This window comes from Salvia splendens, chromosome 8 (assembly GCF_004379255.2).
Source record: "Salvia splendens isolate huo1 chromosome 8, SspV2, whole genome shotgun sequence".
In the NCBI taxonomy this organism is placed as follows: Eukaryota; Viridiplantae; Streptophyta; class Magnoliopsida; order Lamiales; family Lamiaceae; genus Salvia; species Salvia splendens.
The window spans coordinates 20,979,960-21,052,048 of NC_056039.1; the positions used below are offsets into that span (position 1 = coordinate 20,979,960).

Consider the following 72,089-nt stretch of genomic DNA (forward strand, 5'->3'; position numbering starts at 1 on the left):
GTTAGAAACCCCTGTTTATATCGCGGGGGCAACCCCATTATTAGCAGAGGAAGGTGGAGCACTCGATTCTGAGGATGCTCAAGAAACTGTTGATGCAGGACTCAACATGATAGTGGATCTAACTGAGGTCCCTGAGGAGGTCGATTCGCAGCTAAATCTAAGGGGAACAAGGAGACGGACACGTTGAAGTATTCTTGATGACATTGACGAATCCGCACAACAAAAGGATAAGGAAACGCTGGACCTAGCGACAGCCGTGTCTGAGCAGGGAGACTCCCCCAGACCGAGTGGAAGGGAGAGTGAAGAAGAGGGGCGCCGCGCGATGGCTAAGAAAAGGAAAGGAAAACAAATTGCTTCCTCCTCGACCGAGAAGGCGAGGGGGATATCTACTGATTCCCCACTTCCTCCACCTGCCAAGGTACCATACGCCGCAGAGCCCGAGAGTCCTGCCAGGTCCAGCGATTCAGAGGAGGACCAAGAGGCAGATGTACTGAACTTTGAGCCGACGGAAATTTGGATTACAAAGGAACTGCTGGACGATATGAGAAAATTTGACGATCCGAAACGTGCGGCCATATACAAGGAGAAGAGTGCTGAGGGAAAGGTTGCGAAGTCTGGAAAGATGTACCACCCGGCGGAACTCAAACATATTAGCTCTAACGATGAGTTCAGGGGGTATATAGATGCAATCGGTTTTGATTGGTTACTGAAGCACTGCACTTTCGAAGTTCCAGTTGACGCGGCCCGTGAATTCTTCTCCACATTCCGGTTCAAATCCACTGCCGACTTGGATACGGAATCCATAACTTTCAGGCTTTTTAATGAAGAACATAGGATGAGTATCCGGGAGTGGACCTTGCGGATGGGCTTGCTAACGAGGACAGAAGATGATGAGGGCCTGTGGAACGAAAGAATGGTTGGTCCGCCGAAGTTGACGCTAGGATTTAAAGCGCAAAGTGCGTGGGAGTTCTTGACTCACCCAAGAGTGGGTCAATTTAAAACAAGTTTTTCAAAGGCACACCATATAGAGAATCGGGTCCTGCGATTCGCCCAAACTTTTGTCAGCTACAACTTGATGGGCACTGCCAACAACGCCCTGACGACCGCCGACCTATATTTTACGTGGTGCATGGCCACAGGAGTACGAGTTCATTTGGGTTATTGGTTAGCCCAAGCCTGCCATCAGGTCACCTCCAACCCGTCCAGGCATCTGTACACGTGCCATCTTCTCGGGGCCTATTTGAAGCGCAACATGGTGATTAAAATCAGCAAGGCCTGCCGTGAAGTAAAGATGTGCTCAGCCCCGGAAGTCTTCAATTTCGACTTTTTTTTCAACAAGGGGTTACTGATCGCCCGAGGGAAGGAGGTGTGTTTTTATGAGGTCGGTAAGTCAGAGGCACAAGTCAAGCAGGAACCCGATGTGGTGGAGGTAACGGATCAAGCCACTGTGGACGAAGTCAGGCTAATGGTTATGGAAGTTAAGAAAGAAGTTGAGGAGGTACGGAAGGGAATATACGGGGTCCGCAAAGAAATGACCGAGATCCGAAGGGAATTCGGAAAAAGCAGGGAAGAGGCCGCAATCCTGAAGGGCCGCATCACCGATTTGGTGGCTTCGTCAAATCAGCAAACCAACGGGATGGCGGAAGGTGTTGCTTTAATGACGACCATGCTGAAATGGCTGCGCAGAAAATTCCCAGACGCTTCGGGAACTCTTCCTGGGTCTAGCGGCGACATTACAACGCCGGGTCCAGGAAGTGTATCTGCGCAAAAGCCATCACAAGGCCCGAGGCCTCACACCACCCCCTCTTCCGCTAGACCCGTGATCCTAAGGACAGCCATACCCCGACCTACTGATGACAGACCAGAAAAGCCGGAGATGCCGGCCAGGAAGAAAGCAAAGGTGACCCAGCCGACGGTGCCACCAAAGTTTGGCTCCCGCGGGGGCCAGACCCCGAATTAAATTTCCCCGCCAACCCAAGTAACTTCTTCTTTTCTGTTTTTCGTTTTTTTTTTAAATTCTTTCGTTTTTTTTATTTTTACCTGCCAACATGCTACGTTCTGTATATATGTGTTGAACCCTTCCACACTTAGCCCAATCTTTGGTCTAAGTGTGAGAAGGGGGTTGTTATGTCATAGCATGTTTTGTGTTGTATGTTGTTTCTTCTCCCGCTTAGCACGATGTTCGGTCTAAGTAAGAAGTTTGTTTTGTTTTGTCTGTGTGTTTGTTTGTTTGTTTGTTTTTGTTGTCTGATGTTCTTACTTCTTTTCCCCCCTTCACTAGGAAAGCTTGGGGACAAGCTCGAGTGAAGTGGGAGGGGGGGGAGTAAGTATAGCTTCTGTTTTTGTGTCTTAGAGTCTTTAGGTTGCGTGTTTCGCATGAATTAGTAAGATAATAAGGCAAGTTTCCCTTAGTAAGAGCGATTGAAGAGAGAACATATGTCAACTTTGATGCCCCTTTTTCCTAATAAATTCAGAATGGTTTGGATGAAGTTGGGACGATGGAAAAAGCCTCAGATAACCTAGTTGTGAAGCCCCACATTAAGAGTGAGTTATAAGCCTAAACACTGTGAGCTAACTTATAAAAATGGGCTACCACTTGATGCTTAGGGAGTAGAGAATAAAGGAGAAAAAAATGGGAAAAGGAGGTATAAGCTGGACGAAGTCCAGGGGAAAAGAGGTATAAGCTGGACGAAGTCCAGGGGAAAGGAGGTATAAGCTGGACGAAGTCCAGGGAAAAGGAGGTATAAGTTGGACGAAGTCCAGGGGTTAAAAAAAAAAAAAAAAAAAAGAGAGAGAAAATTCGATATAAGTTATCCTTAAAAGGCAGGAAGCAATCGTCACCTGACCCAGGAATTCAAAGTAAAAGGAGGATTGTAGCAAGAAGGGAGAACTCTCATAACCCAACGCATCAGTGGTATAATTTTAACTGAGGAGCGTTTTGATCCTAACATCCCTGGTGAGGAATGAGTGATCGAGCGAACCTAACCGCTGGGAAATCAAAGGGGGTTTCTTGACGAACCGACAAACCGTTTTGAAGTGGACGAGAAAAGGGGGAAGATTTGGAGAATGTAGACGATCGGATAGAACTCAAGCTTGTGGGGACGGTCGCCTAAAAGTCGAACTAGTTCATGCTTGTCTGTTATGTTTGTTCTCATTTTTTTTAGTTTGTAGTTGTCTAGGTCTAGGAGTCTGTTTTGTTTGTGGAATCGTACTTGGGGGGGGCCGTGCATTGAAATTTGCCTTATTTCTTTTTCTTGTCTTTCATACTTGAGGACAAGCATGGTTTAAGTGTGAGCAGTTTGATAAGGCTAATTTCATGCATGGGTCTAGGGACTTAATTCGTGATTTTATTGGGGCTAACGCACGTTTTAAGCCAGGTGTGTGAAGGAATTCGCCAGATCCAGGAAAGAAGACTAAAAAATCACAGGGTCGAGGAAATGGCGATTTAGTGAACGATTATGAAGAGAATTGCTCGACGGAGGAAGCTCTAGAGTTGAAGGGTAGAATAGGGATTTCTACGAAGACTCGAGGGCTATGTCCGCATCTATAAAAGGCAGAAGCATGCAAGCTGGAGGGATCTTCTCAGTGGAGACCTCACCACAGCCTGTTGCTTAGTTCATTTTTCCATACACACACTTGGTACTAATTTGCGGAGATTTCAGTTCACACGTCCGGGGTTTCATCTTAGCTTTCGATAGTGTGTAACACCGCTCTTATTTGGGGCGAAGAAACAATTTCTCTTTCGCTTTCCGGATTTTACTTACTCTGCCGAGCTTCGTTGTTCGAAGCTCGGTTCGCTGTTTTTACCGAAGAATCTCTGGTTTTAATGCAAGTTTGATTTTCTATTATGGCAATTGTGTTGATTTCTAGTTTGATTGTTTCGTTGTTGAGATTTTGGTATTTTAAATTGTCTGAGTTGGATGCGTTTCGCAGCTGTTTTTGAGTCATTGCAGGTTAATGGTCAGATCTGGGAGATTGGAGTTGGATTGTAGAGGAATCCGTGTTTGATCTGCTGAATTTGTTTGTTGTTGAGTTCGGATGTCTTGGATCCGGAGTGGATCAAGTATTCTGGCGTGAATCTGAAGTAGTTTCGATCTGATTTTTATGCCTAGTTTACGTGTTTTTCTTTCATTCCGTCTAGTGTACGCAGATCTGATGTGTTTCCATTTTGTGGCAAGTTTCCGACGAGCAAATTTCTATATTCTGTTCGAATCTCGCTTTGTGTTCTGTTTTGTTCATCTGCAAGTTTAATCCAGCTGAGAGGATGCATTGTGCTACGAGCTAGCGTCAAAGTTTGTTGTCTGCAGCCCTTTCTGTACTTGCCACTTTTTGAATGATGGTCCCCACTTTCAGTTATATTCTGTTTAGCTAGATTAGGTAGTTGTTTACACTGTCCAGGAAGTGGTTATGTTTCTTGCTGTCGAAGTCTGAATTTACAAGTTAACATGTCCTAGGTCTAGCATTTACATTTCCTGCCTAGGTCTAGAGTTAGTTTAAAATTCTCAACCCTTTTGCGTGGCAGCAGCCATTTGTTTGTCCAAAGCCTCTGAGCACTACTTTGCGAGTCCATCTCTGTGGGATCGACCCCACTTCCCTATACTAATTCATAGTATTCGGGTTGAGGGATTTATATTATTTTTTGAAAGGGGAGTTGAGAGTGTCCAACGACTAAAACACTGTATGTTCTCTTGAGTTCCTGGACCCTGTGCTCCAGTGGACTTAAGAAGCATGGTGTCTTGACCGAGCGCTTGCATTGATCAATTTCTGTGCATACGTACGAAAGAGCGTCTCTCTGAATCTCTCCCCCCCTTCCAGTGACACTCAAGAATGTGGCCTTCTTGAGTGGGACGGAGGGAGTATTTGTCATTTTTGGTTGTCTACGAAAAATAGAGCACATTTAAAAAAGAAAAGTTTTCAACAACTTTTTTCTCTTCTCTTATACTAATAATATGGACCCCACATTCCACTACACTACTTTCTCTTACTTTTTCTCATTCTCTCTTACGTTACCAATTCTACATTAAAACTCGTGTAATTCATAATGTGTTCTATTTTTTTTGGACGGATGGAGTATACAATAATAGAAATCGTTTGAGCTATCTAAGTTACTTTAAATGTTATCTTACTCTCATAATTATATAACTTGAATTGGGAATTTGAACAAGACTAAGTGAGAACTATAATTATTTAAGTTGTCATAGTAGATATTCTTTATACTTTTAAATGAACAAAAATTTAAAAGTTGTATCATGATATACTCGAACTCGAGAATTTAGGCGACAAAGTTACCATGAAATTCTCTCTTTCACTAACATTGTGTTAAATTTTATGTTTTAACACAGAAAATTGTTTGATCGAAACACTTCACCTTTCATGTTTTAAGTCCTCTCATCTTGCCAAAGAAGAGATGGGGAGGAGACTCATTGCGAGGGTCTCCTCCCAGGGAGCAGCTCGTGATGGAGAGGAAGGGGCAAGTCAACTGTCCACACGCCCTCCACGTGTTCTCTTGTGATTGAGAGGTGAAACCCACTCGTCCCCCACTTGAGTGAACTTCGTCTTTTACTGTTGACAATTAGTATTAAATATAATCTTAATTTAATTTAAAAGCCATAAAATTATAGTAACACTTTACTAAATATAACTGCTTTTCCTCTTTTTTGAATTTTTTCATTTTTTATTTCAAATTCATTCCAATCATTTATAGTATATATACCTCATTCATTACAAAAAAATTACACACCCAAAAAATTATTTCTGACTCAATTTTCTCTCTAAATTCTATTCTCAATTCAAATATGACTGATGATCCAGACATAGCTGAGTTAATTGCCTTAGCGGAGCAACATAGAAAAGAGTATTACGATAACCTTGCCCGCTCTTTCTCCTCCTGCATGAAGAAGTCGACGCTATATCCTTCATGACTGGGAGGAAGCCGTGCAAAGGCTCGTTTGTGATCATTTTTTCGAGGAAACCACGGTGGGGATAGGCATACTTCCGATGCCGTTTTTGCACGCAGAGAGTTATTATTGCGCATTGCAAATACGTTGGTGGCCCGTGACTCGTTCTTCCAAGAACGAGTTGATGCTATCGGCCAGCAGAGTCTTACGACAATGCAATCTGATAACATACTACTAGGCAAACGTCGAATATCTTCGACTAGTACTTGCACGTTACTGACTCTACTAGTCATGAATGCTTGAAAGAGTTTTGCAGAGGTGGTCGTGAAGCCTTCGGTGCAAAATTTGGAAACCCACCACCTACGATTGCCAACAGTTGATTCGGCTTCAAGAAGCACGCTACAACCTCCCTAAGATGCTTGACTGTATGCATTGGTAATGGAAGAAACGCCCCACGTCATGGAGGGGGGGGGCGTATACAAGTGACTACAAAGCCTCTCATCCATCATCATGCATAGATGATACTCGTGGATGAAGATGAAGGAGTGACCAATTGGGGCGATGAGGACGTTATACCTAGCTCCAGTGTAGCCAATGAACCCCGGCATTAGGGTGCACCGCCCCAATGCCAAGATTTTTCTCTTCGAAGAGCTACAATGCGCGAGGAATGCGTCTACATTCAACTCCAATGAGATTTAATAGAAGAAATTTGGACCCATGACCATTGAAGTTTGCTTGTACCTATTCTTTGTAGTTTGTTTCTATTTATACTTTTCTCTACATTTATAATTACAATTTTTTTATTAATTGTAGTTAATAATGTCATATTGGTATTTTTAATTTTAGTTTTGTAATTTCAAAAGATGATTTGAGATTAAGTGATTGAAAAAGTGAAGTGAAAAATCTCATTTCATACACTCAAATTATAAGAAAATATCAAACCTAATACTAGAGAAAGATATAGAAAAAATATAATACCTAGTAACCGAGTATCTCAATTTTATGAATGGACAAAATTGCCCTTCAGCTACACAATTGCTTTGGGGATATTTTAGCCCAAAAATCGCGATAAACAGTAAAAAAACGACGTGATTAAAGCAAAATCCAGGAATCTGTGAGTATATATTTTTAAAATCTAAAAACAATTAGCGTGCAAAACTCATAATTCAGGGACTGAATATGTAGTTCACTAGAAATTTGGACCCTGAATATTTTTGCACATTTTAGGAATATTTTAGATTCCTAAATTAAGGAAAATATTGTTAGAAAGTATCTGAATTAGAAAAAAAAACATCATTGAGTTCCTTAACTCTCATTTTTATCTCGAGCTCTAAAAAAATATAAAAAACTTATTTTTCCTTTCTCCACCATTAATTCTCATTTAAATCTCATAATAATGAGAAAAGAGAAGTGTGAGAAAAAAAATATTACTCCTCCGTCTCATATTAGGAGTCATATTTGGTGCAAGCACGAGTTTTAAAAAATGTAAAGAATAGTGGGTTGGAAAAATTAGTGGAATATGAGGTCCACTTTTTTATTGGTTTTATAACAGAATATGAGTGAAGTGACTTAGCAGAATGTGAAACATACTTACCGTTTATGGTAAAAGTAAAATGTGATTCTTATTATGGGACGGACCAAAATAGGAAAATGTGACTCTTAGTATTGAACAGAAGGAGCAAAAGAGAAATGAGAGAAAAAAGACAAAATAAAGTCTTTTATGCCTTTTTAGAGGGCAAACATGATAATAAGGAGTTTAAATAATATTTTTTCTAGTTGAGATTTATGAATATATTTTTTTATAATCCGGGAACCTAAAATGTGCTAAATGCATTTTTCATGGATTAAATTTAAAGATCACTTATTATTAATAATAAAAAATTTCTTCTCAAAATCCTACTATCTTGTTTTTCTATAGGGCAATGGTGAATTATAAAGAAATCTAAAAACAATTTATGGTGTGTGACAGAAAACAAAAAAAATTGAAAAATAACTTTAGTACTACTATGAAATGGAGGGAGTAATGGTTGGAGTTACATTCAATAAATTAATAATTTTGCTTGGTTTGGGAAATATAACCATTAGAGGATGGTCCCACGGAGAATATATTCAGTGATCCACTCATACCAAAGTAGCAAAATAAGGTGGTGTGACCAACTAATGAATCTTTGACAAGTGGATATATAACGGGGTCCAAATCCACTACACATACACACTTGTAGAGTTATTTTTAGGGTATATTCATTAGACTATTTTCATTGAAAACTACTTTATCATTAAATATGGAAATTACCAATATTATTATTATTATTATTATTATTATTGTTATTATTACTACTTCCGTCCCATAAAAATATGTGCACTTTTCATTTTTGTCCATCCCACAAAAATATGTGCATTCCATTTTTGAAAAGTTATATCAATTTAATAATGTAGGTCTCACTATCCACTAACACTACTTTAACTACCATTCTCCTCCCATCTCTTACTTTTACCATACCATTCTCCTCCTCTCTTTTACTATAACAATTTTATCTTAATTCTCGTACCATACCCATTACCCATATTTTTATGGGACAGGAGTATTATTATTATATAGGAGGTAACTAAAAATTTTACAGTCCAAATATCTCTTGGTTGGACAATCCACCTAATAATCCATTTTGGTATGGATGTATCACTAAATATTTTCTGAGCCGACGGCAAGAACTATTCCCCAAGTATGAAAATAGAGAAATAAAGTACTCCCTCCGTCTTAACTAAATTGATAATATAAATCTTTTGGGCATGGAGATTAAGAAATTGTGTTGAAAAATAAGAGAGATGAATAAAGTAAGAAATATATAGAGTGAAGTAGGTGATAGAGAAAAGTAAGATTAATCAGATGTTTTGTTTTTAGTCAAAAAAAGAAATGACCCAACTTAATTGGGACATTCCAAAAAGAAATACGACTTAACATAGTTGGGACGGAAGGAGTATAAGTATTTTGTATATTGGACGTATTCCACATGGATTCTGTGAGACTCAAATGGAAGGTTTGTTTTGGTTATTCTATTTACATTCCTTGTGTTTGTGTGCTCGTCTAACAATCCTTTTTTTTAGCTTTCTTTCAGCAATTTGGTGCTGTTAAGAGACTCAGGATCGCTAGGAATAGGACGGTTAGTTTTTCATTGCGTCATACTTGTTTGTTTGGTTATACTTGTATTGTAATTTTAAGACAATATTATGACAGAATACCTTATGGTGACACATAGTTAAAATGACAACTTGACAACATAAGCAAGCAATCTGCGATACATAGGCAATCAACTCGACATATGGTCCAAGCAACCTGCGATAATAAATCAAAGCACTATGGTGATATCATGGTTAAAATGACAACCTAGACAAGCAATGTGCGATACATAGGCAAGCTACTCGGCATATGATTCCAAGCAATTTGTGATATGAAATCAGATATAATCAAACAATTTGCGATACATAGGCAAGCAAGCAAGCCTGCCACGTGGCAGGCTAATGTTGAATCTGCTTTTAAATCTAAGGTTCATCATTGATGGTAGATTATCATTTTGATTAGGGTTGTCATTTTAGCATAACCCGATAATAGGTGCAGATCTCAGATTCCTAAGTATTGACATACTACAATCAATGCCAATTTGATTCAACTAGTGTATCTACGATCAAACATTTTTTATTGGTTCATTATGTGCATATTAAAGTTGTTAACATTCTACTCCTTCCTGACGTCGCATTCAGGATATCCACTTTTTATATTTGAAAATAAATATATCTCTTATCTCTCATCATTAAAATATTCAACTATATTTTTTCCTCTCTACTTATTCCGCTTAACAATTTCCCCTAAAATCTCGCGCTACTCAAGAATCTAGACATCTTAAGTAGGATGAAGGAAGTAATTTTTATATAACAAACTCTATTTCTTCATTCATTTGTGTATCTTGTTTCTTTTGTACTGGCGGGCAAATCAAAGCATTTAAGTGGGCGAAAGTTGTTGAAGAATGTATGCATAACTATCTAATGTATGAGCATCTCCTGCAAGTTAGTATTGTTCCTCCTGAGAAAGTTCATCCAAGACTCTGAGTATAACCTTACCCTACGATCAATCCAGTTTCTTAGAGTGAAATCCGTTAAATTCAAATTGTTGACATTGAGGTCGAAATCAGTATGTTCCATATCATGTGATCATTATTCATTATTCCATGGTAGCTAAACAAGCTTATTCTGACCTATAATAATGAAATTTTTAGGTGTGGGCCGCTCTTACAAGCCATTGGATCGGGTACACACTGACAGGAAGCACGACGACAAGGTGAACAAGATAGACTTGTCAAAAAGTATTTACTCCCCTGTTCCAGAAAATTTATCACATATTTTCATTTCCGTCCGTCCCATAAAATTTGTCACTTTCACTTGTTATCATTTTTAGCAATGGACTTTATATCTGACTAACTCATTCTCATTCACATTTTATGCTCCCTCCGTCCCATAAAAATATGGGCAATGGATATGACACGTGAATGAAGACAAAATTAGTAAAGTTAGAGAGAGAAGAAGAATGGTATGGTAAAGTAAGAGAGAAGAGGAAGATGATAGTTAAAGTAGTGTTAATGGATAATGTGACCTACATTATTTAATTGGTATAACTTTCCAAAAATGGAATGAACATATTTATGTGAGACGGATGAAAATGTAAAGTGCACGTATTTTTATGGGACGGAGGGAGTATTAGTTACCGCATTTCACTAACTCATTTTCACTCACATTTTATTATAAACTAATACTTCCTTCGTCCCACAAAAATATGCACTCTTTTCTTTTTAGTCTGTCCCATAAAAATATGCACTTTCTAAATTTGAAAATATTTTTCTCTCTAATGAGTTGAGAATCATTCTCCACTAAAAATACTTTAATTTACTTTTTATGTCTACCCCTTTCTCTTACTTTGACAATTTTAAATTAAAGCTCATTCTCCATATTTTTTGGGACGGATGGAGTATTTAAAAGTAGGACACATATTCCACTAAACGTTTTTTAGCTTACTTTCATTACATTTCTTAAAACTCGTGCCCGATCAAAATGTGATAAAATTTAGGACGAATGGAGTAATTTGATTTCTTCCATCCTTAGACATTAATTTTATGACCTCACGTGAAAGACCCATGACAAGGTCCATGGCTGGGCGGCTACGAGGGGGCTATCACTTTCATTCAAAAGGTCATGCGGGAGGAGTCTATGAAGACCAAGGAGCCACTAGCGAGGATCGTTTTGAAGAATGAAGGTCTGTCGGGAGTGCTAGGATCGTTGGGGCAGAATGGAGCCTAAATGGGGCACCCAGCCGGGTGATTTCTATCCTTAGAAATTCACCCGGCCGGGCGGAGCGCCAGGAAGGGTTCTAAAATGAACACTCCGCTGGGTGTTTTATTCACTTTGTAATTCACCCGGCCGGGTACGTGATGCAGAGATAGATTTTGTGGGCTTCTCTTGGAATTTGGGCATAAGGTATAAATAAATACTCCCTCCGTCCCAGCCTAAGTGAGACGTGTTCTTTTTTGGTACGTCCCAACATAAGTGGGACGCTTCCTTTTTTGGCAACAATCAACTCACTCCTCTCTCCTACTTAATCCTCTTACTTCTCCTACTTTATCATCTCTCTTACTTTTTCCTCTCTTTCTCTTTCTTACTTTATCTTCTCTCTTACTTTTTTCTTTCTTTTTCTTTCTTACTTTACTCTCTCTCTTACTTTACTATTAATAATTTAATTCACTAAACACCACTACCTAAATTTTTGTGCCAAAATAGAAACGTCTCGCTTAGGCCGGGATGGAGGAAGTAGTATTTTTCCTCATTTTCCAAATGAGATTTTGATTGAATTAAGAGCTTGAGATTTGTTCCCCCTTTGAGGGTTTTATCAAAATTTCTAGTTATAGGTTGTTTGAATCATCAATTCTTAGTGAAGCATGGATCAAGTAAATGTATACTTTGAGGCTGGTGGATTCCTTGAAGGTTTAGCCGTGGATACTTGTTAGCATGATTTAAGTGTCTTTTGCTTATTCCATCAATCACATTTTTTTCCGTATTCTCCTTTCCTTGATCTTCCATCCTTCTTAGATTCATTATTTATTGTTGGATCTATTTTTATCATTTGTTTATCTTTGAAAATTAAAAATTACATGTAAAAAAAAGAGTAAGATCAAAACATCAATTTGTGTTTTACTCACAATACTTGTCAGTTCTACTTACCAAAAATGGCCCACTTGGAGCTCTCAATTCCTTGGCGCAACTCAACGTAGCAGCCGCGCTGTCCTACCTATTTAAAGTTTGAGAATAGGTCAAGGGCGTTGCGCCCCCGCCGCCTCTAATCATTGGCTTTACCCGATAGAACTCGCACTCGAGCTCCAGCTATCCTGAGGGAACCAGCTACGACGCGCATGAATGGATTAACGAGATTCCCACTGTCCCTGGGCTTTTCCCGGTTCGCTTGCCGTTACTAGGGGAATCCTCGTAAGTTTATCCATATCATTATAGCAACCGACCGGATCCTAGAACAACAACAGAAATTAGTTACTGGTGTGCTGAAAAGAGACGAGAGCGAATTGAGGCAGCTGGTATCGATTATGAAATGGTAAGAATGCTACAATCTGTGGCATCTTTGTTGTTCATGCTCAATTGTGATTTGCCATCCATAACTATGATGTGTATTAAATTTAAACTTGTACTACTATATAGTTTAGTTTTCATATAATCATCAGCAAATTGAAGATGATGATCTATTTCAGTTATAACTCATGGTTTGGTTATTGTGTTGTTTGCAGATTATATTTGCAGATGTTGGCTGCGAAGAAAGATGTCTTGATTGAATGGAGAGAGCTTATGCCAATTTTGTATTTATCTCATAGATTTCATCAAGTATCCCTTGAATTCAGGATTTGGGCAATTCAAAACCACCCTTCCATTACTATCTGCTACACAATCTATACATATATAAAAGTTGAGTTTTGGGACACTTTTTAAAATATTTATAAATTATGGGTATCAATTTGAATATTTATAAGAGTGCATAATCAATGTATCACAACATTCATATTCCACAATTAATATTACGTGTCATTATAGCTTTGACCACTAATTAATTTTTCCAATTTAATATTCAGTTTTCTAATGTATTTATCACATTTAAAGGGGACTTTTATAAGTTTTGTATTTGGAAGGTAAAAAGCATTTTTCATAATAAATGGAGGAAGTGAAAAGTTATGGAGAGGCATCTATATTTTACTATAAATATGTTGTTTGCTAGATTTTAATCATCATATTCCTATCGTTTTTCATAATATTCTTTGTTGAACTTTTGCATAAATTTGAATTGATTTTAAGTATTTTTCTTACTCTTTGTCAATATTGTTTTCTATATGATGATTTTTTTCCATTTGTTTAACATGAAATTAGTTGAATGCTTTGCATAAATTTTTATTGATTTTAGGAATTTTTCTTACTCTTCTTCAATATTGCTTTAACATGAAATCAGTTTTTTATATGAGGATTTTTTTTTCGTTTGTGTATTAATATGTTTGTTTTGCACCATCCCAATTCACCCATTTTTTCAATTTTTTGTGATTGGAGAATTGTTTTTTTTCTTTTGTTTTATTAATATGATTTTTGCTATTCTAAATTCACAATCCTTTAATTTCCTATGACTTTATGCACTCGTTTTTTAATAATGTATTTGATGTTGCTGATAATTTTGATCTTATATATCTTTAAATCTACTAATTTTGAGGATTTAGATTTTTTTAATTTCTTTTAAACCTACTGATTTTAGTAGATTATATTTAATATAGTCTATGACTTTCTTTTTTCTATTTTCCTTGACAATAGTTAGAACTATTACTATGTTATATCTTACAAGTTGAAAGATTTTTATATATGTAAGTTTTAACGGTGGGTTAGGGTGTAAAATATCATTGTATGTTATGTAATCTTTACTCATCTATTTCAGGAACAAAAATCACCCCTCCAACTCCAAGAAATGGTATACTAAAAAGTTGATGAAGCGAAAAAAAGTCTAACACACTGCGCGAGGAAAAAAACAAGCGTCGATATAGGAAAAACAAAAATATAGCATAAAACATTTAGTTTATTATTAGTTTATATTTCTTTATTTAAATGTAGTGAGCTAAGGTTATATATTTTTAGCTTTAACAATATGCTTTGATATAAAATATTGTTATATTCTTATTTTTTTTTACAAAAATAATTTGTGATTTATTTTGACTATTTTAACATTTATCACTAATTTAAGTTTGACGTGTTAATTTCAACTTTAGATTCATTGATTTTGTATTCTTAACTTGAAGTTCGCTTGGAATTTTTACTAATTAACTATTTTTTATACTAAAAGAGTTTACGAAATAAGGTAATTTTAAAGTAAATAACCAATTTTCATGTTTAGCGTTTAATTGTGTTCATTTGTGTCATTATTTTCATTTTTACATATTGTATGATATTTTTGGAACTCTCATGATCCATTTAATTTCTTTTGTAAAGCAGGAATATTATAATAACATATCATTGAATATTTCAATATGTATAAAATAAAACTTAGGAGCTCAACAAGTATATTTTTTATATCTTCGTATTGTGTTTTACTATTGAACTAAATATGCTCGGAGCGTATGTTAATTTTGTTAACATAATTTAAATATAATTATTTAAAATATATATTTATTTATATATGATAGAGTCGTCTTTTGAGGCTATATTATAGGGATATTTTGTTAACATGAAAATTGGTTATTTACTTTAAAATTACCTTATTTCGTAAACTCTTTTAGTATAAAAAATAGTTAATTGTGTTCATTTGTGTCATTATTTTCATTTTTACATATTGTATGATATTTTTGGAACTCTCATGATCCATTTAATTTCTTTTGTAATGCAGGAATATTATAATAACATATCATTGAATATTTCAATATGTATAAAATAAAACTTAGGAGCTCAACAAGTATATTTTTTATATCTTCGTATTGTGTTTTACTATTGAACTAAATATGCTCGGAGCGTATGTTAATTTTGTTAACATAATTTAAATATAATTATTTAAAATATATATTTATTTATATATGATAGAGTCGTCTTTTGAGGCTATATTATAGGGATATTTTATTTTTTAAAAATAACAATTTATATATGCAATATTGGAAGCAATTTTTAGGCCTAGATATAAGAGACATGTATTATTTGATCATAATCGATGCTAAATTGCTAAACAACCAACAATTCTCCATCATTAATGTTAATGGAGATTTCGTACACTTTTTGAATGGTCACTATTAATCTTGATCAATATAAAAATTAGAGGATTGCCTGTAGTTTTGTAATTAGAGATTTCAACATAGAGATTTGTACTCTTAAGTTTCCTTAGTTACATTTAATGTTAAATATGAAACAAATTAGTTATAACAAAACACTATAATTAAGAAATTCAAATTTGATTTAGTTTCAATTCTCCATCATTAATGTTAATGGAGATTTCGTACACTTTTTGAATGGTCACTATTAATCTTGATCAATATAAAAATTAGAGGATTGCCTGTAGTTTTGTAATTAGAGATTTCAACATAGAGATTTGTACTCTTATGTTTCCTTAGTTACATTTAATGTTAAATATGAAACAAATTAGTTATAACAAAACACTATAATTAAGAAATTCAAATTTGATTTAGTTTTTTATTTTTTAAACAATACACTATTATTCATGTTTGACAATTTTTTATTATTTATAAATTAGTTGTGATTCACTTAAAAATTAGTAAAGATTGTTATTTAAATTAATTATTTGTTTGGTTTAATATTATAAATAACAACTATACTAATGTTAAATTATGTATAATTCAAAAGTAATAAAACATCTAATATAATAAGTTATTTGAGCCTTCGTATAGTATTCCATTCCTTGCACCCGTGAAACACAATTATTTGATTAGATAGAATACAAGTCTAGCTTCAACAAAACACTACTTCGACTCCAGTAAATAATATCATTGGGTGAATCGATGCTTGATTCAGGTAAAAAAACATCTACTATCAATAAGGATTATCACGTAGGCCGACCCAGTGTAAGATATCGAATACATATCTAAAACCCTCAAAATTGAATAAGTGATCAACAAAGTAAAATTGAACTGGGACGGAGTGAGAATTTTATTGCTATTTGACTCATTTGTTGGTCATGATGAGTATATTTTAAAGTTAAGGGTTTAGGATTTAGGTTTCAAGGTTTGGGTTTTTATTGTATAGGGTCACTATATTGCAATGAAATGAGACTCGATTAGGAGCCAGTGCAATCTTAAATTATAGCTTTTGATAAACAATATCTTAAATCTCATTAGGAGAAGTGGTAATTATACATTCTTTAGGTTTTTATTTTTATTTTGTGTGATGTAAATTTGCTTTATTTTTTAGTCTCACGGTTATTATATGCAACAATTAGGTGGGCCGAAAAATAACATATACTGTCTGTGGTGGTTTTGTAGCATTCTTGGTTGTCATAAAAAAGGTTTTAGAATTGATAAGGATTTTAGTTTTCAAGGATGAGGTTGAAAGTTCTATCTATAATTTAATGTTTGAATATTATGTTTTAATATTGATTTGTAAATATTTTTAACTTCATATAACTTAAAATTTTATTACTCATTTTGTTCATTGCTATTATATGCTATGATCATTTGTTTATAATTTTTGAATAATAATATTGTTTATAATTTTGTTTCAATTATATAGAAACTAACAATCAATGTTTTGGAAATATCTTAGTCTCAATTATATAAAAACTAACTATCAATGTTTTGGAAATATCTTAGTCCGTGCATAGCACGGGTATAAAAGGTGAGTTTTTGGCATAGTTTTGAATATTTATAAATTTTAGGTATCATTGCAATTACTTATATTATCTAATATAAGTGTAAATGATATGACTATCTAAATATTCTAACCGTTTTTCATTAAACGCTTGGCTAAGATATTGAGGCCATGCTGATTAGTTAATACTAATTAATTATGAGAATGAACTAATTAGTTAATACTAATTAATTATGAGAATGAATACTACCACACCATAGCTAATTAATTGTGAGAAAGAATACTAATTATGTGTACTAATATTTGTGTATGACGACCGTTTCATTGTTGAGGCCATGATATGTCAATAACTATATACTCCTACGTTTCATATTATTGTAAATGTAAATGAATTCACGTGATTAAGATTTCTTATTGTGATCAAATTAATTCCAAAATGATTAAATTAATATGCAATTGATTATCAAATTAACCTCCATGTCTTAATTTTATAATTTAACCTGTTTTAATTTTATGATCTCTCATGTCCTTTTTTTTGCCTATAAAAAGCATTGAGTTGTGAATGAATTACACACCAACAAAAGCACTTTTTATTCTCTTTCAAGCTATCAACATTTTATTGTACATTTTAGGACCATTGTGTTGTTCAATCTTTGGAGCCCCATCAAGTTCATCGGTGCCTAGCGGATTTGAGATGCAATATACGTTAGGAGGAAGTCGTTTCATCTTCGAGGATAATATGTCAATCTGAGAGCACTAATCGTGATGTAATTTGTCTTGCGGAAATAGGGTTTTTCTCGACTAGACTTAATAGTTCTGTTTATTTTATAATTTTTATTGTAATTTCCATTTCATTCATTTTTTTGTCTTTGATAGCAATAGTTAGAGTACCGCGTGTATATATGGTTTAAGAATTTTATCCCAATATTTCTTACTATAATTCTTGGAGAGGTAGGAACTGTAACATCCTTAACTCGAAATATGCATAATATTTATCTTCATATTTACACAATTTTTTATTTTTGTGTATTTATATTGTCACTAGCGCTATAATTATATTAAGTGGTGTCACAAAAATATATTTGATCACTTATGATGAATTACTAAATTCATGTATTTATAAGTATATATGTATATTTGCAATGAGATAATTAAACCTAGCAAAATCGAGTCGATCAAACTTTTAGTTGTTCAAACAAAATAAAATAGTCTGCTACCAGATTTTGGTTTACTAATAATACTTTGAAATTAGGATTTAGCACTTAATTGTTTTGAAATACAACTAATTTTATGTGAAGAATCTAATTATCTTATCTATAGGTGAGCATGCTGAGTAAAATAAATATATTACATATATTTTTACAAAAAGAAAATTTGCAGTATTGAGAATTGTAAAGTTGCATAAAAAACACAGTATAGATGTTTCATGTTTCAATAAGCCACGTTTAAGAAAGATAAATGCTCCAACATTTAAAAAGTCATAATGTAATAATGTCAATTCAACCCTTTAATATAATGTTATTATTCGAATTTTTTTATGGTCATAATTTTGACATTTTGAATATTATGAGTTATCGATTCATTATTTTGTTAAAAGTGTGATTATTTTGGACTTCCATTTCACTTTTCACCATCTATTTTATGTTGAAAAAACACCGCACAACAAGTTTTTTCTTCTAACAATGTTATGAAATTTGCCCCTCATTGCGAGCAATATGTGCTCGTTGATTGGTGCTCCCATTTTTATGCAATGGATATTTTCTGACTTTTGGTAATTTGGGGGATTTTGGTTTGTTTTAGGAATATAGAGATATGACTCTCATCAAATAATAACTAATATCCAATACATAATAGATAACTTTTTAATTTTGTATATTAAAATTGGACGCCCTTTTTGTTCAATAAGATACCAAAGTGGATGATTGACTCATTCCATACTAGAAATAATCGCAGGAAATCCTTTGATAACGCGGATTCCTATTTCTCAATGATATTCCACAATCAAGACAATTGGCAAAGAAAGAGCTTTAATTTCATTAATTCTTTACTGAATGTGACCTTGGATCTAAACATTTTGAACGTCATAAATTTTCGATCTAGAAAACTAACTTCAACTCAAACATATAATTTATCAACTATTTTGTGTTGATATTTAAATTTACATAACTTACTTTAAGGGGACAGTTTTAGTTTGAATTAGCTAGAACATAGTATTGTCTAGTTGGATTCATTTGATTTGATAATTTTCTTCAGAAGAAACAATGAAGTTAACTGAATATTCAAGTTATTTATTAAGGAAATGAAAAAACATTTGATGGATCTTACAAACAATAGAAGCACTAAATCCTTTGGATAGCTATCTCCTTTGGAAATTCAAGACCTTGATGCCATAGACAAAGACAACAAAGAAGAGCAAAGCCCATCCAACATGAGCCAAGGCAACATATCCAAGAAAATCAGAGTCATAATCTAAGACAACTTTAAGGTAGTCCTTAATAGGCATATCACCATGGTCCGGTACAAGAACTTGCTCCGTCTTGTCTCCCAGCTGTGACGTCACCAGCCCGTATATCTTCCATGCCACCGGAGAGCCCCAGTAGTACCACCTCCACCACACCGGGAACAACTGCAACATTAATTGCAATTTCAATACCACACCATGACAAACAACTACTACATGTGTTTTCTTACCACTTAATCCTAGATGGATGGATAATAAAAAATAAAATAAAAATACATGTGTTGTCTTACCATCCTGGGAATGAGAAAACCAGAGAAGAGATCCAGGAGCTGAGAAAAAATGACATGAGAATTGCAGCAATCTGGTAGCTAGGTGTGAGAGCCACAAGCATCATGCCGTAGAAGGTGAAGTAGACGAAGCACATGAACACATAGTAGTAGAACCATATGAACTTGGTTGCTCCCCACTCAAATCCAACCATCGAGTACAGGTGAAGGCTGTACAAGAATGTCTGTGCCGCGATGTAGCTTGTCTCAACAGAAACCTGCCAAAAATATATAAAAGGCTCAGTAAGGCACAATCAAGCCAGGCGCCATTAAACTTGTTTTGCACCTGTGCGAATGCACAAGGCAATGCTGAGAACATCCCTGCAGCTCTCTCGCGATAGAACACTGTTCTCTCTATGGCCACAACCGATTGAACTGCAGATGTGTTTGTTCCACCTAGGAATAGCACTGCTGCATACATTGCGCCTAGAAGATTCGTCAGATCCTGTTCTTTATACCTGCAAAATATACCACCAAACTTGTTTAATAAACACCATTTTTGAACCTTCATCTTTCCATTTTCTGTAACATAAACTTGTACATTGTTGTTCCTTTGTTCCAGAAGATGACGCCGAATATAAGGCCAATCACTGTTGTCATGAAGAATCTGATCGCATTATACTGAGGATTCCTCCAGTAAGACCAATATTGTTTCCAAACACACGCCACGAATTGGACCAAAAGAGGTTGTGAGTATTTGGTGGGGAAGAAGAGGTCATGTGATCCTGCTTCTGGATTGCTCAACTTCTGGATAAGTTCCAGATTCTTCCTGCAGTTGATACATAGGGTTAGCTTCTTTTTTATTATGGTAGATTGAAATGATAGCCTCTATATATTTTGATACCTGTTGAGATCAGAGTTAGAGTAGATTTCTGCAAAGTCCATGTCTAGTTGAGATTCAACTGCTGCAGAGCTAACTTCTAGCATCCATGTAGCTGGATTGTAGTCTTGTCTGATTTGAGGAACTCCGGAAATAGACTGGAATGAGTGAAAAATAATGCGTAAGCACATGGTGTGTAGTACTAGTTTGAGAAGAAAGTGGTGATGAAATTAACCTCAAAGTAGTCTACTAGAAGTTGAGAGTTGCTGCCCAAAGGTCCTGCATATATGACTTGCCCACCTCTCTTCATTAAAAATAGCTGAATGAAAAGAGAATTTGGAATTAGGCCTTTAGAAAGGGATTATGAGAAGGTGACTATGTTACCTCATCAAATGATTCAAAGATGTCTATGCTTGGTTGATGGATTGTGCAAACGACGGTTATCCCTGTATCGACCGTGTTCCTCACAGCACGCATGACAATGGCTGCAGCTCGAGCATCCAAGCCCGACGTTGGCTCATCCATGAAGATGATTGATGGATTTGCAACTAGCTCAACTGCAATGGTGAGCCTTTTCCTCTGTTCTGTTGATAAACCATCGACTCCAGGAAGCCCGACTAGGGAGTTTCTCAGCGAGTTCAGCTCAACTAAGTCCATCACTTCCTCCACAAACATCTGAAATAACACTATGGATATGATCATAAAAGGGGAAATATAAAGAACCCCAAGAAAGATGCAAGTTGTGTAAAGATTTGCCAGCCGTGTTGCCTTGTTTACATCTGCTGGAAGACGGAGCCAGGCTGAATATAGGAGAGATTCATAGACAGTGACATGTGGGGAATGGATGTCATTCTGCTCACAGTAGCCACTCACACGAGCAAATGTTTCTTGATTCTTTGGGAAACCGGAAACTCTGATGTCTCCTTCAATGTATCCACCTGTTTTCCTTCCGGCTAGAACATCCATCAATATGGTTTTTCCGGCACCACTTACTCCCATCAATGCTGTCAAAACTCCTGGTCTAAATGCACCACTGACGCCCCTCAGTAGCTGCAGACGTGTCTCCTCAACCCCTTCGCCTTTCATTTCCTGTTAAAAAGTGTCATTCTAATAGGCCCTTGTTTAACTTTGATGATGAGAGAGATGAGATGTGTACAAGCTACTTACTGTAGGCATATCAACGTAGTAGTTCACATTATCAAAGGAAAGTGACAAGGGCTTGAAGGGAAGCACCATCCCGCGTTTGGTATCTTGTTCTTGAGCATCTCTCACTGCAAAATCAATCAATATATAAGAGATTATGACTAGAAATAGAATGCTACCTAATGAAGAAAACTGATGGTTTCAAACCTCATTTATTTGGCTATTAGCACTAATTCTGCTTTTCTTAGTTTCATCCTCCAAGATTGAACCACCAGATTTTGAATCACCAAACGCTGCATGCAAGAAAGAGATGTAAGACTCAGACAGTTTCACAACTTATGATGAAACAGAAACTTAGAGTCTTTTATTTCAAGTATGTTAGCGCAGCAACAAAGCACAAGTTGAAGAAGAGAGAGAATCCGAAGAGTGCAATAACACAAATCCAATACCAGTGTTGTTCGGTAAACATTCCCCTTCCTGCCAATAGCTCTTCTCCCACGGTTCTTCCAGCAAATCTGCCATCGTCATTTTTCTGGAAGTCGAGTTTCACAACATAAGAGAAGTAAACATTGTCTACGGCTATGTAGTTATATATAGTATCACCCAGCTTACCCCAGACCATCTAGGATCGAGAAATTCTACTATGACAATTACGTTTTGGCCATACGACATAGGAGAAAGATAGTAAGCCCATCTCATCCACGGTTGAAGATCATCTGCAGCAAAAGAGATGACACACGTTGCAGTATAGAGGTATATGGCCTCAGTATTAGTATTATTCAAGAGGTTTTGTTGCTAACCTTTGGCAATGATGAATCCACCAAGTACGAACACCAACAACAATGTGAAGGTTCCTAGAGTGTTTGCAACTACCTGCGTTCTTCCAAGCGCTGCTATGAATCGAAAGCGGCCTAATGCCATCTGGTGGATGCCCACAAATGCCAAGAACTGCATAAAGAACCTGTGTTTTTTTTGGCTTGTTTTGGTTAGAAATTTGATGTGAATTATGCCTTTACAAACTCACTAGTAATAGACTATCGAAAAGTATAAACGTTGAAACTCGTACCTACTAGCAGAAGGTGCATATCCCACAGTGTAATATGTGAGAATGATCCAAATCCCGGACTCCATGACCGAGATGGGAAGCCTCACGAGCCAAATTGGGAGGGCAAAAGCCCAAGCCGGGTAGAACAAGGCATCCCGTTGTTTGAAAAACACAGGAAGCCTAAAAATGGTCATTGCAAGCTCAGCCATCCCATTGAACATGACATTGATTAGGCTGAAAAACAAGGCACCATAAAATTTTCCTCTGTCATCAATGTGCCCATGCTTCATCTGTGTTCTGAAGAACACAGTGAAGGTGAAGAGAGCCATGATGGTGATCTGCGTCGTCTTGAAAATATAAACAAAGGAATTGCGCTTCATTAGCAGCCATTCCCTAGACAGGCATGCCTTAAACAGATCTTTGTTGGAGATACCGTACTTTTCCTTCACCAATGCAGCTGGATGAACTCTACTCTTGTCGTATGGCACTCCCAACTCGCCATAGATATTCTGCCCGACGTGGAAGGATTGAAAGCGAAAGGCGAAATCAGAATCTGATACATATTCATAAGGCACATTTTTCCTTGACCAGTACTGTTCTTGATCCTTCTTGGAGGTGACTTCTTGCAGAAAATCGGCTACTCCTTTCCTCTCTGGGCATTTGAACCCCACACTCTCAAAGAAACCAAGAACGTGCTCACGTGGGCCTTGGTAGACAATCTGCCCTTCTGAAAGCAAGATTATGTCATCAAAAAGTTCGAAAGTTTCAGGGGCAGGTTGGAGGAGGGAGATGATCATGGTTATGTCCATAATGTGGACCATTTGCTTCATGTATTTGATGATTTGATACGTCGTGGAGCTGTCTAGACCAGTCGAGATTTCATCCATCAAGAAAACTTTTGCAGGGCCAACCAACATCTCTCCTGCATTATATGTCAATTCATTAGCATTTCTTCCAAATTAGTCGAAGAAATGTAGAATTTTTCGGTCATTTAGACATACCAGTGGTCACACGCTTCTTCTGCCCTCCAGAAATTCCTCTCCTCATCTCATCACCAACCATTGTATCAGCACAAATATCAATCCCAAGAACCTATTTATCAATCAATTGATCACTTGATTAATATAAAATGCTGGTAGACTAAATTTAACGAATAAAAACTTACCTAGAGCACAGAATCTGTCGCCAAACTAGTCCTCTGCCCAGAAACAGCAATGGCTTTCATGAAGGCATCTATTTCAGGATCTGGCTTAATGCCTGCATCTTTCTCCCTTCTAGAAAGCTCTGCTAGCAGTTCATACCTAGCTCCAACACCAAAGCAACGGCTCGAGAAATCCAAGGTCTCCCTCACTGTCATCTCCCCATGGTGAAGATCATGCTGGCTTATGTAGGCACAAGTTCTCTGAGAACTCCCTCAGCTCATGTCCACAATAGGTGACCTTCCCACTCTCCTGGTTTCAGAAAACGAGGCACGAACCGTTATAAAGTAGTAAAATTTGATGTTCCATGGGTTGAAGGTGCTCATACCCTTAGATCTTGTTCTAGCTTCCCAGCAAGCGACTTCAGCAACGTCGTCTTACCAGAGCTCGGAGGGCCTAATAGAAGTGTCAATCTGCTTACAGGAAACAGTTGTAAATACTAGAACTGTGAAACAAGTAACTATAAAAAGATGATTTAGTTCTTATGTGTTTATACCTTGATGGCCTCACTATTCCAGAAACATCGGTTAGTATCCTAACAGTCTTCTTTTTAGATGGGAAAAGCCTCAAGAAATCAAGAATTCCCTATTCATAACAAAGAAACTCCATCTAATATTTTTCAAAGAAAAATATTTCAGCCCAAGACTAAAAAACAATACCTCAACGGCGTTTATAGTCGAATTGTAAAGAGTAGGAAGAGCTCTGCTTCCAGCAAATGCATCTCCTTCAACAGATAAATGCTCAAATCTCACTTCACATTTTGGCACATTGATTCCAACCCTATTCAAGAAAACATAAACAACTTCAGTTTTCTCCCTCAAAAAAGTCCAAATGAGTAAAAATCATTTTACCTATTGATTCTGTCTCTAAGCCTCAGAAGAAACCTCTCATTATCATCTTCAAGAGCTTTCAACATGGTGTCCATGATATGCTTCTTGTTGTGGACTCCGAGGTTACCAAAATTGATTTCTTCATGAATCACGTTTCCATTGTCCAAGACTTGCTTCAAGATCCCTTTCCTCATCCGATCATAAGTAGGGAGCCTCTCAATGGCGGAGAAGGGGTGGCGGAGGGCAATGAAATGAGCATATTTTGATAGTCGATCCACCACCACAAGCACACAATCAACGCCCCCGGATTTGGGCAACCCCGAGAGAAAATCCATACTTAGATCCTCCCAAACCCGCTCCGGGATGGGTAACGGCACAAGCAGACCCGCCGGCGCCTTAGTATCGGCTTTGCTTCTCTGGCATGTTGCACAGGCAGCAACAAATTGTGTGACATGTTTCATCATCCCGGGCCAATAGACATTCGACGCCAATCGCCTATAAGTGCGGTATGCCCCAGTGTGACCGCCCGAGGGGGTAATGTGATATTCCGCCATGAGCTTTTGAATCGAAGGTGAATTTGCAGGTATTACAATGCGACCTTTGTAGAAAAGAATGTCGTGAACTAACTGAAAGTGAGGTTTGGACTGCCGCCCTTCCTCCAGATCAGCCTTGATCGCGCCGAGGTTGGGGTCGTAGGACAGCGCAGCCTGGACAGTTGACCATTCAGGCCAGGTAGGTCGGGACAGAGCCGAAAACTCGACGCACTCTTCGTCCCTCCGGGATAAAGCATCGGCTGCTTTGTTTAGCTTGCCATCTTTGTAAATGATAGAGAAATCGTAACCGAGCAATTTTGCCGCCCAATTTTGCTGTGCAGGTGTGGAAAGAGGTTGGGCCAAGAGTTGCCTCAAGCTCCGCTGATCGGTATGTACCACAAACCGACGCCCAAGCAGATACGGTCGCCAATGGTGGATGGCGAGAACCAACGCCATTAACTCCTTCTCATATGCTGATTTGGCTAGCCACCGGGAGGACAAGGTTTTGCTAAAATAGGCCACAGGCTGCCTATCTTGCATGAGGACAGCCCCCAGACCGCGCCCCGACGCATCGCATTCGATGACAAACTCCCTGGAGAAATCAGGCATCCTTAACAAGGGAGCCGACGTGAGGGCCTCCTTCAAAGCCGTGAATGCCTGTTCCGCTTCGGCCGGCCACGCCCATCTCTGCTTCTTGCTGTCGTCTGCTGGTTTTTTAAGCAACTGAGTGAGGGGTGCCGCGATCTTGCCATAGTCTCGAATGAACCGACGGTAGTAACCCGTTAAGCCAAGGAAACCACGGACAATTTTGAGAGACGTCGTCGTTGGCCAACGCAGCACGGCCGAGACCTTGGAGGGGTCCATGCTTACTCCTGCGCTGGACACCACGTGCCCCAGGTACTCCACCTGGCTACGAGCAAGGAGACACTTCTTCGGGTTCACGACGAGTGAGTGAGCTTCTAGGGCCCTGAAAACCTGCCGAAGATGCTCCAAATGTGCATCCCAAGAGGCACTGTAGACTAATATGTCGTCGAAAAAAAACCAGGACAAACTTGCGAAGGGAGGGTCGGAATATGTCGTTCATGAGGCTTTGAAATGTGGCGGGTGCATTGGTCAACCCGAACGGCATAACGAGGAACTCGTAATGGCCAGAATGTGTGCGAAAAGCCGTTTTGTGCACATCCGGGGCTGCCACTCTAATCTGATGGTACCTGGCTTTGAGATCCAACTTGCTGAACCAAATAGAGCCATGGAGCTCATCGAGCAGCTCCTGAATTACCGGAATTGGGTATTTGTCCGGCACGGTGCGCTTATTCAGCTCACGATAATCCACGCAAAATCGCCATGAGCCGTCTTTCTTGCGGACCAGGAGCACCGGGCTGGAGTAGGGACTAGTACTTGGCTGTATGACCCCAGAAGCGAGCATTTCCTCCACTAAACGCTCCATCTCGTCCTTCTGCATATGATTATATCGGTATGGCCGGACTGATACTGGTTGGGAGCTGGGTTTAAGTGTGATCCGGTGGTCAGTGTGGCGAGCAGGGGGCAGCGTCGTCGGCTGCTGGATGACCGAGGGGAATCCCTCCACCAACGCATGTAGCTGGGACCGTGCGGCTGGTGGCAAGGAGGGATCAAACCCGAATTCCGTGGGCGTGTCCCCACCCATCATCGAATGCAACACCCAACAAGAATCGCCGTCGTCAAGTGTGTTGATGTTGTGGGAGGAACAAGCCTTGCGAGTAAGAGTAGGATCGCCCTCAATAGTCACCAAGCGATCTTGGACCGAAAATATCATGGAGGATCGCTGCCAGTTGGCTGTAACATCACCGAGGGAGGCTAGCCATGTGACCCCCAAAATGATGTCTATGTTTCGTAGGGGAAACACATAGCAAGATATGGAGAATAACTCCGAAGCGAGCTGGAGGGGCACAGCGTGACAGATTCCCGAGGTGCGGACCCTGGATCCGTCCCCCAGCGTGACTGCATAAGAAGCGGTCGGGGTGATAGGCAGTTGGAGACGAGTGGCCAGCTGATCTGAAATAAAACAATGGCTTGCTCCGCTATCCACCATTATGAGGACTTTTTCTTGGTCGATATTCCCGAAGAGCTTCATAGTATGGGAAGTATCAAGACCGTTGAATGATAACTCCGATAGTTTCAGCTCCAATCCTACATCCTCCATGTTGAGCGTGTCGTCCTCACTAGAGTCAGTCAGGGGCTCGTCGTTGTCGATGATGAATACGTTAAGTGTCTTTGGCGGGCAGCGGTGGGCAGGGCCGAACTTCAAGCCACACCGAAAACACGTGCCTGCCGCAATATGCTTCCTGTATTATTCAGAGGACATGTTCCGAAAACGACGAGAGGGTGGGCGGTTTGAGCCAGTCACCGAGAGGGAAGTAGGGGTGTACGAGGTTGGTCTCTGACTCGACTGGTGCATCTGTGGGGCAGGGTCGACTGTGGCAGCACTGGTTGGTTGAGTTCCGGCCAACTGGTCAAGCTGGAGAGCCATCTGCACTGCATCGGAGTAAGAGGTAATATTTGCTGCCTTCATATGCATTCGTACCTCTGGGCGTAAGGCTGCCAAGAAAAATCCCAGATATTGGTGATCTGAGAGGTCACCTATTTGGGCGAGCCTAGCTTCGAAAGCAGCTACAAATTCGACGAGAGAACCGTCGTGGCGCGTGGAAGCAAAGGCTTCATAACTATCCAACGCCATTTTGTCGCCGAAGCGTTTCATGAGTTCTTGCTGAAAACGGTCCCATGTCAAGGCCGGAAGGCGGCGCCGTAAAAGCTGGTACCACGGCAAGGCTGGACCTGCCAATGCCACCATCGCTACACCCAAACGTTTCTCCAATGGAATATTTGACACCAAGAAATACTGCTCCGCACGCGCAAGCCATGCGATCGCATCAGTTCCGTCGAATGTCGGAATTGTGAGTGGGGGACTGCTCCCCGAAGCTGCTTCGGTTGTTTGTGGATCGTTGTTAGTCACCGGGTCGGTGGACCTGTTCGCGAACCCCTCTGCAAGGGTCGCTCGGACCTCAAGCATAAAGGTGCCAAGTTTTGCATCAATTGCCGACAGCTGTTTTTCCAGATCTCCAGTCACCTTCTCTAATCCTTCCAACCGTGTGTCCGTATTGTGTGTATTCACCATCGTCACCGCACCAATTGATAGAGATCAGGTGAGTGATTATCAAGGGAGCACGAGAAGTACTCGATGAGATATGTGGAGGTAGAATTTCCCGATATGACGTGAAAGAGAAAGGCTCGGCTATTATTCAATAGTTATGAAAAGTGAACACAAAGAGGAATCCTCGAAGAGGCCTACGATACTACGATCGTCCAATACCAAATTCCCAAGATGATTTTCACCATTGTGGAGATTCAATATGTAGACTTACAACTAACAAACTAAATTCAAATTCAAATTCAAATTACAACTAAAGAAGCTGCAACAAACTAACTACCAGCCGAGATATTTGCGCCTCCCTTTTGACCACGCCTACTCCTCCTCTGTTCGCTGGCCATGTGACTTGGCGGTTCCCCGTTTGTAGACCCTCCAAACCGTATCAACAATCCTCTAATACTATTCTATCTCTTACTTTTTTTTCCACCTCTCTTACTTACTTATCAAAATAGCCTGACAAGTTCACTAATTTATAGACTGTCACATTAAACTATTTGATCTCGCCTTATAAACTGAGCTTGCTTATTTAAAAAAAACGGAGAAAATACGTTTACTATAAATATTGTTGATGATTTACGATGTCAATCACAACTTCTAATATATAAAAATTAAATAAAATATATAAATAAAACAAGCAATACATATAATTAAATACTATACAGGCAAAACAAACAACGCATGCCTTATATGAATATACATGGTGCTCACATATTTGTGAGATATATTTATAAGAGTAAATGTCAAAATTGGTCCTAAACATATAGTATGAATATGAATTTGGTCCAAAACATCTACTTTTTGAAAATCGGGTCCAAAACATTTTAAATCGTTATCGAAGTGGTCCTAACATTTGAAATCGTTGTCGAAGTGGTCCTTTTCCGTCAAAAACTAACGGTCAACGCCTAATTAAATATAGATTTGGTCCAAAACATCAACTTTTTGAAAATCGGGTCCAAAACATTTTAAATCGTTATTAAAGTGGTCCTAAACATTTGAAATCGTTGTCGAAGTGGTCCTTTTCCGTAAAAAACTAACGGTCAATGCCTAATTAATGATTTTTAACTTAATTAATATACTAATGCATAATTAATTAAACAAAATTAGATATAAAATTAATAAAATGCTATAAAATTTCAAAATCGACTATTTCTCCCTCTTTTTTTTTCTCTTTCATCTCTCCTTCGTTCTTCCTAAATCGGAATCTATCTCTTCTTCTCTCTGGTGCGAGCAGGCAGAGGCGACGGAGCGAAACCATCTTCCAGCAACAACTATCGCGTCGGCGGAGATAACAACGCCGGACCACTGAGAAAGAAAATTGAGAGAGAGATGAGGAGGATCGAAAGAAATGAGGGTTGATGGCGACAGCAATGGTGGACGGCAACGATTTTGATCTCAGACAACAGCAATGTGGAGAAACACACGATGATGACGATTTGTGGAGGAGCGAGTAGAGAGAGAAAGACGCAATGACGTTGAGCGTCAGAGAGAAGAAGAGAGAGATTCCGATTTAGGAAGAACGAAGGAGAGATGGAAGAGAAGGAAAAAGAGGGAGAAGTGGTCGATTTTGAAATTTCTTAGCATTTTATCAATTTTATATTTAATTTTGTTTAATTAATTATGCATTAGTATATTAATTAAGTTAAAAAATTATTAATTAGGCGTTGACCATTAGTTTTTTAGGGAAAAAGGACCACTTCGATAACGATTTCAAATGTTTTGGACCCGATTTTCAAAAAGTGAATGTTTTGGACCAAATTCGTATTCTGACTATATATTTAGGACCAAGTTTGACATTTACTCTATTTATAAATATTGAATTATTATTAATAATAAAAATACATTGACTAATTTTCATTAACTCTTAGATTGACTAGCATTTTGGATTAGTTCGGAACCTAAATGAGTATAATTAGAGTAAATGTCAATTTTGGTCTTAAATATATGACTAAAATACGAATTTGGTAAAAAATATTCACTTTTTTGAAAAATAGGTTCATAACTAATGAAATTCTTGTCGGAGTAGTCCTTTTTTTGACGGTTCCGTCAAAAAAGTAAATGTCATGCCATTGTGCAATTAGCGTAGACCGTTAGTTTTTTTACGGAACCGTAAAAAAATGACTGCTTCGTCAACATATTCATTTGTTATTGACCTATTTTTTTTCAAAAAGTAAATGTTTAGGACCAAATTTGTATTTTGGTATTATGTTTATGACCAAATTTTAACCTTTACTGTTATGATTTTTTGACATAATTACTTTTGGGTACATAGCAATAAAATATAAAAGAAAATAGTTCCATTTTACAAATTTGGAGTGTCCACAATATATAGTCATATGGAAACTTTTTCTTATACTTTATCCACATTTTCTCATTCCATTTATTACTTTTTCTCTTTCCCCTTTTATTTTATCTTTTCTCTCTTCTCCTATTTTTATCAATATTTCATTAAAATATCATCCACCCAAATAAGACTAAATATTCAAATATTTAAATAACCATAGAAGTTTCCTTCTAAATTCATTTACTCCTATTTTCTTATTATAATTAAATTTTTTGCCACACCTTTCAATGTCGCTTGATATCCGGTGTTGGCCTTTCCATCATCATATCATCATTCCCAATAGTTTTAGCTCGGCTTCTATAATACACCGTCATGTCTCAGGTAAAACCAAGATTTTTTTATAGAAATCGTTAGAAATTCATGTGGTTTATGGTGTCCCGTGTGCTAATTCGTCTATACTTACGGCGATTTTCACCGATTTTGAACAAGTTTTGAATTGGGGTTTGGATTTTGTTGCTGAAAAGTGAAAATTGAGGAATTATTACTTTATTCGTGGCGATGTTATGTGATAAAATCTGCTTTATTTGGTTGCATCTCTGTTTTTAATTGTTGCTTTACTTTGGCTTTTCCTTGTGGAAGAAATTGTTTTTGTTCTGTGATGTTGACTGAATTTAATTTCTACCAACAAAGCAACAGACCTTTTTTTTTGGTAATTTGTTTTTGTTAGTGTGTTATCAGTAGTTTGCTACCAATCACACCTGTCTCTTAATACTCACTGAGTATTTATTTTTCTCTTGTTTTTGGATTCTTTGTTGGACTTCTTCCTAATTTGATCCGAATTCTTGTATTAAATCTTATTGGAAGTATTCAAATTTTTGATTGATGAATTGTTAACTTTTTGGATCAAGTACTAATCGTGATTGTGTGTTTACTTTGTGTTGGATTGCAGACAGTTGAGCTTAAGAGCATCCGCAGCGGTGGCGAAAGACGCCACCGCCGTCCGCGCCGTTGGCAAGGCGCAGGACCGCCGCCGCTGCAGCCGCGCCGCTGGCACGGCGCTGCTCGATGTATCGAGCACGTCCGTGCCAGCGGACGCACACGTGGCGCGCTCCCATTCGTCAACGGCATAGCCGTTGTGTTTAAACTTTTTTTTATTTTTTTTTTAAAAATCGGTATTTAATTATAAATAATGCTAAAAAATAAAAAAAAAAAATATTTTCCAAATCCCAAAAATATGGCCGTTTTTTCCCGTTTTTTCTGAATTTTTTTGATTTTTTTTTATTTTTTTTCCCCCAAAATCATCTATAAATACACACATTCATCATCCATTTATCACATCAAATCATCTCTCATTCATCTCTCATTCATAATTCTCATACAAACTATCAACACATTCATCACCCACTCAAAATCTCAAATGGATTTCACCCATATTATGGCGGAAGCGGAACGCGAAGAACAAGAATACTACGAACAACATCGTGCCGCTTACGAAGCATATGTCGCGGCGAATACCCCTGCTCCTCCTCCTCAACGAACCAGATCAAATCGACGGTACATCCATCGTGACCGGGAGGGAGCCCACGAAAGGCTCGTTGCCGACTACTTTGCCGACCAGCCGCGATTTCCGGCAGATTACTTCAGGCGCCGTTTTCGCATGTCAAAGCGCTTGTTCATGCGAATTGTCAACACATTGTCCGCACGTGTTGAATACTTTCAAACAGGTGTAGATGCAGCCGGCCGGCAAAGTATCACGGCGTTGCAGAAGTGTACGTGTGCCATCCGACAACTCGCTACTGGGCAAACGGCCGACATGTTCGACGAGTATTTGCATATCGGTGAGTCCACTGGAATCCTATGTTTAAAGAATTTTTGCGAGGGCGTTCGTTCTGCTTTTGGGGATGAATTCCTTCGAGCACCCACCACTGATGATTGCCAACGGTTGCTTCGTCTTCATGAATCAGTCCATGGCTTTCCCGGAATGCTTGGCAGCATTGACTGCATGCATTGGAGGTGGAAGAATTGTCCGACTGCTTGGAGGGGGCAACACTTGAGCGGTCACAAAGGCGGCGACCCAACGCTTATCCTTGAGGCGGTCGCCGACTACCGCCTATGGATTTGACATGCATATTTCGGCGTTGCTGGATCCAACAACGACTTGAATGTGCTATATTCGTCACCACTCTTCAATGATGTGATGAATGGTGTAGCACCGGCGATCGACTTCACCATCAACGGAAATATATACCGCATGGGTTACTATCTCGCCGATGGTATCTACCCAAGGTGGTCGACGTTCGTGAAGACGCTCCACAACCCGCACGACCCGAGACGGGTTCTTTTTGCGCAGCGTCAAGAGTCAGCGCGGAAAGATGTCGAAAGAGCCTTCGGGGTCCTTCAAGCTCGATTCAACATTGTGAAGGCCCCGGCTCGGCTGTGGTACGTGAATAATATCGCCGACATCATGTTCACGTGTATTATATTACACAACATGATTATAGCCGACGAAGGGCCGAGGGCGGCTAGCTTCTACGACGAGGACGAAGCCGGAAGCTCAACAGCGAGGTCTCCCCTACGCCGAGGCGAGCATACGACGGTTGGCCAGAGGATCGAGACAAGACACACAATGCGCGATACTCGAATCCACAATCAACTACAAGAAGACCTAATCAACCACATGTGGGCGAAATTCGGCAACGAGTAGTGTCATTTTTAATTTTTAGGATTTTAATTATGTAATTTTTAATTTTTAGGATTTTAATTATGTAATTTTTAATTTTTAGGATTTTAATTATGCAATGTTTAATTTTATTTGTCATTTGTAATATTTATTGTGGGTTTTAAATGAATTTTAATATTATGGAAATGTTTTTGTGTAATTGAATTTTATATTAATTGTGCTCGTCCTTGCGGAAGAGCACAGTTGTGGGTGTTGTGCTCTTGCCAGAGAGCAGGCATGAATAGTACCGCCCGGGCCCACAACCGTGCTGTTGGCAAGAGCACGGTTGTGGATGCTCTAAGGTTGCCATGTCATGTCAAGGTGATGCATGGAATATGCAATAGTAGGATTAAGGAATAAACGCATGCACACGAAGGGAACGCGGAGTAAATCAACACGTGGCGTGAGAAAGTAGTTAGCTATCAGTTAGTTAGGTTCATTTCAAGTTAGTTACAGTTAGTTCCGAGTTAGTTACGAGAGCTCACAGCTATATAAGCTGAGCTTCCCTCATTTGTAACAATCTCTTATCTTGGAATAATGCAAGTCGTTTCTTCTCCCTACTCTTCTTCTCCTCTAGCGAGTTCAATACGTATTGGTGCAATTCCGGTCGTCGTTTCAGTCATCGGTGACCCCGATTCCGTACCAAGTGGTATCAGCCTACCCGATCCGACTCCTGTCATGGTGGACACTCGCTCCGGTGAGATGCGGCGTCTGGAAGAATCTGTCAAGGCTACTATGGCTGAATTCTCTACGAAACTTACAGCAGTGTTATTAATGGCGTATGGCGGCTTATGGCGGTCGGTCAAAAAACCGCCATAGGGATATGGCGGTCGGCATGGCGGTATTATGGCGTAAATGGCGGTCGATAAATTAACAAATAAATAAAATATAATACATAACATAAGATGCAAAAAAATTAGAATAGTTATAGGAAAATTAGAAAATCAAATGGTGGAAGACAATAATTATGGAGACGCTTTCATCGAGTAGAATAGTTTTAGGAAAAGAGAGAATTATAAAGTGGAATTAATCCATGCATCGAGTAGAACATTTATAAGAAAAGAGAGAGAATTAAATAGTGGAATTAATACAAACTGAGCATCACAATAGTGGATTAATGCCCGCCCTAGCCACAGGCTAGCGGCCAGGGCGGGCGTCTAGTCCACTATTGCAATCGGCTAACGGTAAGGACGAGCACGGAGCGGACGAGAGGTTGGGCATGGACTAACCGGCTAGCCGATCGCTGGCCGCCTATTTTGCGGCGAGCAATAGGCTACCCGATTTATTTATTTATTTATACTTTATATTTACAACTCATTCCACCTCATTTTTTTAATATTTGATAAACACCAATAATTAAAATGAATTAAATCGTATTTGTCAATTTATTTGTTCGGCTAGGGCATTGGCTAGGCTATTGCTAGCCTATTGCTAGGCTGTTACTTGGCTAGGACAGTGGCTAGGCTGTAGGAAGGGCATGATGATGTGGCAGGAAGAATTTTTGGCTAGACTATGCTAGTCTGATGCTATTGTGGATGGTCCAAGTAGTAGTACATAAAAATTTTCAGTTATCTTGAATCATGAATGAAAATCTAGAATCTGGAGCCTTGTGCGTGTGGAGACTGGAGAGACGATAACTTGGATTGACAGCAGCGGTTATGGTTTTGAAGCCAGAAACTCCCATAAACCCTATAAATAGACTGTTTATAATGGCCAATGGGCTAGGTTACATGTCACGTGGGCAGGGTAGTGGGGTAAGTGGGGTCGTTTTACAAGGCAAAAAGGCATCTCGACCGCCATGAAAGCCATATCCTGCCACAGCGCTTCGCGAATGGCGGCCGCCATTCAAAAAAGGGAGTAAACTGCCATATCACATGGTGGCGGTGGCGGTGGCGTTGAGCCTAGAAACTGCCACCGCCATCCGCCACGGCGCCGCCATCTCCGCTTTTTAATAACACTGACTTACAGGAAGCGCGCGACCTCACTATGAAAGAGTTTCGAGAGGAGCTTCTAGCTCTTCAATTGCAACAAAACGAACTGATATCTCGTTTTGTTCCACCGGCGAATGGTGCTGCAAACGCTCAATTTGCTGGTGCTGGTGCTGGTGCTGGCGCTGGTGCCTCGCCAACAATATTTTGCTACTCGTCAATCGAAGGTTGGCTTCCCTATTTTCAACGGAGAGGATTTACCTGGCTGGATTCTTCGTTGTGATCATTTCTTCGCGGTGGATCTGACGGCCGGAAGAGGCGAAAGTGCGCCTTGCGGTGATAAATTTTGAAGGCCGCGCACTTCAATGGTTCCAAAGTTGGGCGAAATATCAGGATCGCGCGATGACTACGCCATGGCCGATATTTCTGAGAGCGATGACTACGCCATGGCCGATATTTCTGAGAGCTCTAGAAGGTCGATTTGGTGATCAATTACTCGGAGATCCAATGACTGAGCTTCTCACTCTCAAGCAAACAGGTTCGTTTGCTGACTACCATGACTGCTTTGAGTTGTTGCTTGGTCGTGTGTCTTTATCTGAATCCTATGCTATTAGCCATTTCATTAATGGATTGAAACCGTATGTGCAAAAGGCTGTGCGAATGTTCATGCCGCAAACTTTAATACACGCTTATGCCTTAGCTAGACTTCAAGATCTATCTACTACTGTTAAAGATGTCATGCCTTCGAATTCTAAGAGATTTAATAGCAATGCCTCTAGATCTACAGCACATTCTACACCATTACTTCCCACACCTACTATGCCTACTGTTAAAACTAGGTGCTTATTAACCGAGGAAGAAATGGCCGATAAACGGGCTAGAGGAGTGTGCTATGGCTGTGATGAAAAGTTTGAGAGAGGACATCGCTGTGCTAGGAAGCAATTATACTTACTGGAAATAGATGGAGTGATGGAGTGAGAGACTTCAGTATTGATGATGAGATTCTGAATGAGGAAGTTAAGGAGGATGAAAATCCCCTGATCTCAATCCATGGTATAAATGGCTCTCCTTCCAGAGGCTTTCGTACTATGCGCGTCACTGGCCGTGTAGGTAAGAGAGCTATCCACATTCTTATTGATTCAGGCAGTACTCACAACTTCTTAGATTTACATTTGGCAAAGATATTGGGACTCCAGCTTACTCCAGTAAATCCAGTGATGGTTGATGTTGCGGATGGTAATCGGTTGGAGTGTAAATCTATGTGCAAGGGAATGCGTTGGTTGTTGAGAGGTACTCCTTCTGTAACAGATGTTCTTCTACTTCCTTTGGGAAGTTGTGATATGGTGCTAGGAATACAATGGTTGAAACATTGGGAGTTATACAGTGGGATTTCAAGAATTTAACAATGGACTTCACCTTAAATGGTCGAAGACATTTGGTGAGAGGAGGCCAGAAAGAGCTAACAGTTCACACGATTTCAGAAAGGGAAATGAATAAACTTCTTACTCACAATGATGGGATTCAATTGTGTTGTATACAAGTCAATAATGAAGGGAATACTACTCTACTTTCTGTGGAGAAAACGGATGAATCTGAACTGCCAACTCCTACCAGTGTTAAGCTGCTTTTGGAAGACCAGAAGGCTATCTTTGCCGAGCCTAAGTCCCTACCTCCCTTGAGATCTCATAACCATAAAATCACTCTCATATCGGGCTCTTCACCTGTGAATTCAAGACCCTACAGACATTCTGCTATACAGAAAAGTGTGATAGAGAAGCAGGTATCTGATTTACTTAAACAAGGATTTATTCAGCCAAGTTCTAGTCCGTTTTCATCCCCAGTGGTCTTAGTGAAGAAGAAAGATGGTACGTGGAGAATGTGTGTGGATTATAGGCATTTGAATAAGATCACTACCAAAGACAAGTACCCCATCCCTCTCATTGATGAATTACTTGAAGAATTGAAAGGAGCCACGGTTTTCTCTAAAATTGATCTGAGAGCAGGGTACCACCAGATCAGAATGGAAGCTGAGGACATCCCTAAAACCGCTTTTCGTACACATGATGGCTACTATGAGTTCGCGGTCATGCCTTTTGGACTCACCAACGCACCAGCCACATTTCAAAGCTTAATGAATGATGTGTTTCGACCTTTCTTGAGGAAGTTTGTGCTTGTGTTTTTTGATGACATACTGATATATAGCACTGATTTGGATGCTCATTTGAACCATTTGAAATTAGTTTTCCAGAAATTACATGAGTATACTCTCTTTGCTAAAGAGAGTAAATGTGAGTTCGCTAAAGGAAAAGTGGAATATCTGGGTCACATTATCTCTACCGAGGGTGTTGCCACTGACCCTAAGAAACTTCAAGCCATGAAAAATTGGCCTACACCAACTGATGTTTCAAAACTCAGAGGATTTCTTGGACTTACAGGCTTTATCAAAGGATACGGTATTATTTGTAGACCTTTGACTGATTTACTCAAGAAAGATGCCTTTTGTTGGGATGAAACAGCAGAGGCAGCCTTAATAGAGTTGAAGAAGGCTATGCTATCCCCTCCAGTGTTAGCATTGCCTGATTTCTCATTACCTTTTGTGGTGGAGACTGATGCATCCAGCTACGACATAGGTGCTGTTTTGATGCAAAACAACCATCCCATTGCCTTCATTAGCAAAACACTCTCCCCAAAGAACAGAGCTCTTTCAGTATATGATAAAGAATTGTTGGCTATTGTTTGTTGTCACACATTGGAGCCATTATCTGAGTATCCACCCCTTTGAAGTCAGAACAGATTATAAGACCTTGAGTCATCTATTGAAGCAAAAGCTATCAACCCCAGCTCAGCTCAGTTGGTTGTCAAAGTTAATGGCTTTTGATTTTGAAATCACATACAAAAAGGGAGTTGAGAATGTAGTGGCTGATGCTCTCTCCCGGATGCATTCATCTGAGATTTTTTGTATGGCTTTAACTACTATTTCCACTGATATATACCCTCTGATTCAAGCTACGTGGGAATCTGATTCACAGTTAAAGAAAGTGATCACCGAGCTATAGCAGAGCAGAATCCTGATGCTCCCTCTAAGTTCTCTTGGATTGGCAATCAATTGAGAAGGAAAGGCCGGCTGGTAGTGGGTAATGATCAGGAATTGAGACTCAAGATTATCCAACTTTTTCATAGTTCAAGTGCAGGAGGTCACTCAGGAGTGTTAGCCACCTACAAAAGACTTTCTTCTTTATTCTATTGGGTGAATATGGAGAAGCACATTAGGAATTTCATTCGGGAATGTGACATTTGCCAGCGCTATAAGTATGACAACAGCGCTTCTCCCGGCCTCTTACAGCCACTGCCTATTCCAGAAGAAGCATGGTCTCAAATTAGCTTGGACTTTATTGAAGGCATTCCCCTTTCTCATGGGAAGTCCACCATTTTGGTTGTTGTGGATCGCCTCACCAAATATGCCCACTTCATGTCTCTAACACATCCTTATTCGGCCCTCACGGTGGCTCAAGCTTTCCTGGACCGTGTCTTCAAGCTCCATGGGTTACCAAGCATACTTCTCAGTGATCGAGACAAGGTGTTTATGAGCAACATTTGGTCTGATTTCTTCAAGCTTCAAGGCGTCGAATTGCACATGTCTACAGCTTATCATCCACAATCGGATGGGCAAACAGAGGTAGTAAATCGCTGCCTTGAAACTTATCTTCGTTGCATGTGTGGGGATCAACCAACCGATTGGAGTAAATGGATCAGTTTAGCAGAATTTTGGTACAACACCTCCTTCCATTCGGCTATCCAAACCACTCCTTTTGAAGCCCTATATGGATATCCTCCACCTATCCACATTCCTTACTTCAAAGGCGATTCCTCAGTCCATGATGTGAATGAAAGTTTGCTGGCTCGGGAAGCAATGTTGGAGGTCCTTAAACATCATTTGGGATGTGCCCAGAAACGAATGAAGCAACAACATGATAAGCATATGTCCGATCGCAAATTTGCCTTGGGGGATTGGGTTTACTTAAAATTGCAGCCATATCGCCAAAATACTCTACGTGATCGGCAATTCCATAAACTGAGCCCCAGATACTTCGGCCCTTTCAAAGTTATTGACAAATATGGTGAAGTGGCGTATAAACTCTCCTTGCCGGCCGATTCGAAGATACACCCTGTTTTCCATGTATCTCAATTAAAGAAGAAGATGGGACCTTTGTCACAGCTTCATGGCACACTGCCGGAGGTAGGAAACTCAACCTTCGTTGAACCAGTTCAAATCCTTGAACGCCGATTGGTTAAACGCGGCAACAAACCGGCGACTCAAGTCTTAATTCATTGGGCAAACTCCTTTTCCGAAGATGCTACATGGGAATTCCTTCATGATATTCAAGAACGCTACCCGCATTTTAAACCTTGAGGTCAAGGTTAATTGAAGGAGGGGAGATTTGATGCATGGAATCTGCAATAGTAGGATTAAGGAATAAACGCATGCACACGAAGGGAACGCAGAGTAAATCAACACGTGGCGTGAGAAAGTAGTTAGCTATCAGTTAGTTAGGTTCATTTCAAGTTAGTTACAGTTAGTTCCGAGTTAGTTACGAGAGCTCACAGCTATATAAGCTGAGCTTCCCTCATTTGTAACAATCTCTTATCTTGGAATTAATGCAAGTTGTTTCTTCTCCCTACTCTTCTTCTCCTCTATCGAGTTCAATACGTATTGGTGCAATTCCGGTCGTCGTTTGAGTCATCGGTGACCCCGATTCCGTACCACAAGGCTGTGTCGGAGCAGTGAAGAGGGTTCTTGGGAAGACGGAAGGTCCGTCACATTATCCTTCATATCTATAATGATAATGCAGAGCTTGTTCATTTTACTTGAATGAATTCAATTTTTCCCCAATTTATTGTTATGACATAGTACATCCCTTGGGTGTTAATGTGTTTGATTTTTCCAGATGAGCGTTAACAATGGATGATTCGATTTAGCTTTATAATAAATAACATATTAAATGTGCCAACTGCATTTGTCTTCTTCGTTTTAAGTTTGAAGTGTTATTCTCTGTGTAGGTAGTGGTTTTCAGTTAGCCACTTAGCATCAATTGAGACGATAAATTTTTTGGTAGGATTATTTTGTTTCTAGCAGCTTGTGGTGCATAGCATCGTTTCACGGTAGTCTGACTTGTTTTTAGAAGTTCTTCATATACACTAACAGCAAGACTGAATCCTCCAACTGATAGGAGGTTTGGTCGAGTTTTTGTCATCAAAGTCAAGATTCGTATTCTTAAGAATAAACCATACTTTTGCATCGGTAATACTAATCGGTTCCATTTGCTTGGTGTGATTCTTTAGTTTAGGCATTCTTTCTTATTATTAAGGTGGAATTTGGTGGATACTCTGTTTCTTCAAGTCTGTATCTCTGCTTTCAACTACCTTCACGTATGAGAGATAAGTGCATATGTTTCCACCCCAGAAAAACCGAGCAACTATTGTTGTTCTATATGATTATAATCTTCAACTCACTAAGGGAGTGTTTACTTCAGGTGATAATTTGTTCACATACTTTTGATAAAGTGAACTATTTTAAGCTCATTCGATCGTCTAATCTTTGCAATACTCAAATCACATGTATTGTTAGTCTAAGCTATCATCCAAGTAAATGATCCCTTGAAGTGGTCAATGAATGCACACATTGTAATGATAATGTGATTTTGTTGTGTTGTCACATTTGCTCAATAGTTTGATTGGAATGAACCGATGGACCTTGATTTAGCCAATCAATTGAACTGTTATGTTATGTCCTTGAGCAGGTGTTGAGTCATTCGACATTGATTTGGAGAGTCAAAAGGTGACCGTGAAAGCCAATATCCCACCCGAAACTGTTCTTCAGGCCGTTTCGAAGACTGGGAAGGCAACCTCGTTCTGGGAGGCAGGCGAGCCAGGATCGAAGTCCACATAGGCTTCTAGGGTGGTGTTGCAAGGGTTGGACAACATGGAATATAATGTTTTGAGCACATTTAAGTCATAAGTAGTATCTTCTTGCAAGCATGGTGAAAATACCTTCATTTTCTTGTCCCTAAAGATTATATTTGTCTGTTTAGTTTAATTCATGTACGGACAACGTCACACAACCGATGGCTGGACACATGCCTTATTTGGGGATATGATAAAACATATGCACTTTTCAAAAATAAATAGCAACTATTATTGTTCTATATGATTATAATCTTCATGTTTTAATTTAGAGCACAAAATGCAGTTTTGAATTTTACTTTGAATTCACCTCATTCAAGTGAAAGTTAAGTTTTGTTGTTTTCTCAATTTTTGTTGGAGCTTGAAGCTATGGTTCTCATGGAAGTTCTTGGGATGATTAGTTATAGGTAGAACTTTAATTTCTGGAGTTTAGTAGTCAAATAGTTCCAACTCTCATCTATTTTCTAGCTGCAAAAATCAGATTCTCTTTCTAGTTTAAACCAAAGACTTCTCTGCAATCTAAGCAAACTCATGTTTACAAAATGTTTCAAGCACCTCTCGGATTCAAGCTGCAGGTAGTTTAGGTTAAGTTTAAGCTCTCAGACTCAGTTTTCATGTTAAAGTTTAAGTTTCTTACTTTAGTACTCCCCCCGTTTCACTATAGTTGAGGCGGAACTTTTCGGCACGAAGTTTTAGAAAGTAATGTTGGGTGTGTTAAATAAATAGCTAAAAAAGTAAAAGAGAAGAAAAAGGTAGAGAGAATAAAGTATAAAGTGAATAAAAGTAAGAGAGAAGAAAAATGTAGAGAGAATAAAGTATAAAGTGAATAAAGTAGAGAGAGTAAATTAAGAAAGAGAAAAAAGTTACCATATAAGGAAATGACTCAACTATGAAGAAACTTCCCGAAATAGTAAAATGACTCAACTATAGTGAAACGCAGGGAGTATTTGGGTTCATGTTTCATCTCTCAAGGAGTGGCGGCTAACACTAATCCCGTGTCGTAGAATCGATCTTGAGTATGTCCCTAGTCTCTGTGGTTCGATCTCGATCTTGTCGCTTATACTTAGTAATATTTGTTGCAAAAGTGGAAAACTATAAATCTTGTTGAAGTAGGGACACGTGCACACGACACACGTGAAAAACCCAGTCTTCATATACCAAACCTAACAAGCATTTAATAAAAGCCGTGGGGACTATATAATGTTATTCAAATTCGATGCACAATAAAAGCCAACACCAAAATCTGGCATTTCTCAAACAAATAATCCCTTCATCCAATAAAAATAGGACATTTAAGACAACACGAAAATTAATGCATAATTAGTAAGAACAATGATTAGAAAAGTACTTAAAATAATATTAGTGAAAAGTGGGATCCACATTATTATTAGTGTTTTAATAATGAGATGACCTATATTATTTCTACATTTCAACATTATTTCTATATTTCATTTTTTAATTATTGGTATCAAATAAATGAGATAAAATAGTAAAACAAATAAATTCAAGACAAAATTAATTATAGAAAAAACGTACTTAGATTTTTTTAAAAAAAGAAACATCCTGCATTTAGCAAAAAAACCCACAAAAAAGAAGTGTAGAGTGAGAATGAAGGGGTGAATGTAAATAATGGGGTATGGAGGTATATATAGAAGGTTTAAAAACAATTTAAAAAAAGTACATATTCCGATAGTCATAGACCTTATCGCTGGGCAGATCATGGCCGCATGAAGATTGGCCATGGCCGTGGGAAGGACCCTTTGGGAGAGGTGAAAGCGGGCAATCATCGGTCCCATTTCCGCAGTGATGGTCGATCTCCGGGCATATGATGGCCTCGGGAGATCGCCATCCATTGCTAATACTCTTAAGACTCTTTTAAGATATTTTTGTACTCTCTCCGTCCCATATAATATGAAACCCTTTTCTTTTTTTGTTTGTCCCAAATAAGATTACATATTTATATTTTTGGATACAATAAAAAATCTTTTTATCTTCAATTAGCGCACACAACTACTATTTTTCCTTTCAATTAAAATATCCGATTCTCTATCTCTCTCGATTTAATATTTACACTATTTTCCTTTTTTCAATTAAACATATTAACTAACAACTTTTGAAATCTCGTGTGGACTAAGAAATGTGCCGCTTTAGTTAGTACAGAGGGAATAATAATGACTTAATTATAAGGGGACTTTCTAATGTCGAAAAATGACTCACCTATTAGGGAACGTATTTTATAAAAAATTAATGTACCAAAAATCCTATCATTATAAAATATGTATTAAAATTATCATTTTAAAATTTCTAGAGGATAGGTATTACTAAAACAATTTCTTGGTCGTGAGTCATATAATGATTGACTGACTGTGACAATGACAACAAAATCTATTGATGGTTGTGATGATCAAAGCAAGGCCAAGGAGTGAATCCTGTTGACGAGCAGTGGCGGGCGCAAAAAATGTTAGTAGGGCCTATATTGTATGTTTTGTATATCCTTCCGTTCCATAAAAATATAAACTTTAGGACAACACAAGTTTTAATGCACGATTAATAAAGTATAAAAGAGATAGAAAGAAAAGTTATTGGAATATTATTAGTGAAAAATATAATCAACCTCTTTGGAGGGAAAAAAAGTTATCAAAAATAAAAATAAATTCTTTTAAAGGATGAACGAAAATAGAAAGGGTGTCCATTAACATAGGAGTATATATTTTGATGTAATACTCCATTTGTCCTACTAAATATAATGCATTTGCTTTTCGATATGATATTTTATATGGTAGTATTAATTTTTTTTCCAGATTTTAATCCTCAATTTTTCATAATAAAATAAATAGAAAGAAATGTATAAATAAGCAATGATTAAATACAAATAAAAATATTTAAGAAAAGAAAGATAAATAAGAAATGGAAAATTAAAAAGCTGTAATAAAAGCAATGGTCATTAAGGAAGTTGCAATGCTGATTTAGTGATTTATAAAAGATATGAAGATGAATTGATTTTGATATAAGTACTGTGAAAGCATCCCAATAGGCAGCCTATTATAATACAGTTTTTTCAATTTTTAAACATATAAAAGATCACACTCACACGCCTCTTTATAAAATATTACTATTATATTACTTATTAATCATCTTCTTCTCCTAAGCAGTGACGTCATTATCGCTTTTTCTCTATGACTGCAAAATTTTCAGTTCAACCCCTTCTTGATCTTCAATTTTCGACACTTTAAACATAGTTTTTCATGATGACGTGGCATAAAGTGGATGCAGATGAATCGATCATAGAGATGCAACACATTCCTGTATGCATCATGTGATATAAAAGAGGCAAATAATTTCACATTCCATCAATTCTCTCTCTGATAACCCAACCGACGTTTGGCAGGATTGTACTATGGGAAAGTATCTAATTTCAAAATTTTAAATTTCTGTGTTGGAGAAAATATGGAAAGTAAAATGATTCGTTTTTATTAAATTAATGTGTTTGATAGAATTATAAGGAATTAAGGAAAGTAATCAGATTATTGAAATAAGGGAATTAAATATCAAAATATGTGAATTTTTATTCCTTGGCTAAACCTAATTTAGGATTTTAAAAGAACGGTTTTCTCACGTCTCCACTCTGCCCTGCCCTGCCCTGCCCCTCTTCTCTAATCTTTGTGTTATACCTTTTCATTACTATATTTTTACATTCATTCATCTATGCTTTCTCTATATATTATATTCTCACAAGTTAATTAGGCTACAATTTCTTCTTCAAGCTTTCATTTAAAACTCCAATTTGAAATGAAATCCTTAATTTGTTGGTAATTATTATGGTTAATGCTGACATTATTAAGTAGAATTGTGTCATATCCATGAAGATGAAAAAAGCAATAGGAAATCATATTTTTGATTGGATTTTTTTTTCGCATAATTGTGTTTTTGTTATTTGCTTAACTTTCAATCATATTTTATTTGTTCATTAGATTAGTAATGATACCATTTGTGAAAAATGGAGAATTGATTTGGATTGAGAAATCTCCATTGGAGCAAAAGAGAAAACTACAAAAAAAATGAAAGGAAACCGTCTGTGGAGATGCATAGAAAGAAGGAGAAAAATGATTAATGGGCTACATTTTTGCTAAGTGATTAAAGCAAAATACAATAAAGGCCATTTATATAGGCTAATAAAAGTGAGAAAAAACCTATCTAATTTTTCAATTTTCACAGCCTCCCTCAAGATGGAAGGGGACAATTTGCTACCATCTTGACAAGAACATCCGCAATTTTAAATTTTCTTATGCTGGCTATTTTCAGTCCTTGTTTCTTCATCAAATTTCTAACGCATTCCACATCTTCTCATCTCCCGACTTCAGCATACATGTTGGCAAAACAAGACATAGCACCTCTTTTGCTAAGGCAATTTCAGTATAGGAAGCAAGAGTCGAAGCAAATGTCATCTTCATCAGATACATAAGGCTCAAGCTGCAAATCTTTAAAAGTTTCCATGGCTTCTCTTTCCTTCGAATTCATACATATCAACAAGAGCAGTCTCCCTAAATGAGACAGATACTCTTTTCTCAACGCATATCCATGAACGGCTTTGCCTTGTAACAGTGCTCATTCACTGCAAATGCACCAATCATCGAATTCCAAACGACCACATTCTTCTCTGCAATTCTCTCGAAATATCTTTCAGCATAATCAACCGAGAGATGCTGCCACATACTCTACTACTAATAATCTCCACAAGAGCATCCGCCAAGAAAAATGCTCACCACCAACACAAATCTAGCAAACTGACTTCTCAATGAAGATCAGAAACACATATCGAACATCCACGAACCAGGCTTGAAGCAAATCCAACCGAACAATTGGTGAACAACAAAACAAACATCCGACATACAATCGGAAAATTAGAAACAAATCTGAAAACATATTCAGATTCAACAACAAATTTGAGAAAACATATTCTCAAAACGAAAACACTCAACCGAATACAATCGGAGAGATACAAACTTGGATCATACAAATCCAATGAACAAAAGATTGAGAAAAAAAACGGAGCATACAACTCCATACTTCAACATATTGAACCAAACACGAACTTTGAATCGGATAAATCACCGATCAATTGGTGAAAAGCACAACAATTTCAGTGAGAAGAACAAAACAAAAAAAATGTAGATCGACGAAAACAGAAACCGCCGAAGAGAAAAACCTGACACCGGCAACTCCGGCGGGAATCAACAACATATCTGGCCTGAAGAACTCTCCCGAGACAATCAGCAGAAAATTCTCACGAAATCACAAACCCTAGCTCCATGAAAAAGAGGCAAACGAAAAAATCAAAAAAAGGATAGAGAAGATATAGGTAATCAGAGGCGCGCAGCGGATTTGCGCTCTGATACCATGTGAAAAATGGAGAATTGATTTGGATTGAGAAATCTCCATTGGAGCAAAAGAGAAAACTACAAAAAAAATGAAAGGAAACCGTCTGTGGAGATGCATAGAAAGAAGGAGAAAAATGATTAATGGGCTACATTTTTGCTAAGTGATTAAAGCAAAATACAATAAAGGCCATTTATATAGGCTAATAAAAGTGAGAAAAAACCTATCTAATTTTTCAATTTTCACAGCCTCCCTCAAGATGGAAGGGGACAATTTGCTACCATCTTGACAAGAACATCCGCAATTTTAAATTTTCTTATGCTGGCTATTTTCAGTCCTTGTTTCTTCATCAAATTTCTAACGCATTCCACATCTTCTCATCTCCCGACTTCAGCATACATGTTGGCAAAACAAGACATAGCACCTCTTTTGCTAAGGCAATTTCAGTATAGGAAGCAAGAGTCGAAGCAAATGTCATCTTCATCAGATACATAAGGCTCAAGCTGCAAATCTTTAAAAGTTTCCATGGCTTCTCTTTCCTTCGAATTCATACATATCAACAAGAGCAGTCTCCCTAAATGAGACAGATACTCTTTTCTCAACGCATATCCATGAACGGCTTTGCCTTGTAACAGTGCTCATTCACTGCAAATGCACCAATCATCGAATTCCAAACGACCACATTCTTCTCTGCAATTCTCTCGAAATATCTTTCAGCATAATCAACCGAGAGATGCTGCCACATACTCTACTACTAATAATCTCCACAAGAGCATCCGCCAAGAAAAATGCTCACCACCAACACAAATCTAGCAAACTGACTTCTCAATGAAGATCAGAAACACATATCGAACATCCACGAACCAGGCTTGAAGCAAATCCAACCGAACAATTGGTGAACAACAAAACAAACATCCGACATACAATCGGAAAATTAGAAACAAATCTGAAAACATATTCAGATTCAACAACAAATTTGAGAAAACATATTCTCAAACGAAAACACTCAACCGAATACAATCGGAGAGATACAAACTTGGATCATACAAATCCAATGAACAAAAGATTGAGAAAAAAAACGGAGCATACAACTCCATACTTCAACATATTGAACCAAACACGAACTTTGAATCGGATAAATCACCGATCAATTGGTGAAAAGCACAACAATTTCAGTGAGAAGAACAAAACAAAAAAAATGTAGATCGACGAAAACAGAAACCGCCGAAGAGAAAAACCTGACACCGGCAACTCCGGCGGGAATCAACAACATATCTGGCCTGAAGAACTCTCCCGAGACAATCAGCAGAAAATTCTCACGAAATCACAAACCCTAGCTCCATGAAAAAGAGGCAAACGAAAAAATCAAAAAAAGGATAGAGAAGATATAGGTAATCAGAGGCGCGCAGCGGATTTGCGCTCTGATACCATGTGAAAAATGGAGAATTGATTTGGATTGAGAAATCTCCATTGGAGCAAAAGAGAAAACTACAAAAAAAATGAAAGGAAACCGTCTGTGGAGATGCATAGAAAGAAGGAGAAAAATGATTAATGGGCTACATTTTTGCTAAGTGATTAAAGCAAAATACAATAAAGGCCATTTATATAGGCTAATAAAAGTGAGAAAAAACCTATCTAATTTTTCAATTTTCACAGCCTCCCTCAAGATGGAAGGGGACAATTTGCTACCATCTTGACAAGAACATCCGCAATTTTCAATTTTCTTATGCTGGCTATTTTCAGTCCTTGTTTCTTCATCAAATTTCTAACGCATTCCACATCTTCTCATCTCCCGACTTCAGCATACATGTTGGCAAAACAAGACATAGCACCTCTTTTGCTAAGGCAATTTCAGTATAGGAAGCAAGAGTCGAAGCAAATGTCATCTTCATCAGATACATAAGGCTCAAGCTGCAAATCTTTAAAAGTTTCCATGGCTTCTCTTTCCTTCGAATTCATACATATCAACAAGAGCAGTCTCCCTAAATGAGACAGATACTCTTTTCTCAACGCATATCCATGAACGGCTTTGCCTTGTAACAGTGCTCATTCACTGCAAATGCACCAATCATCGAATTCCAAACGACCACATTCTTCTCTGCAATTCTCTCGAAATATCTTTCAGCATAATCAACCGAGAGATGCTGCCACATACTCTACTACTAATAATCTCCACAAGAGCATCCGCCAAGAAAAATGCTCACCACCAACACAAATCTAGCAAACTGACTTCTCAATGAAGATCAGAAACACATATCGAACATCCACGAACCAGGCTTGAAGCAAATCCAACCGAACAATTGGTGAACAACAAAACAAACATCCGACATACAATCGGAAAATTAGAAACAAATCTGAAAACATATTCAGATTCAACAACAAATTTGAGAAAACATATTCTCAAAACGAAAACACTCAACCGAATACAATCGGAGAGATACAAACTTGGATCATACAAATCCAATGAACAAAAGATTGAGAAAAAAAACGGAGCATACAACTCCATACTTCAACATATTGAACCAAACACGAACTTTGAATCGGATAAATCACCGATCAATTGGTGAAAAGCACAACAATTTCAGTGAGAAGAACAAAACAAAAAAAATGTAGATCGACGAAAACAGAAACCGCCGAAGAGAAAAACCTGACACCGGCAACTCCGGCGGGAATCAACAACATATCTGGCCTGAAGAACTCTCCCGAGACAATCAGCAGAAAATTCTCACGAAATCACAAACCCTAGCTCCATGAAAAAGAGGCAAACGAAAAAATCAAAAAAAGGATAGAGAAGATATAGGTAATCAGAGGCGCGCAGCGGATTTGCGCTCTGATACCATGTGAAAAATGGAGAATTGATTTGGATTGAGAAATCTCCATTGGAGCAAAAGAGAAAACTACAAAAAAAATGAAAGGAAACCGTCTGTGGAGATGCATAGAAAGAAGGAGAAAAATGATTAATGGGCTACATTTTTGCTAAGTGATTAAAGCAAAATACAATAAAGGCCATTTATATAGGCTAATAAAAGTGAGAAAAAACCTATCTAATTTTTCAATTTTCACAGCCTCCCTCAAGATGGAAGGGGACAATTTGCTACCATCTTGACAAGAACATCCGCAATTTTCAATTTTCTTATGCTGGCTATTTTCAGTCCTTGTTTCTTCATCAAATTTCTAACGCATTCCACATCTTCTCATCTCCCGACTTCAGCATACATGTTGGCAAAACAAGACATAGCACCTCTTTTGCTAAGGCAATTTCAGTATAGGAAGCAAGAGTCGAAGCAAATGTCATCTTCATCAGATACATAAGGCTCAAGCTGCAAATCTTTAAAAGTTTCCATGGCTTCTCTTTCCTTCGAATTCATACATATCAACAAGAGCAGTCTCCCTAAATGAGACAGATACTCTTTTCTCAACGCATATCCATGAACGGCTTTGCCTTGTAACAGTGCTCATTCACTGCAAATGCACCAATCATCGAATTCCAAACGACCACATTCTTCTCTGCAATTCTCTCGAAATATCTTTCAGCATAATCAACCGAGAGATGCTGCCACATACTCTACTACTAATAATCTCCACAAGAGCATCCGCCAAGAAAAATGCTCACCACCAACACAAATCTAGCAAACTGACTTCTCAATGAAGATCAGAAACACATATCGAACATCCACGAACCAGGCTTGAAGCAAATCCAACCGAACAATTGGTGAACAACAAAACAAACATCCGACATACAATCGGAAAATTAGAAACAAATCTGAAAACATATTCAGATTCAACAACAAATTTGAGAAAACATATTCTCAAAACGAAAACACTCAACCGAATACAATCGGAGAGATACAAACTTGGATCATACAAATCCAATGAACAAAAGATTGAGAAAAAAAACGGAGCATACAACTCCATACTTCAACATATTGAACCAAACACGAACTTTGAATCGGATAAATCACCGATCAATTGGTGAAAAGCACAACAATTTCAGTGAGAAGAACAAAACAAAAAAAATGTAGATCGACGAAAACAGAAACCGCCGAAGAGAAAAACCTGACACCGGCAACTCCGGCGGGAATCAACAACATATCTGGCCTGAAGAACTCTCCCGAGACAATCAGCAGAAAATTCTCACGAAATCACAAACCCTAGCTCCATGAAAAAGAGGCAAACGAAAAAATCAAAAAAAGGATAGAGAAGATATAGGTAATCAGAGGCGCGCAGCGGATTTGCGCTCTGATACCATGTGAAAAATGGAGAATTGATTTGGATTGAGAAATCTCCATTGGAGCAAAAGAGAAAACTACAAAAAAAATGAAAGGAAACCGTCTGTGGAGATGCATAGAAAGAAGGAGAAAAATGATTAATGGGCTACATTTTTGCTAAGTGATTAAAGCAAAATACAATAAAGGCCATTTATATAGGCTAATAAAAGTGAGAAAAAACCTATCTAATTTTTCAATTTTCACAGCCTCCCTCAAGATGGAAGGGGACAATTTGCTACCATCTTGACAAGAACATCCGCAATTTTCAATTTTCTTATGCTGGCTATTTTCAGTCCTTGTTTCTTCATCAAATTTCTAACGCATTCCACATCTTCTCATCTCCCGACTTCAGCATACATGTTGGCAAAACAAGACATAGCACCTCTTTTGCTAAGGCAATTTCAGTATAGGAAGCAAGAGTCGAAGCAAATGTCATCTTCATCAGATACATAAGGCTCAAGCTGCAAATCTTTAAAAGTTTCCATGGCTTCTCTTTCCTTCGAATTCATACATATCAACAAGAGCAGTCTCCCTAAATGAGACAGATACTCTTTTCTCAACGCATATCCATGAACGGCTTTGCCTTGTAACAGTGCTCATTCACTGCAAATGCACCAATCATCGAATTCCAAACGACCACATTCTTCTCTGCAATTCTCTCGAAATATCTTTCAGCATAATCAACCGAGAGATGCTGCCACATACTCTACTACTAATAATCTCCACAAGAGCATCCGCCAAGAAAAATGCTCACCACCAACACAAATCTAGCAAACTGACTTCTCAATGAAGATCAGAAACACATATCGAACATCCACGAACCAGGCTTGAAGCAAATCCAACCGAACAATTGGTGAACAACAAAACAAACATCCGACATACAATCGGAAAATTAGAAACAAATCTGAAAACATATTCAGATTCAACAACAAATTTGAGAAAACATATTCTCAAAACGAAAACACTCAACCGAATACAATCGGAGAGATACAAACTTGGATCATACAAATCCAATGAACAAAAGATTGAGAAAAAAAACGGAGCATACAACTCCATACTTCAACATATTGAACCAAACACGAACTTTGAATCGGATAAATCACCGATCAATTGGTGAAAAGCACAACAATTTCAGTGAGAAGAACAAAACAAAAAAAATGTAGATCGACGAAAACAGAAACCGCCGAAGAGAAAAACCTGACACCGGCAACTCCGGCGGGAATCAACAACATATCTGGCCTGAAGAACTCTCCCGAGACAATCAGCAGAAAATTCTCACGAAATCACAAACCCTAGCTCCATGAAAAAGAGGCAAACGAAAAAATCAAAAAAAGGATAGAGAAGATATAGGTAATCAGAGGCGCGCAGCGGATTTGCGCTCTGATACCATGTGAAAAATGGAGAATTGATTTGGATTGAGAAATCTCCATTGGAGCAAAAGAGAAAACTACAAAAAAAATGAAAGGAAACCGTCTGTGGAGATGCATAGAAAGAAGGAGAAAAATGATTAATGGGCTACATTTTTGCTAAGTGATTAAAGCAAAATACAATAAAGGCCATTTATATAGGCTAATAAAAGTGAGAAAAAACCTATCTAATTTTTCAATTTTCACAGCCTCCCTCAAGATGGAAGGGGACAATTTGCTACCATCTTGACAAGAACATCCGCAATTTTCAATTTTCTTATGCTGGCTATTTTCAGTCCTTGTTTCTTCATCAAATTTCTAACGCATTCCACATCTTCTCATCTCCCGACTTCAGCATACATGTTGGCAAAACAAGACATAGCACCTCTTTTGCTAAGGCAATTTCAGTATAGGAAGCAAGAGTCGAAGCAAATGTCATCTTCATCAGATACATAAGGCTCAAGCTGCAAATCTTTAAAAGTTTCCATGGCTTCTCTTTCCTTCGAATTCATACATATCAACAAGAGCAGTCTCCCTAAATGAGACAGATACTCTTTTCTCAACGCATATCCATGAACGGCTTTGCCTTGTAACAGTGCTCATTCACTGCAAATGCACCAATCATCGAATTCCAAACGACCACATTCTTCTCTGCAATTCTCTCGAAATATCTTTCAGCATAATCAACCGAGAGATGCTGCCACATACTCTACTACTAATAATCTCCACAAGAGCATCCGCCAAGAAAAATGCTCACCACCAACACAAATCTAGCAAACTGACTTCTCAATGAAGATCAGAAACACATATCGAACATCCACGAACCAGGCTTGAAGCAAATCCAACCGAACAATTGGTGAACAACAAAACAAACATCCGACATACAATCGGAAAATTAGAAACAAATCTGAAAACATATTCAGATTCAACAACAAATTTGAGAAAACATATTCTCAAAACGAAAACACTCAACCGAATACAATCGGAGAGATACAAACTTGGATCATACAAATCCAATGAACAAAAGATTGAGAAAAAAAACGGAGCATACAACTCCATACTTCAACATATTGAACCAAACACGAACTTTGAATCGGATAAATCACCGATCAATTGGTGAAAAGCACAACAATTTCAGTGAGAAGAACAAAACAAAAAAAATGTAGATCGACGAAAACAGAAACCGCCGAAGAGAAAAACCTGACACCGGCAACTCCGGCGGGAATCAACAACATATCTGGCCTGAAGAACTCTCCCGAGACAATCAGCAGAAAATTCTCACGAAATCACAAACCCTAGCTCCATGAAAAAGAGGCAAACGAAAAAATCAAAAAAAGGATAGAGAAGATATAGGTAATCAGAGGCGCGCAGCGGATTTGCGCTCTGATACCATGTGAAAAATGGAGAATTGATTTGGATTGAGAAATCTCCATTGGAGCAAAAGAGAAAACTACAAAAAAAATGAAAGGAAACCGTCTGTGGAGATGCATAGAAAGAAGGAGAAAAATGATTAATGGGCTACATTTTTGCTAAGTGATTAAAGCAAAATACAATAAAGGCCATTTATATAGGCTAATAAAAGTGAGAAAAAACCTATCTAATTTTTCAATTTTCACAGCCTCCCTCAAGATGGAAGGGGACAATTTGCTACCATCTTGACAAGAACATCCGCAATTTTCAATTTTCTTATGCTGGCTATTTTCAGTCCTTGTTTCTTCATCAAATTTCTAACGCATTCCACATCTTCTCATCTCCCGACTTCAGCATACATGTTGGCAAAACAAGACATAGCACCTCTTTTGCTAAGGCAATTTCAGTATAGGAAGCAAGAGTCGAAGCAAATGTCATCTTCATCAGATACATAAGGCTCAAGCTGCAAATCTTTAAAAGTTTCCATGGCTTCTCTTTCCTTCGAATTCATACATATCAACAAGAGCAGTCTCCCTAAATGAGACAGATACTCTTTTCTCAACGCATATCCATGAACGGCTTTGCCTTGTAACAGTGCTCATTCACTGCAAATGCACCAATCATCGAATTCCAAACGACCACATTCTTCTCTGCAATTCTCTCGAAATATCTTTCAGCATAATCAACCGAGAGATGCTGCCACATACTCTACTACTAATAATCTCCACAAGAGCATCCGCCAAGAAAAATGCTCACCACCAACACAAATCTAGCAAACTGACTTCTCAATGAAGATCAGAAACACATATCGAACATCCACGAACCAGGCTTGAAGCAAATCCAACCGAACAATTGGTGAACAACAAAACAAACATCCGACATACAATCGGAAAATTAGAAACAAATCTGAAAACATATTCAGATTCAACAACAAATTTGAGAAAACATATTCTCAAAACGAAAACACTCAACCGAATACAATCGGAGAGATACAAACTTGGATCATACAAATCCAATGAACAAAAGATTGAGAAAAAAAACGGAGCATACAACTCCATACTTCAACATATTGAACCAAACACGAACTTTGAATCGGATAAATCACCGATCAATTGGTGAAAAGCACAACAATTTCAGTGAGAAGAACAAAACAAAAAAAATGTAGATCGACGAAAACAGAAACCGCCGAAGAGAAAAACCTGACACCGGCAACTCCGGCGGGAATCAACAACATATCTGGCCTGAAGAACTCTCCCGAGACAATCAGCAGAAAATTCTCACGAAATCACAAACCCTAGCTCCATGAAAAAGAGGCAAACGAAAAAATCAAAAAAAGGATAGAGAAGATATAGGTAATCAGAGGCGCGCAGCGGATTTGCGCTCTGATACCATGTGAAAAATGGAGAATTGATTTGGATTGAGAAATCTCCATTGGAGCAAAAGAGAAAACTACAAAAAAAATGAAAGGAAACCGTCTGTGGAGATGCATAGAAAGAAGGAGAAAAATGATTAATGGGCTACATTTTTGCTAAGTGATTAAAGCAAAATACAATAAAGGCCATTTATATAGGCTAATAAAAGTGAGAAAAAACCTATCTAATTTTTCAATTTTCACAGCCTCCCTCAAGATGGAAGGGGACAATTTGCTACCATCTTGACAAGAACATCCGCAATTTTCAATTTTCTTATGCTGGCTATTTTCAGTCCTTGTTTCTTCATCAAATTTCTAACGCATTCCACATCTTCTCATCTCCCGACTTCAGCATACATGTTGGCAAAACAAGACATAGCACCTCTTTTGCTAAGGCAATTTCAGTATAGGAAGCAAGAGTCGAAGCAAATGTCATCTTCATCAGATACATAAGGCTCAAGCTGCAAATCTTTAAAAGTTTCCATGGCTTCTCTTTCCTTCGAATTCATACATATCAACAAGAGCAGTCTCCCTAAATGAGACAGATACTCTTTTCTCAACGCATATCCATGAACGGCTTTGCCTTGTAACAGTGCTCATTCACTGCAAATGCACCAATCATCGAATTCCAAACGACCACATTCTTCTCTGCAATTCTCTCGAAATATCTTTCAGCATAATCAACCGAGAGATGCTGCCACATACTCTACTACTAATAATCTCCACAAGAGCATCCGCCAAGAAAAATGCTCACCACCAACACAAATCTAGCAAACTGACTTCTCAATGAAGATCAGAAACACATATCGAACATCCACGAACCAGGCTTGAAGCAAATCCAACCGAACAATTGGTGAACAACAAAACAAACATCCGACATACAATCGGAAAATTAGAAACAAATCTGAAAACATATTCAGATTCAACAACAAATTTGAGAAAACATATTCTCAAAACGAAAACACTCAACCGAATACAATCGGAGAGATACAAACTTGGATCATACAAATCCAATGAACAAAAGATTGAGAAAAAAAACGGAGCATACAACTCCATACTTCAACATATTGAACCAAACACGAACTTTGAATCGGATAAATCACCGATCAATTGGTGAAAAGCACAACAATTTCAGTGAGAAGAACAAAACAAAAAAAATGTAGATCGACGAAAACAGAAACCGCCGAAGAGAAAAACCTGACACCGGCAACTCCGGCGGGAATCAACAACATATCTGGCCTGAAGAACTCTCCCGAGACAATCAGCAGAAAATTCTCACGAAATCACAAACCCTAGCTCCATGAAAAAGAGGCAAACGAAAAAATCAAAAAAAGGATAGAGAAGATATAGGTAATCAGAGGCGCGCAGCGGATTTGCGCTCTGATACCATGTGAAAAATGGAGAATTGATTTGGATTGAGAAATCTCCATTGGAGCAAAAGAGAAAACTACAAAAAAAATGAAAGGAAACCGTCTGTGGAGATGCATAGAAAGAAGGAGAAAAATGATTAATGGGCTACATTTTTGCTAAGTGATTAAAGCAAAATACAATAAAGGCCATTTATATAGGCTAATAAAAGTGAGAAAAAACCTATCTAATTTTTCAATTTTCACAGCCTCCCTCAAGATGGAAGGGGACAATTTGCTACCATCTTGACAAGAACATCCGCAATTTTAAATTTTCTTATGCTGGCTATTTTCAGTCCTTGTTTCTTCATCAAATTTCTAACGCATTCCACATCTTCTCATCTCCCGACTTCAGCATACATGTTGGCAAAACAAGACATAGCACCTCTTTTGCTAAGGCAATTTCAGTATAGGAAGCAAGAGTCGAAGCAAATGTCATCTTCATCAGATACATAAGGCTCAAGCTGCAAATCTTTAAAAGTTTCCATGGCTTCTCTTTCCTTCGAATTCATACATATCAACAAGAGCAGTCTCCCTAAATGAGACAGATACTCTTTTCTCAACGCATATCCATGAACGGCTTTGCCTTGTAACAGTGCTCATTCACTGCAAATGCACCAATCATCGAATTCCAAACGACCACATTCTTCTCTGCAATTCTCTCGAAATATCTTTCAGCATAATCAACCGAGAGATGCTGCCACATACTCTACTACTAATAATCTCCACAAGAGCATCCGCCAAGAAAAATGCTCACCACCAACACAAATCTAGCAAACTGACTTCTCAATGAAGATCAGAAACACATATCGAACATCCACGAACCAGGCTTGAAGCAAATCCAACCGAACAATTGGTGAACAACAAAACAAACATCCGACATACAATCGGAAAATTAGAAACAAATCTGAAAACATATTCAGATTCAACAACAAATTTGAGAAAACATATTCTCAAAACGAAAACACTCAACCGAATACAATCGGAGAGATACAAACTTGGATCATACAAATCCAATGAACAAAAGATTGAGAAAAAAAACGGAGCATACAACTCCATACTTCAACATATTGAACCAAACACGAACTTTGAATCGGATAAATCACCGATCAATTGGTGAAAAGCACAACAATTTCAGTGAGAAGAACAAAACAAAAAAAATGTAGATCGACGAAAACAGAAACCGCCGAAGAGAAAAACCTGACACCGGCAACTCCGGCGGGAATCAACAACATATCTGGCCTGAAGAACTCTCCCGAGACAATCAGCAGAAAATTCTCACGAAATCACAAACCCTAGCTCCATGAAAAAGAGGCAAACGAAAAAATCAAAAAAAGGATAGAGAAGATATAGGTAATCAGAGGCGCGCAGCGGATTTGCGCTCTGATACCATGTGAAAAATGGAGAATTGATTTGGATTGAGAAATCTCCATTGGAGCAAAAGGAAAACTACAAAAAAAATGAAAGGAAACCGTCTGTGGAGATGCATAGAAAGAAGGAGAAAAATGATTAATGGGCTACATTTTTGCTAAGTGATTAAAGCAAAATACAATAAAGGCCATTTATATAGGCTAATAAAAGTGAGAAAAAACCTATCTAATTTTTCAATTTTCACAGCCTCCCTCAAGATGGAAGGGGACAATTTGCTACCATCTTGACAAGAACATCCGCAATTTTAAATTTTCTTATGCTGGCTATTTTCAGTCCTTGTTTCTTCATCAAAATTCTAACGCATTCCACATCTTCTCATCTCCCGACTTCATCATACATGTTGGCAAAACAAGACATAGCACCTCTTTTGCTAAGGCAATTTCAGTATAGGAAGCAAGAGTCGAAGCAAATGTCATCTTCATCAGATACATAAGGCTCAAGCTGCAAATCTTTAAAAGTTTCCATGGCTTCTCTTTCCTTCGAATTCATACATATCAACAAGAGCAGTCTCCCTAAATGAGACAGATACTCTTTTCTCAACGCATATCCATGAACGGCTTTGCCTTGTAACAGTGCTCATTCACTGCAAATGCACCAATCATCGAATTCCAAACGACCACATTCTTCTCTGCAATTCTCTCGAAATATCTTTCAGCATAATCAACCGAGAGATGCTGCCACATACTCTACTACTAATAATCTCCACAAGAGCATCCGCCAAGAAAAATGCTCACCACCAACACAAATCTAGCAAACTGACTTCTCAATGAAGATCAGAAACACATATCGAACATCCACGAACCAGGCTTGAAGCAAATCCAACCGAACAATTGGTGAACAACAAAACAAACATCCGACATACAATCGGAAAATTAGAAACAAATCTGAAAACATATTCAGATTCAACAACAAATTTGAGAAAACATATTCTCAAAACGAAAACACTCAACCGAATACAATCGGAGAGATACAAACTTGGATCATACAAATCCAATGAACAAAAGATTGAGAAAAAAAACGGAGCATACAACTCCATACTTCAACATATTGAACCAAACACGAACTTTGAATCGGATAAATCACCGATCAATTGGTGAAAAGCACAACAATTTCAGTGAGAAGAACAAAACAAAAAAAATGTAGATCGACGAAAACAGAAACCGCCGAAGAGAAAAACCTGACACCGGCAACTCCGGCGGGAATCAACAACATATCTGGCCTGAAGAACTCTCCCGAGACAATCAGCAGAAAATTCTCACGAAATCACAAACCCTAGCTCCATGAAAAAGAGGCAAACGAAAAAATCAAAAAAGGATAGAGAAGATATAGGTAATCAGAGGCGCGCAGCGGATTTGCGCTCTGATACCATGTGAAAAATGGAGAATTGATTTGGATTGAGAAATCTCCATTGGAGCAAAAGAGAAAACTACAAAAAAAATGAAAGGAAACCGTCTGTGGAGATGCATAGAAAGAAGGAGAAAAATGATTAATGGGCTACATTTTTGCTAAGTGATTAAAGCAAAATACAATAAAGGCCATTTATATAGGCTAATAAAAGTGAGAAAAAACCTATCTAATTTTTCAATTTTCACAGCCTCCCTCAAGATGGAAGGGGACAATTTGCTACCATCTTGACAAGAACATCCGCAATTTTCAATTTTCTTATGCTGGCTATTTTCAGTCCTTGTTTCTTCATCAAATTTCTAACGCATTCCACATCTTCTCATCTCCCGACTTCAGCATACATGTTGGCAAAACAAGACATAGCACCTCTTTTGCTAAGGCAATTTCAGTATAGGAAGCAAGAGTCGAAGCAAATGTCATCTTCATCAGATACATAAGGCTCAAGCTGCAAATCTTTAAAAGTTTCCATGGCTTCTCTTTCCTTCGAATTCATACATATCAACAAGAGCAGTCTCCCTAAATGAGACAGATACTCTTTTCTCAACGCATATCCATGAACGGCTTTGCCTTGTAACAGTGCTCATTCACTGCAAATGCACCAATCATCGAATTCCAAACGACCACATTCTTCTCTGCAATTCTCTCGAAATATCTTTCAGCATAATCAACCGAGAGATGCTGCCACATACTCTACTACTAATAATCTCCACAAGAGCATCCGCCAAGAAAAATGCTCACCACCAACACAAATCTAGCAAACTGACTTCTCAATGAAGATCAGAAACACATATCGAACATCCACGAACCAGGCTTGAAGCAAATCCAACCGAACAATTGGTGAACAACAAAACAAACATCCGACATACAATCGGAAAATTAGAAACAAATCTGAAAACATATTCAGATTCAACAACAAATTTGAGAAAACATATTCTCAAAACGAAAACACTCAACCGAATACAATCGGAGAGATACAAACTTGGATCATACAAATCCAATGAACAAAAGATTGAGAAAAAAAACGGAGCATACAACTCCATACTTCAACATATTGAACCAAACACGAACTTTGAATCGGATAAATCACCGATCAATTGGTGAAAAGCACAACAATTTCAGTGAGAAGAACAAAACAAAAAAAATGTAGATCGACGAAAACAGAAACCGCCGAAGAGAAAAACCTGACACCGGCAACTCCGGCGGGAATCAACAACATATCTGGCCTGAAGAACTCTCCCGAGACAATCAGCAGAAAATTCTCACGAAATCACAAACCCTAGCTCCATGAAAAAGAGGCAAATGAAAAAATCAAAAAAAGGATAGAGAAGATATAGGTAATCAGAGGCGCGCAGCGGATTTGCGCTCTGATACCATGTGAAAAATGGAGAATTGATTTGGATTGAGAAATCTCCATTGGAGCAAAAGAGAAAACTACAAAAAAAATGAAAGGAAACCGTCTGTGGAGATGCATAGAAAGAAGGAGAAAAATGATTAATGTGCTACATTTTTGCTAAGTGATTAAAGCAAAATACAATAAAGGCCATTTATATAGGCTAATAAAAGTGAGAAAAAACCTATCTAATTTTTCAATTTTCACAGCCTCCCTCAAGATGGAAGGGGACAATTTGCTACCATCTTGACAAGAACATCCGCAATTTTCAATTTTCTTATGCTGGCTATTTTCAGTCCTTGTTTCTTCATCAAATTTCTAACGCATTCCACATCTTCTCATCTCCCGACTTCAGCATACATGTTGGCAAAACAAGACATAGCACCTCTTTTGCTAAGGCAATTTCAGTATAGGAAGCAAGAGTCGAAGCAAATGTCATCTTCATCAGATACATAAGGCTCAAGCTGCAAATCTTTAAAAGTTTCCATGGCTTCTCTTTCCTTCGAATTCATACATATCAACAAGAGCAGTCTCCCTAAATGAGACAGATACTCTTTTCTCAACGCATATCCATGAACGGCTTTGCCTTGTAACAGTGCTCATTCACTGCAAATGCACCAATCATCGAATTCCAAACGACCACATTCTTCTCTGCAATTCTCTCGAAATATCTTTCAGCATAATCAACCGAGAGATGCTGCCACATACTCTACTACTAATAATCTCCACAAGAGCATCCGCCAAGAAAAATGCTCACCACCAACACAAATCTAGCAAACTGACTTCTCAATGAAGATCAGAAACACATATCGAACATCCACGAACCAGGCTTGAAGCAAATCCAACCGAACAATTGGTGAACAACAAAACAAACATCCGACATACAATCGGAAAATTAGAAACAAATCTGAAAACATATTCAGATTCAACAACAAATTTGAGAAAACATATTCTCAAAACGAAAACACTCAACCGAATACAATCGGAGAGATACAAACTTGGATCATACAAATCCAATGAACAAAAGATTGAGAAAAAAAACGGAGCATACAACTCCATACTTCAACATATTGAACCAAACACGAACTTTGAATCGGATAAATCACCGATCAATTGGTGAAAAGCACAACAATTTCAGTGAGAAGAACAAAACAAAAAAAATGTAGATCGACGAAAACAGAAACCGCCGAAGAGAAAAACCTGACACCGGCAACTCCGGCGGGAATCAACAACATATCTGGCCTGAAGAACTCTCCCGAGACAATCAGCAGAAAATTCTCACGAAATCACAAACCCTAGCTCCATGAAAAAGAGGCAAACGAAAAAATCAAAAAAAGGATAGAGAAGATATAGGTAATCAGAGGCGCGCAGCGGATTTGCGCTCTGATACCATGTGAAAAATGGAGAATTGATTTGGATTGAGAAATCTCCATTGGAGCAAAAGAGAAAACTACAAAAAAAATGAAAGGAAACCGTCTGTGGAGATGCATAGAAAGAAGGAGAAAAATGATTAATGGGCTACATTTTTGCTAAGTGATTAAAGCAAAATACAATAAAGGCCATTTATATAGGCTAATAAAAGTGAGAAAAAACCTATCTAATTTTTCAATTTTCACAGCCTCCCTCAAGATGGAAGGGGACAATTTGCTACCATCTTGACAAGAACATCCGCAATTTTCAATTTTCTTATGCTGGCTATTTTCAGTCCTTGTTTCTTCATCAAATTTCTAACGCATTCCACATCTTCTCATCTCCCGACTTCAGCATACATGTTGGCAAAACAAGACATAGCACCTCTTTTGCTAAGGCAATTTCAGTATAGGAAGCAAGAGTCGAAGCAAATGTCATCTTCATCAGATACATAAGGCTCAAGCTGCAAATCTTTAAAAGTTTCCATGGCTTCTCTTTCCTTCGAATTCATACATATCAACAAGAGCAGTCTCCCTAAATGAGACAGATACTCTTTTCTCAACGCATATCCATGAACGGCTTTGCCTTGTAACAGTGCTCATTCACTGCAAATGCACCAATCATCGAATTCCAAACGACCACATTCTTCTCTGCAATTCTCTCGAAATATCTTTCAGCATAATCAACCGAGAGATGCTGCCACATACTCTACTACTAGTAATCTCCACAAGAGCATCCGCCAAGAAAAATGCTCACCACCAACACAAATCTAGCAAACTGACTTCTCAATGAAGATCAGAAACACATATCGAACATCCACGAACCAGGCTTGAAGCAAATCCAACCGAACAATTGGTGAACAACAAAACAAACATCCGACATACAATCGGAAAATTAGAAACAAATCTGAAAACATATTCAGATTCAACAACAAATTTGAGAAAACATATTCTCAAAACGAAAACACTCAACCGAATACAATCGGAGAGATACAAACTTGGATCATACAAATCCAATGAACAAAAGATTGAGAAAAAAAACGGAGCATACAACTCCATACTTCAACATATTGAACCAAACACGAACTTTGAATCGGATAAATCACCGATCAATTGGTGAAAAGCACAACAATTTCAGTGAGAAGAACAAAACAAAAAAAATGTAGATCGACGAAAACAGAAACCGCCGAAGAGAAAAACCTGACACCGGCAACTCCGGCGGGAATCAACAACATATCTGGCCTGAAGAACTCTCCCGAGACAATCAGCAGAAAATTCTCACGAAATCACAAACCCTAGCTCCATGAAAAAGAGGCAAACGAAAAAATCAAAAAAAGGATAGAGAAGATATAGGTAATCAGAGGCGCGCAGCGGATTTGCGCTCTGATACCATGTGAAAAATGGAGAATTGATTTGGATTGAGAAATCTCCATTGGAGCAAAAGAGAAAACTACAAAAAAAATGAAAGGAAACCGTCTGTGGAGATGCATAGAAAGAAGGAGAAAAATGATTAATGGGCTACATTTTTGCTAAGTGATTAAAGCAAAATACAATAAAGGCCATTTATATAGGCTAATAAAAGTGAGAAAAAACCTATCTAATTTTTCAATTTTCACAGCCTCCCTCAAGATGGAAGGGGACAATTTGCTACCATCTTGACAAGAACATCCGCAATTTTCAATTTTCTTATGCTGGCTATTTTCAGTCCTTGTTTCTTCATCAAATTTCTAACGCATTCCACATCTTCTCATCTCCCGACTTCAGCATACATGTTGGCAAAACAAGACATAGCACCTCTTTTGCTAAGGCAATTTCAGTATAGGAAGCAAGAGTCGAAGCAAATGTCATCTTCATCAGATACATAAGGCTCAAGCTGCAAATCTTTAAAAGTTTCCATGGCTTCTCTTTCCTTCGAATTCATACATATCAACAAGAGCAGTCTCCCTAAATGAGACAGATACTCTTTTCTCAACGCATATCCATGAACGGCTTTGCCTTGTAACAGTGCTCATTCACTGCAAATGCACCAATCATCGAATTCCAAACGACCACATTCTTCTCTGCAATTCTCTCGAAATATCTTTCAGCATAATCAACCGAGAGATGCTGCCACATACTCTACTACTAGTAATCTCCACAAGAGCATCCGCCAAGAAAAATGCTCACCACCAACACAAATCTAGCAAACTGACTTCTCAATGAAGATCAGAAACACATATCGAACATCCACGAACCAGGCTTGAAGCAAATCCAACCGAACAATTGGTGAACAACAAAACAAACATCCGACATACAATCGGAAAATTAGAAACAAATCTGAAAACATATTCAGATTCAACAACAAATTTGAGAAAACATATTCTCAAAACGAAAACACTCAACCGAATACAATCGGAGAGATACAAACTTGGATCATACAAATCCAATGAACAAAAGATTGAGAAAAAAAACGGAGCATACAACTCCATACTTCAACATATTGAACCAAACACGAACTTTGAATCGGATAAATCACCGATCAATTGGTGAAAAGCACAACAATTTCAGTGAGAAGAACAAAACAAAAAAAATGTAGATCGACGAAAACAGAAACCGCCGAAGAGAAAAACCTGACACCGGCAACTCCGGCGGGAATCAACAACATATCTGGCCTGAAGAACTCTCCCGAGACAATCAGCAGAAAATTCTCACGAAATCACAAACCCTAGCTCCATGAAAAAGAGGCAAACGAAAAAATCAAAAAAAGGATAGAGAAGATATAGGTAATCAGAGGCGCGCAGCGGATTTGCGCTCTGATACCATGTGAAAAATGGAGAATTGATTTGGATTGAGAAATCTCCATTGGAGCAAAAGAGAAAACTACAAAAAAAATGAAAGGAAACCGTCTGTGGAGATGCATAGAAAGAAGGAGAAAAATGATTAATGGGCTACATTTTTGCTAAGTGATTAAAGCAAAATACAATAAAGGCCATTTATATAGGCTAATAAAAGTGAGAAAAAACCTATCTAATTTTTCAATTTTCACACCATTCATATTGATTTGTCTGAATTAATAAACTTTGTGGATGATGTGGTTTAATCTACAACTTTTTATTTCAACCTCATTTTCTGTTGAAATAAAGCTTTATTTAGTTAAAATTGAAAAAAATTTCAATGTTTGAATTTAATAATATGTTTTTCTTTTCTAATCGATGAAAATAATATTTTAATGAATAATACTTTTATATTCTTTATTATTAAGTGTATATTTTGTAACATATTATATTTGACTAATTTTAACATGTATCCAAACACATGAATTATGACCATGTTTGATTGTCAGGACTGTCTGGAAAAGTAATCTGATTTCTATTGTCAGGATTCTGTCCGAAAAAGTAATCTGATTTCTTAAATTTTAACTTCATGTGTTTATTTTGATTTTTAATCAAACTAGCAAAGTAATTAAAATCCCGAGAACAAGGAAAGTTAGTACAAGTTTCCACGATTCTGAATCCTAACTTTTATTAGGTATTCTTTTTTCCCAGTTTTAGTATTCTTACATATTTAATACTACCAACATATTATTATTAATTAAAATATTTTAAAAATAATTTAAAATTATAAATCATACTTTATTTCAGTATAATAAATAAGTATAATTAAATTTATCATAATTATAACTATATTATTATAATACTTTATATATAATTGTTATTATCATAATAATAATACTAATAATTATCATTTTTTATAATTAAAATATAATTATATAATATAAATCATATAATAATAAATACTAATTATTATTTTATAAATTAATAATTAATCAATAAAATCATAGTGAAATTTTAAATTATAAAATTTATTTAGTTATAATATCCGTAAATATAAATATAAATATAAATATAATAATAATAATAATAATAATTATTATTATTATTATTATTATTAGGAATTTTATTTCCGGGATTAATTTTCTCAGGAATCATTTTCCTTGCCAACTTTACTTTCCCGCCAACCAAAATATTATTAAGAATCACATTCTTGGGAATCATAAATCCTAGAATCATAATCGCATGTAATTATTTTTCCTAACAACTATACTTTCCTGCCAAATAAACGAGGCCCCTTTGTTGTTTCCACCCACTTCTAAAATCTTATTCTCTTACCTTCAATTCAACTCCTGCCCCAAATCCAATACTTGTATAAATAAAGCTTAATACATTTCCGCTTTGTTGCTAATGTATCTGGGCTGTTTACTCCCGGCGCTGCCCAGGACTTGCTAACTTGTATAAAACCGAATGAGAGATCCATCTCACAATTATTCACTAACTTGTATTTCCTTGCATTTTAAACTCATTGAGCAAAATTACTTTCTCATGTTGTCACTTGATTAATAAAACTCCAAAGGATCTAAAGTAATAAAACATAGTAGCTCGAACTACTGCTCACTTTAATATAAGCACTTACTTAATTTAGGAACATATTGACAAACGTTTAACATTATTGAGGAACATGATATTACATTTTAACAATTTTAATTATCATACAAAGTTCTATATTTAAATTAAAATATTGAATAAAAATTAACTTTTTTTGAGAAACTAATTAATTAACGGACAATTTCATAGTGAATTATACATAGATACATATAAAAGTATGGACACTTTCCATTTTCGTCCGTCTCACATATGTGCATTCCATTTTTAAAAAGTTATATCAATTTAATAATGTAGGTCCTACTATCCACTAACACTACTGTAACTGAGAAAATATTCAGTGTTCAAGGCATACCACATGGAATTCATGTGGTATGTGTTAGAGTTTGTATACTAGAAATCACATTTCGAATGATTGAATACTGTAAAACTCTATATTTTATTTTCTAATGGATGCAACAGATTACTTTTGTCATAATGTTGTTATGTTTTACATTTAATGGATGTTTATTGCATATTTAAATGTATGAGCAACGTAACAAAGTCTAAGTCTTTGTTTTAGTAGACCGGTTGTGGGCGTCGTCCCCATATACAGTAGAGGACGATTTTTTCTCCCCAGCTCTCCTCCGTGAGATAGAATTTCTGTTTTCCTTATTTAAGTCCTAGTACCTTGGTGAGATCAGCACACACTGATATCAGCGTATAGTCCGGAATCAGTCAGAAGATTCGTGGTTTAGTACTCAAGATCTTCACGAGGAGAAGACGCTAGCCAACTTCGATTCTTTGGAGAATCAACGAGGTAAATTTGCTAACTCCGTAGAAAGCATGTTTTAGGATTTTAATTGTTCTAAAGCATGTTTAAATTCGAGTTATGAGCATGATACATGTGAGAATTACGCGAATAGATTTTGTTTGAATAATCCGCTAAATAGATCAAATTCTTATGTGATTTATTTGATGCACGCTTCCGCTGCCAACCCCTTCAATATATCCTCCAAATAATATTTTGACAAATAGACATATACAATGGCCCAACCTCCAACTAGAAGCTTACATGGCTATGTAATTTATGGAAATTAATTTAGCTAACGGAAGAAATTTAATTTGATTTGAAAATTTTGCATGCTCATATATACAATACATATAACATATACACACACATAAATAAAACAAACTTCATAATAAATTTAGCATAATTAATGAACAAAATTTTATTTTTTTGTCAAGTAAATATGTTCTTAAATTTATAAGCTTATTTAATTCTTGCAACAAGATAAATTGTAATTATTATGCGCAGATCTGAAACTTTTTAAAAGAAATTATTTGTTAAATATCATTAGTAAGAATTGTATTTTTAATAAAACTTGTTTCTTGTGCAAGATGCATATAGGATCGGTATGTAGAGATTTAGAAAAACAGGCTGCCAGTATTACGTGTGATTAAGTTTGATTATTTTTGTTTAATAATTGTTCTTTTTTGATTAAGATATTATAAATTCTACATATTTAATTTTATAAAGTTATTTCTTATTGGTTTCATAGTTGATATTTTTAACCTATATAAACTCCTTTCAATTGCATAAAAATAAGCTTTTGAATATTTTAATCATTTACATTATTATATTAATTATCTATATATTTTATTGTGTGAAATACTAGCAATAAAAATGAAAAAAATACCATCAAATATCATGTGCAATGCTAACAATAAAAAAAAGCGAATCCTATCATATAAATTGGTGAATATTATTTTTTTAATTCTCCACAATAGCAGCATTAGCAATGATACTTTTAATTGATGAGAAAAATTAAAGTTCATTAAAAAATAAATCCGTGAATGCGTATACATCCCTCGGGTTTTCATCTACCAAAAGAAGTCCCTAAGTATAGAATTACAGACCATATATGGACCGTCAGATTTGGAGATTAATGGCCACGATCTGGAATGACTCCTCGTTTTTGTTGGGTCATAATAAAACGGATTTGTGTCATGTGAAGGGTAAATTAGGAATAAAAAAAATTAGGAACTGTCGTTCCATTTTTTAAGTGCGGATTAATTGGGAGTCATTACTCCACACGCTAAACTCTTCCACTTTCCCTCAAATCTTCTTCTTCTTCTTCCACAAAATCAAGAAAAACCCTACTTCCACACAAAGCGGCTACTCCACAATCGGCTACTCCACAAAAACCCTCATCCTAATTTATGATTCTGAAATCGACGAGTAGGGTGAACCAAAAGCCTACTTCAACAATGGTCGACACTCGAGCTTCCGGATCGGCGAGGCATGACAGAAAAGGTTAGTAAGATTTTGTACAACGATTGACTTAAAATTGACAAAATCTGGAAAAAATTTCACTTCAATTGGTTGGATGTCACCTAGTGTATCAGAGAACGACAGTGAAGAAGAAGATACCTCTGATCCCAAAAGCACCGAAAGGATGTTTAGATTACCACTATTTTAATGAAACAATGTTTAGAGCTTGTAATTCTCATTTTTTAAACCATGTTTATATGTCTGCTGGATGTCATTGTTACTATATATTATTTCATCTGTAAGATGGATAAACTTCCATTACAATGACATTGGAATGCTTTCCTCTTGTTTCTTGTAGACGATAGCCCATATGATGAGCATTACTCGATATATTGGGTCATAGTAAATGAATATTTGTGTCATAGCATTGTTAGATTAATTTATGTCATAATATACCAACATTCGAGGCATGACATGAAACTACTGAGTAACAAAATGTCTCATACAATTTGATCGAAATGTTCGTATTAAACAAACTGAATATTATTGCTACCGAAGAATATTCTCATGTTTTGAACATATTAAAAAAACCAAGTACACGATTGTTCTCATATTTTAAACATATTAAAAAAACCAAATATTAGTACGATAGAAGAATACACAAACAATAACCAAACACATCATCTACGCTTTTGGGTCATACTATATGAATATTTGAGTCATGGAAACATATGGGTAAATTGGGTCATAATAATCGAATATTCGAGACATGACATAAAACTACCGAGTACAAGAATACCGTTATAATGCCCAAAACATCATCTATACTTTTGGGTCATACTAGATTAATATTTGGGTCATGGAAACTTATGGGTAAAATGAGTCATAATAATCCAATATTCGAGTCATGACAAAAATCTACTGAATACCAGAATGCCTAATACAAATCTGAACGAACTGAGTAATTTCAAACAACGTGACATTGCAAATAAAATGGACTCCAAAAAAGTACTTAAACTTACATTACTTCATAAAACAAAATACATGGTATCAAACTTTAGAATTTCTTCTAGACCGCTGCTTTTCTTTCTCTTTGAATTTGTCGCAATTCCTTGAATCGTAGTGACCCCACTCCTGACATTTCTTGCAATGACGCAAATGCATGCTCTTAAGCTTCAAAGCCTTCTCCACTCTTGAGGTGGTTGAACATCTACTTCCTGGGGTGCCTCAGCCCCATAAAATTCTTCAATTAGTTTCTTCTTCTGGGCTGTAGACGTTACTACGCCGTTGGCAAAAATCTGTTGTCTTGCTTCACGAACTTTAGATGTCAGCTCATGAGGTTGATCAATATCAACACATACAGCCTGTTACAAACCCAAAATCTCTCCCAACAAAATTGCTTGTACCTTCTTCTTCTCATCAACATAAACATGTGTTGCTACATCTTGGCATTGGACAGCATGAACAACCTTAACTAGAGGAGATTTCACACTCAATGGCGTTGTCCAATGTTGGGAAGCTACGACCAACAAACTGTTTAAGCTCTACAGGGCATTCTGGTGTATTTAAATCTGTAATAATTCATAATTAGAACACTCCTAAAAACTAACGATGAAGTAAAGACAAGTTTCCATCTAATGGATTTAGAATGATAATAGGTCATAAACAAAGACAAATCGCAGCATACAACGCGTACAAACTATCTTCCATGAAAATGGGTCATACTAAACACAAATCGAAGCATAGCAGAAAAATTGATCAAATAATATAGGTGAAAAGATTCATAAAACAAGAGACAATGACAGACAAGATACAAAAATATGAATCGGAGCATAACAAACAAATGACAATAAAAAAAACATAACCATAGCCTGTATTCTCAAGAACGTCATCGGAGTATGATTGATTATCTAAGTTCGAAGTAGAATGTGTGTCGGATTCCATTTTTGGAGTTGGGATCTGCCAACGACGATGATATAGAATTGAAAATGAAACAGATTAATCTGGAACACGGCAACGACGAATAATAAATCACAAATAATAAATCTTCATGGAAAAAAGTATAATGGAAGATTGATGGTACATCAGCTGAAGAAGATGAAGATACAAAGTAGATGAAGTTGAGGAATATTAACTCATAATTCACACATATGATTTGTTAGTGGAAAGAGAAATAGCAAGATTATAGGAGTTGCCATAACAATCGAGTGTAGCTAATGACATTAGTAACCTTATTGGATTTTTAGTGAATAAAATAATAAGATTTAGGAATTAATTGAGCCATTAGATCTTTTAATCTCAAGAATGACATTCGACCGGTATTTGTTTATTTAAAGCCATTTTTGTTTTGATCAAAATCTTACATCCCTATATATATGTGTATTTATGGCTATATGTATTACTAATATGCAAAACTTCCATATTTTGCACGGCCATGTTTGATACCAGTTGGAGGTGGGGGGTTTATTCATATTTTTCTTTGTCAAAATATTATTGGGAGGATATACCACATCATAATTCCATGTGGTATGCCTTGTCCACTGAATATTTTCTCACTTTATCTACCATTCTCCTCATCTCTCTTAGGGCATTAGCAATGGAGGCCTATCTTCGGAGCCCATCTAAGAGCCTATCTCCATTTTTTCCTGCCACGTCAGCAGGCCCATCTTAGAGCCTATCTCTCTGCAATGAGAGTCTATCCCAGAGCCTATCTCATTTCCACATCATCATTATTTTTATATTTTTCACTTATAATTATTGGTTTAAATTAAAGACAACGTAATATACGACAAAAAATAAATTCTTTAAAAATAAAATAAAAATCATACATTAAAAAAAGAAAAAAGAAAAAAAGATAAAGATAGAAAACATAATAAAAAACAACGGAAATAGAAATCGTGAAATTTAGCAAACTCATACATCAGGCTCGTCCTTCCTGACACGACCCATTAACTCTATGAATTTGGGGCAATCCTTCAGTTGCAGATATATTTCCCAGTACTTGAACCCTTCGCATTGCCATCGTAGAATTCGTGAACTTTAGCACACTCATACACCAAGCGTTTCCAATGCTTGCGTAGATCGTCTGGCTGGTGTGTCGGGGCAGTGCGGGCTTTACTTGTTCGTATCTTTTCGTGATACGCCACCAAAAACCGCCCTCTAAAATTGAGTCATCAGAGATCTCTGTCCAACAATGAGTAAGAGCAATCGACTCTGAAGGGGTTGGCAGCGGAAGCGTGCGATATTTACCGATCATATAAACTTGATCTATTTAGCAGATTATTTAGACAAATTCTAT

At 37.5% G+C, this 72,089-nt stretch overlaps 1 protein-coding gene and 1 pseudogene across 1 annotated transcript; both read right to left on the bottom strand.

The window, feature by feature from the left end:
• Positions 1 to 19,101: 19,101 nt before the first annotated feature.
• Positions 19,102 to 26,012, bottom strand: LOC121744545 (annotated as a pseudogene).
• On the bottom strand, positions 26,012 to 27,453 carry LOC121744543. Its single transcript, XM_042138126.1, has one exon. It carries the CDS (start codon positions 27,312 to 27,314, stop codon positions 26,043 to 26,045), a length of 1,272 nt encoding a protein of 423 aa, XP_041994060.1. The 5' UTR covers positions 27,315 to 27,453; the 3' UTR covers positions 26,012 to 26,042.
• Positions 27,454 to 72,089: the final 44,636 nt, after the last annotated feature.

Bases quoted from the DNA above. Each gene is read 5' to 3' on its own strand.
- LOC121744543 (XM_042138126.1), bottom strand. From the start codon at position 27,314: ATGGAGGATGTAGGATTGGAGCTGAAACTATCGGAGTTATCATTCAAC.